This window comes from Lactuca virosa, chromosome 5 (assembly GCF_052849685.1).
Source record: "Lactuca virosa cultivar CGN04683 chromosome 5, Lactuca_virosa_CGN04683_v6, whole genome shotgun sequence".
In the NCBI taxonomy this organism is placed as follows: domain Eukaryota; kingdom Viridiplantae; phylum Streptophyta; class Magnoliopsida; order Asterales; family Asteraceae; genus Lactuca; species Lactuca virosa.
This window is the reverse complement of record NC_136430.1, coordinates 132300004-132372092: the sequence shown is the minus strand read 5'-3', so window position 1 is coordinate 132372092 and position 72089 is coordinate 132300004.

The following is a 72089-nucleotide window of genomic DNA, read 5'->3' as shown; positions in this document are numbered from 1 at the left end:
ATCTTCAGTGGTTTCATCTTCTTGAACAGTTTTGAGGCCTTCGATGGATTATGATGGAAACAATGAAGTGATGGGTTGATTCATGATGTTTTCAAAAGTTGGTGATTGAGGTAAGGTGGTAGATACAGAAGTATGGAATGGTGGTAAAGAAACAATGGTGCCAATGATAAAAATTTCGAAGTAAGATGAAATAATAATATTGGAAGTACCTTGGGTTTCATTTGTCGACACTCCTTCACTCATATTGACATTTGCGTCCATATTAGATATGATCACAGGCATGCCTAAAGTTCGAACCTCCTCAGAAACTAACTTAGCAATCGAAACTTCAGGTTGTATTACAACAGTCTTCTCAGGAGTAGATGTCTTCGAAGGATCACCTTGATTAGTGGTTGTATCCACATTAGATGTTTTCACAGTTCCACCAGGACTTCCAGTCTCCTCTACATTCGAATTGATTGGAGAGACCCTCGTTGGTGATGGAATACCTAGATCAATATCATGAGGTGGTGATTGAGACTTACCACTTTCATCAAAATCTGACTGAGGAACAGCTTTGTCCATAGAATCATCAACAACTTTCTTCTTCTTTTTAGATATGCGTTTCGCCATATCTTCAGCTCTTCGCTTTTTGGATGCAGGTGACACAGGAGCTGGAATCTCATGAAAAACGACTCCCTCTTGATTAACTTGAGGCTTATGAATTTTCTTGGATATAGAATCATATTTAGGTGAATGACGAGGTCTGTGAGCCATTTTCTTCAATCGTTAAACTACTCCAAACTTTAAAGGCATAATCTCCTTTACTTGAGTGGAAACATCTTCGACAATAAGCTTAGCAACTTTCTTTTCAACTTTCTTTGGAGATACTTTAACAACTTTGTCCACAGGTTTTGAACTAGGCTTCGAAGGACTAGCCTTAACTCCTTTCTTAGAACCTTTACTCTTCTTCGATGGACCACCAGCAGCTTTTGATAACAACAATCCAGTTTAAATTTGTAGGATTCATAGCTAGAAGATAATCCACCAAAAATGGATTTGTAGGATCAACTCTTCGAAGAATAGCATCAGGAATGCGTGAAACTGATGGAAACTCATCCAGATTATCCTCCACCGCCTTTGGATGATGATACAGAGAGAATTCAGACTTAGGTTCATCATTACGAATAGTAATACCTTCTTTTTCATTCGCATACTACAAGATGAGACACCAGTACCGAGAACTCGAAATTCCATTCACGAAATTCGTTTTACTAATGCATTTAACAAAATCTTCCCATAATGGTGTCGCATAATCCACCTGTAAATCATAATAAATCCCTGCGACCATGGCATAAATCTCCAGTTTGGCCTTATCCAATCCAACACTTCGACCCGTCAAGCATCGAAGAAAAATACCAAACAAGAAATTCCAAATACAAGGTAAAGAAGATTTCTTGAAATCACTTATCTTGGTTAAAGTTGGTTGATAACCCATCTCATTGAACATATGAAGCACTTGTTCATTCGAGACTTCATAGAAAGGGTCGACATTTGGATGTTTCAGAATTTGAGCAAATGTCTTCTTATTTAATGTGAACTTCTTCCTATAGACAATTGAAAGGTAACCACCTTGATTGTTTTATTGTACACCGTAGTGGAACCAGCAAGAGACAACCATGTCATCGGTACAGAAAAATATGCTGACATTGCTGTAGACAAAACATAATGGTTCAAAGCAATGACGAACATCTTCAATTCGTCAGGATACTTAGTAACATCCGGTTTAACTCGGTAACTAGTGCTTTGAATCTTCATTAAAGGTTGAGAAGTGACATCATATGTTGTTTGAGATGGATCAACTTAATCATGAACAGCTGCCATTGTTAGGGTTTAGAAAGAACTTGAGAGAACAGAACGTATTGGGCAAGAAAGGCTTTAGGGAAATTTTGGATAACATAAAGTTGGAAAGAGGTAACCCAAAACCCTTTTATATGTAAACCTCAATTTGAATTTGAAGCGGTTTGAGCATTAAATGCAATCCATGTGTCACCTTGAAAATCGGACCAGTAGCCGTAAAAGTAGCCACGTCTGAAAAGAGATGATCACTTTTTACTTGCAAACCACAAGGTAACCAGAACATCATATCAATCAGTCTGTTGTTTGCCCCAAGAAGATAGGAACCGTCAGTAACCTTTCGGCATGGAAACAAGGATCTTTCTCTTGTGGGTTGAAAAGCGAAGTCATACGCCAGACTTTTCGAAATCATCAGTCTGACTTGGTATTACTCAGAACCTCAAGGATTTCGGTATGTGTTTATGTGTGCCAAAGAATTAAGATAAGAAATAAATAAAAGTGAATTTTGGTTCTGTGACGTCAAATAAAATTCGACATAAAGACAGATAGATCTTGGGTAAAGATCACTTCGTGCAACATCAAGAGAGATGTCGCACTGCTTGTGTGGTTACCCGTGAATTACAATCGAGTACTTATAGAGAAGTATCGAAGGGCTTCTTTTATAAGAATTTCCTGGTGTACAAAAAATTACGTGACATATCACAACTCAATGTAAGTGTGAGAAGTTGCTAACGAAATTACTTGTTTGATCAGTGTAGTCAGTGACAAAAATGCTTGGAAATTTTTTGCAAGTAACTAACTATCAAACATATATACAAACGAAAATCATATTCCAAAAAATTTTTAATCCTGGATCTTGTTGGGTAAAAATGTCGTGGGTTTCGAACATTTTAGCAAGACTACGCAAAAAGAAAGAATATGATTTTGAATATCGAAATAAGGTACTAAAACAAATGTTCCGTTACATTCTAGAACAAAAGTTTCCCGTCAATTCCTTAAATATTTAGAAAAATTGGGTTTCACCTACATCACGGTATCATGAATCAGGATCCTAAACACAGACTGATTATATACCTAAAATCTGGTTGGTTTGGACCAGAGATGTCTTGGGTATGTGTCTTTGTGTGTGATCGTGTAAGAATAGTTGATGAAAAAGATTGGTGAGAGAATCGAAAGTACCTCTGGTATTAGTGGACCAAGAAGGAAACTCTTAACTCATTTGAGAAGAATAAGGTAACTCAGGGACTAATGTGAATATAGCCTGATAAGGAAGGAATTCTCATGATGAAAAATCCGTTAAGGCTTCGAAACACATTGAGTCATGGAGCCTAGGGTCAACATGTTGCAACATGGTTATAGGGACACCTAACTAGTGCAAAGTATCGAAAATTTACCTTTCCCTAAAGCTGCAAACATGTTCCACTATAGATATTCACTAGGAAGTTGTGCAAGCATGTTAACTAGACAAAATACAAAATAATTTTGACTTTATTTTGTTTTTGAATGAAAATTACAAAAATAAGAAAATCTTTTTGTTATTTTTGATTTTTGAATTTAAAGAACAAAAATAAGAAAATCTTTTTGTGATTTTTGATATTTGAATGAAAAATAACAAAAATAAAAAAAAAATTTTGATATTTTTGATTTTTGAATGAAAAGAACAAAAATAAGACAATCTTTTTTGTAATTTTTAATTTTTGAATGAAAAATAACAAGAAGAGACAGAAAAATGTACCGGACATGCGAAGTGTAAAGTGTCGACATAAGGAATGAAAGTATCGACTTTGTGGAAGGAATGAGGCAGTGAAGCATGTGCTGAATCGCTCAGAGGAATGTCGAATGTGAAGCCTCTCGAAGCATTGACTGTGAACAGTAACCTCTGAATGGATCAGCGAGAGTTTGACATCACTTGAGATTATGACGAATTCAGACCAAGAACAGCATTCGCATCTAGCATGCCAAAGCCCGATAAAATCCTTAGAAAAGATTTATCGTCCAAAGGTTTTATGTAAATATCAGCAAGTTGATAAGTAGTTTTCATAAAATAAACTTCAATGTTGCCTTCCTCAACATGATCTTTGATAAATTGGTAACGAAGCGCAATGTGTTTAGTCTTCGAATGTTGTACTGGATTATGGTAGATGTGAATAGAACTTTGTGAATCACAATACAACGAAATTTTCTTCATGTTGATTGCATAATCACGTAATTGACTTTGAATCCATATGATTTGAGAAGTGCAAGCTGCAACAGCAACATATTATGCTTCTGATGTGGAAATTGAAACACAAGTTTGCTTTTTCGATTGCCAGCTAACAAGATTCCTATCCAAATGTTGACATCCGCCACTTGTGCTTTTGCGATCAAGTTGACAACCTCCCAAGTCTGCATCTAAAAATTCTTGAATGAAAAATCCTGTTTTCGAAGGATACCAGAATCCTAACGAAACAGTGGCCTTGAGATAACGAAAAATATTCTTGACAGCAGTGAGATGAGGTTCCCTGGGATTCGATTGGTACCTAGCACAATTGCACACAGAAAACATAATATCAGGACGACTAGTCGTTAGGTATAGTAACGAACCTATTATGCTTCGGTACAAACTGAGATCAATTGCTGGTTTGTCTAACGAAAGACCAAGCCTTGTTCTAAATGCCATCGGTACTCGTAACTTTGAATTATTCGTCATTCCAAGCTTTTCAAGCAGATTTCGAGAGTATTTCTCTTGATTGATAAAGATGCCTTCTCTTCTTTGATGAATGTTTAATCCCAGAAAATTGTTGATTTTCCCCATCATGCTCATCTCAAACTGGCTTTTCATCATATTCTCAAATTCCTTCGACATATTAGGATCAGTAGAGCCAAAAATAATATCATTAACATAAATTTTAACAAGCATGAGATGATCCCCAACTTTCTTTCAAAAGAGAGTAGGATCAACTGAGCCTTTTTTAAATTTTGATGATTTTTAAAAATTAGTAAGAGTGGCATACCAGGCTCGAGGAGATTGTTTAAGTCCATAAACAGCGTTATCTAAAACATAACAATGATCAGGATATTGTGAATTGACAAAACTTGGAGGTTGCTCGACACACCGTTTCTTCTAGAACTCAATTAAGAAAGACACACTTTACATCCATTTGATAGACATCAAAATCCTTGTGTGTTGCATAGGCCAAAAAGATTCGAACAGCCTCGAGTCTTGCCACAGGGGCAAAGGTTTCTTCATAATCAATACCTTCTTGTGAATATGCTTTTACTACCAACCTAGCAATATTTCGAATAATGTTCCCTTCTTTATAAGTTTTATTTTTGAGAATCCATTTTAAACCTATTACTGATAAATCTTGAGGTTTCGGAACAAGTCTCCACACTTTATTTTTTTCAAACTCAGCCAATTCAGATTGCATGGATACAATCCAATCAGGATCATCCATAGCAGTCTTGACTGATTTTGGTTCAATTTTAGAAATAAACACGTTGACCATACAAAATTCTTGATTAGCATTTAATACCTCGTTCTTCGCACGTAGCTGGGCTCGCTTCAAAACTCCAGTTTGAGGATCACCAAGAATTTGTTCGTATGGATGATTTCGTGTCCATATATCCATTGGTGGATATGCAGGATCAAAATCATACGGTGCATCTTCGAATGTTTCATCTATTTCAGAGAATTCGCTTGCAATGGACACATTATCAGGTATGTCATGAAAAACATCAGTATGAATAAGCGAAGTATTTGGTAAGAATTCATTTTGCTCCCCCTCAACAATTGGATCAACAATAGGATGCTCATCCTCAACATTATCATTCATTTGACCTTGCTCCCCATCCAAATTATGCTCCCCCTCAATAAAACTAGTTGAACTCAAGTTCTCCCCCTCCATTTGAGCGTTAGGTACCACTGGTACACTTTCATTGTTCATTGGAGAATTCGTTGAAGAGTTCTTATCAACAACATCATGTGTGCTAGTCGAATCCTCAGTGTGCTTTAAAGCTTTAGGTACTTGATTATCATCAGCATGAACTTCTGGATTAATAGCTCTATCAGGAACACCAAAAATTGAATCGTAATCAAAATCTAAAGAATTAAAACTTTGAGTATTATCATTAGATTCATTAATGATTGACTTTTGTTCAATTCATTTTCAACTCTTTTAACATAATAATCATCAAAAGTGAGATAAAATGTTTCTTCGATTTTCCTAGTTCATTTGTTTAAAACCTTGTATTCAACAAAATTATGAGAATATCCCAGGAATATTCCTTCGCCGGCTTTTAACTAAAACTTCGAAAGGTTATCCTTGAGATGCATAATGAAGCATCTGCAACCAAAAACATGGAAAATTTTAACATTTGGTTTCCTGTAGTTAATGATTTCAAAAAGAGTTATATTAAAACGATGATGAATGAAAGATCGATTCTGAGTAAAACCGGCTTTCGAAACAGCTTCAGCCCAAAGATATTGTGGAAGATTTGCATATGTAAGCATAGTTCTTGCTGCTTTACAAAGAGATATGTTCCTCTTTTTGACAACACCATTTTGCTAAGGTGTGTTAGTAGAGGAAAAATTAAGCGAAATTCCATTTTCAGTTAAAAACATATCAAGAACTTTATTCTTGAACTCTGAGCCATTGTCACTCCTGATCTTACGAACCTTTTTCTTTAAACTCACTTCGGTGTGCTTGATAAAATCAATCATAGCATGAGCTGTTTCTGATTTTAAGCGAAGAAAATACACCCAAGTGAACCTGGAAAAGTCATCAAGAATAACCAAGATGTACCTCTTCTTGTTGAGAGGTTCAACGGTCGAAGGACTACAAAGGTTAATATTAAGAAGTTGCAAAGGTTCAACAATCTTCGAATCAATGACAATCGGATGACCTTGTCTATGTTGCTTCCCTTGTTCGCAAGCTACACATAAAGTATCATTATCAAATTTTAATACTGGCAAACCACGAACAAGATCATTAATGACCAATTTATTCAAATTCTCGAAATTAAAGTGAGAGAGCCTTCGATGCCATAGTCAGCTGATGTCTGAGGATGCTTTCGAGAGTAAGAAAACTGAGGGAACACCTACAATAGGTTTGATGTCAAGGGTAAACATATCGGCTTTTCTCTCGGATTTGAGCAAAACTTCTTTTGTTTCTATGTTCGAAATCACACTTCCTTCTTCACTAAAAACCACCTGATTGCCAGTGCCCACAAGAAGTTGCAAAACACTTATCAAGTTACGTTGAAGGCCTTTGACATATCCTACCCTGTTAACAGTAAACTTGCCATTCGTTACTTTTCCATATCCTTTGACTTTGCATTTGTTATTATTGTTAAACTTTACCACTCCAACATTTTCCAGACATCGAAAATCTATAAGATTTTCCTTTTTCCCAGTCATGTGACGAGAGCAACCACTATCAATGTACCACTTGTCATCATATTGTTCGTCACATAAAACTTGCAATCAGTGATAGAATTTAGGTCCCCAAGGCTGTTTGGGTCCTTGGTTATTAGAACAAAATGCATGATGAAACGAAGATCCAAAAACCCAATTACGAACTTTTGATTTCAAAATATCAATTAAGTCCACTTAGAACTGAGAAGGTATAGAAATGACTTTCACTTTAACCTTCTCAGTTCGTTTCACATCAACTTTTGCTTTTGGAACAACTTTCCACTGTCGAACAGATGAAATCGACTCTTTAGATGATGAACTTCCATTAGAAGACTCATTCAAGTAGTGTTCATATGCAACTTTGATTTCTTTTTGTGAAAACTTCCCATTTTGATAAACTTTGCCTTTCCCTTCCAACCAGTGATTAATGTTTTTGACATTGGTTGTTCCTTTTGAAAATATAACATTTCTTTGCTTCTTCGAAGATGGATTGGGAAAATGAGGTTGTGTAGGGTTAAAGGTCACATTTGTCTTTGCGTTGACATTTACCTTTTCAAAATGTTGTTTTGGAAAGTCATATTTGACTTGTGATTGAAAACGATTTTGAAAATGTTTTTGATAACCAGCATTTGAGTGATGAAAAACTTGTGGACCATTCAAAAATCTTCGTTGATTAAAAAATTGAGAAGAATTCCTTTGTTCATTTTGTTGAAAACCATTTCTTTGAAAATTATTTTGTGAAAATCTTTTGTTTTGAGAATGATGAACAAAATTCCTTGACTGTGGATGTCTTACAAAATTCTCTTTGTTTGAGTTTTGAAAATTTGGTTTTGAATTGGACTACGAGACTTGTGATTGACTTTTTGACAAAACTTTTTGATTCTGAGGGAGTGTTTTTTTAACAAAAGACTTGTTCTGAGAATTTGTCTGAACATATTTAGAATCAATTGTTTCAGACGACTTATTTGACAAAACACTTTGTTTCTTTCGAGACTCAATATTTCGCCAATAAACCTTCTTTCTCACTTTAGTCATCGAAATTTCCGGTTCTTTTGAAATCTTTTTAGTTTGTTCTTTGAAATTTTGAACCTTTTGTTGTGACTTTTGAAAAACTATTTCTTTTGATTGTTTTTCTTCTTTTGGTTTGACAGTTTTAACAACCCATTTTCTTTGAGGTTTTTGTCTTTGAAAAGTGGACGAGTTCTTGTTGATATTATTTTCGATAGTGCTTTCATTTGAGAAAATCCATCTTTCGACGCTTCATTGTTGTCCTCTTCAACAATTTTGTTAATTTCAGGTTTAACTTTATCACCATTTCTTGAGGTAACAAACACCTGATTTGGGAAGATAACTTCATCTGATCATTTGAAGTTAGGATACACAACCATATTTAATTCAAGATAATGAGGTCCCTTTTCTTTCAAGATTTTTTCGAATTTCTCAGTTTCCTCATAGACTTGATCAACAACAACTCTGGGAATGATTGTTTCTTTTGAAGCATCATCATTATCATCGTCACTATCTGTTTGACTATCTTCGACAGTCACATAGTCAGGATCATGAACTTTCAAAGTCAAGGATTGGTCAGTGTCAACTTTACCCGAAGAATCATTACATATTTCTTTACCCTTAGCTAGAGAAGTGACATTAAGGACAGATAACAGAGAACAATCAACAACTTCCTCCGCCTCAATTTCACTAATATCATCAGAATCATCTTCGATATCAGCAAAATTGTTTTGAGAGTTAGATGTCAAATTCTCATTTCTTTTCAAAATTTTGATTTGTTTGTTTTTGGTCAGGGTCTCATTTACAATGTCAACAAGATCATTTGCATCTAAACATTCATCAATCTTCACAACACCATACGCATAAGAATCTATTGGGACCTTATCATATTCAAAAAATTTCTTTTCACAGTCATAGGAAGTCAAATCTATTTTCTCCCTTTCGAAGGCTAAAAAGGGCAGAAGTTTCCTATGCTGTTCTTTGCTAATATCAGATGAATGATGTAAAGCAGTTAATTTTGCATACAACCTTTTATCAGTATTACAATAAATGTTTCGTTGTTTATGCAAATCTTTATTATCAGATCTGAGATTCTCTCGGTCACACATTACATGAGTCAATTGTAAATCTAATTGATCCATCATAGTTTTCTTGGTCTCCAAATCCTCTGAGTTTCTAGTAGTTGTGTAGTGAACTTTTTGGCATCACTACTAGTAGAAATAAGCAAATCATTAACGTATGTAATTATGTCATCAAACTCATATAATATCGAATTATATGCACTAGAGGGAATATTAAAAGATTGAAAAAGAGAACGTACATGCGAAGTCATGGGAGACTTGTAACTAGATGTTTAATCAAAACACTTCCCAGTGACTTTCTCCTCATCCTCTTCCTCGAAACTTGCAAACCTTGATCCGTGAGTAGGATTTCACATCTCCTCGTCCTCAGATCCTGATGACCATATTTGATACGTACCTTCTTCCTCATCCATTCCTTTTGCAACCAACGACATTCCCTTAGTCTTCGATCTCACTTCCTCAAGCCTCTCCACATATTAGGATTCCTCCTTGACTCTATTCTTCTTCTCATCTCTCTTCTAAATCATACAATCATTTTCCATGTGATTCGCTCCATTACAGTAATGGCAGTCGAATCCTGAGTCGCCTTTAAGCTTCTTTTCCATTTTCGCTTCTTCAGCCTTGACATCCTTCTTCTCCACTTTCTTTTCCTCACTCACAGTCTTTCCAGAGAAATTTCCTTTGACTTCACTTGATCGTGACTTCGAATTAAAAGGCTTTTTGAAAAATTTATTCACTCGATTGTTCGAGTAAAAATCCACTGCTTCGTCATCAGAGTTGACGATCAAGCCTTCATCTTCCGAATTTTCCTTCTCAGCAATTTCTTTCTCAACCTCTCTTCCAGCAACCTTCGACACAAGGTCAAGAGGACCACCCAGACTGATCTTTGTTTCCTCAGCAATCTCATTCCCTTCAGATTCATGTGCTTTCAACACATTGTGGAGATCATTCGGTGATAAATAGTCGAAACTTTGTTGTGTCTTTATCATAAGTATGACATTTCGCCATTCTTTGTGAAGTCCCATGATAAATTTTAGATTGAACTCCATAGTAGAGCTTGTAACTCCATATCTGTTACATTTGAATATGAGTTCATTCAGACGGTCATAGCAGAGCTCAATGGATTCTATTTCCTTCTGCTTAAACTCTCCCAACTCTAACATACATTGTTTGACTGAGCTAATCTTAGTTTTCTCACTGCCTTGATACTTCTCCTTTAGTGTATCCTAAATCTCCTTTGAAGTTTTACAGTTGCGCACATAATTGAATACAACTAGAGGAAAAGCACCACGTAGTTCACACATACATTTCTTTTCATTTTTCTTTAGTTTCTCAGCCTGTTCTGCAACATCTGGATTATTAGCAACAGTTCCAACACTTTGAACTGAAGTAGGAGGACGAACATCACCAATGATGCATTTCCAAAGATCCTTAGCTATTCCATTCAAATAGTCCTCCATACGATCAACCCATTAATCGTAGAACTGAGGAATCAACATAGAAATTTTATTTGATGAACTAAGAAGATGAGAGTATGAAGTCATGGTGTTCATCTTAAAGTTCGTCATTGTTGTACGGACAAAATTTGTGAAAAGCTTCAGAAATAGATATTTGATTGACAAAACTGCCAGAAAACTGAGACAAAACACTCGATCTATCAAACTGTAAGCAGAATCGAATCAAAACAGATGATTTGTGATGATTTTCAGAATCGAAAGAGCAGAATATTTTGAATCTAGAACGAGACACAAAACATTTTGAAAACGTAAGAAAATCATATCAAAACTGAATGATTCCTGCTCTGATACCAAATGTAGTTACGATTTAATCGAGTATGTAATACGAGATCAGAATCAAGAAAGAATTAATAACACAAGATCTAAATATAATTTGGTTGGCTTGATTACGGTTTCTGGAAATACAGAGAAATATGAGAGGGTACAAGTCGAATGCAAAAGCTACCCTCTAACTCTAGTATTCATCCCATATATATTGGGATAAGTAAAACATACAAAAAATATAAGTGACTAAGACTCTGAAGCTTTGATACAAAATGCCCTTATAATTAACAAACATACAAACATACTTCAACACGAAGAAAGACCTAGATAGACTTCGACACCTCACAACATCTTTCGACCTCAACCATTCTCCCAAGAAAACAAAAGGAGGACATTTCTACAAATTAGAAAGTAAATCATACTAAGTAGGATTTAATTCATCATTCATTATCATTAAGGCCATAAATGGTTCTTATCGGTTTGTATCTCGAATTTATAATTGAAAACTTAAACAAAGGTTTCACAATTATGTTTTACCATGTAAAATATAATTGAAACTACCATAGTTATTAATAAAGTTGATTTGGTATCTTATGATAAATCTTAGACATTCTTTAGAAAGAAATTCATACACCATAGCGTATAGTTCCTTAATAATTATTTTCTCATCTACTTTATAAAAATATTGTTAGTAATCTTTTATATATGAATAAGATTTACATATTTCAAATAAACTACATTATTTTCCTTCAAGGATCCCTTTCTTGAGTTGGAATATGTGAATGTCATTTATATAATAAAGATAACAATGTCAAAGATGAGTTTCATTTAAAACAAGTTTAAGTCAAAAAGTATTTTGCATATAGAACTTGTTATTTATAAAACATTGATATTTACTTTATACTTCTTTTTAAGAGATCTAGTTTCATAAAAGAATTTTACTCATTTCCGAATATGAAGGTGATCGTTATGAAAAACGATTTAAGTAATAGTCAATCATTCATAAATTAAACTAAGACAGATATTTAGACAAGCTAAATTGAAAACATATATTGTTCCAAAACAATCATTGTTTTATACTAGAAGTACATTATGTTCCCATCATAATTAATAAACAAAACTCCTAAATGTTGTTCCAACTTGATTGTGCTCAAATGGTTACTCTTCTATAAATATTTGTAAGCCATTTACAAATATTAGATTAACATTTAAGTACTAAGTACCAAAGTGTTATATGAAAAGTATGAGTTCTATCTAGAAGATACCATAAATACTAGTCTCTTCCAGACTTTCTTTCCAGATAAGAGGAGCAGATCCTCTTCCAGTGTCTAGTTTCTCCATAAAAGAACAAGATCCATCTATGTGGGTCTTATTGGATTTTTAGGCCTCAAAGTGTTCAGTCCATAAGACATGCGCCTTATATATCACACAAAGTGACTCTTTTGGGCCTTGAGTTATTCCTAGTTTAATGTTAGAAACATCTTTAGCATCACAGTGATGCCTTTACTAGGTATATGTTCAGATTTATTGCTTAAAGAAAATAGTTTGGGACTTGGACTTTTGAGTGTATAAAATTTCATATCTCTCACGAGATTGTCTCTTAAGACATGAACCCATTCATTTAAATTGTATCTATTGAATGTTATTGTTTCATTAAGTCATTAAAGAAAATGATAATTCATGGTAATGACAATAGATTATTTAACTACAAAATTGTAACAAAATTCATTTAGTATTTTCAATATTTAAACTCTTTAATAATTAATATCATTTTAGTTTCAAAAAAACATTAATTATCAAAGTCTAGCATCCAAGTTACAAAACAAATAAATTGTTAGGTATCGTTTATCCCATCTATTTGAATTTAACTCGGTAGATATCGATTATCAATTATATCATACTATATAATTCCAAGATTTATGGGATCGCTAATAACAAATTTTAGGGGACATGTTTGATCTCATCTATGCCTCGGAACTGTCTTGCTTAGGTATCCTTTATCACAAAAGATTTCCGATCAAATCATCCAATTTGAAAAACATGTGTAATCGGCCTATAACTTGGTTATAGAAATCGCGAAGACACCCCGGCCATCAAAAGATAACACTAATCATTTAGGAATCCTTTATCCCACAAAGATAACACTAATCATTTAGGAATCCTTTATCCCACAAGTACATACAAGAGATGTGTCACACCCCCAAACCAGAACGGCAGAAACGTTCGGGGGTGGAGGACGTCATGTAAGTATCACAACACATGCAATATAGTAATCAAAGTACAAACAACCATTGCATTAATAAGTATAAGTTTTACATAAGTGTTTAAACATTACATATTCAAACATCAAAGTAGATACAGTAGAAGACAAGAGTCGCAGTACGGTACAAGGTAGGCTTCTCAAAAGCTTCGGGAGTGTACCTGTCTACTGGATTCCTGAGAATACAAGTTATTTTGAAAGAGTAGATCAGCATTTAAGCTGCTGAGTTCATAAGTATCTTAGTTCTATAAAGTATACTCTAAAGTTCTTGGAAAAGTTCGCTGGTTCCTCCAGAAAATCCTATATTTCCTGATGTGATAAAATGATAACCTCAATAGTTCCCTCTACAATTACTTAGTTGATACTAGTTATATATAACCTAATATCAAATGGACAGTTAAATGGGTGAATCTACCCTAAGCCCACAACCAAACAAGGAACAGGAAGTAAGGCGGAAGTCATACATTTCAATGTCAATCGGATATTACTTATATATAACTCTGATGTATAAACTAAGGAATTATAGAATTAGCCACTAAAGGTCCTTTATGTTATACTAGTTTAAAGAGAGTGAATGACTAAGTTCCATCTGATAAGTAGTTTTAAATCCCCATAAAACCATTCTGATAAGTAGTTTTAAATCCCCATAAAACCGTTTCTGAATAGTAGTTTTAAATCACCATAAACCGTTTCTGAATAGTAGTTTTAAATCCCCATAAAACTGTTTCTAAATAGTAGTTTTAAATCCCCATAAAATTGTTCAGTTTTATTTATGGAAGGAGATTAATATAGTAGTATTTATTATAAATAAACTACCGATGAATAACTACCCTAATATTAACCTTGTTAATTGGGGTTTATAATGTGATAAAGTTGTAACCATGCTGGACTTGAATGTACACGACGACCTACTAGTGTCGAAACTGAATATGTGACATTTGTCACCCCATGGCTGGTCTGCCGGACTGTAGCTAGCAGTCGGGATGTGGGATTGTCGATCCCGTATAGATCTATACACACAATGCTCACTCTCCCTCCAGGAGATTCTGGTTACAAGGATATAACATAACAAGTATTGCAATGTCCTGAAGACGTACCATCACATTTTAATTTGAGTAAAGATTGAATTATAACCTTTTCTTGACAAAGTAATTTAGATCTCGTATACTTATCTAGAAAATAGATTTCTCGTTGTTCTCATCAATTATACCTATTATAATTTATATGTTCTATCTGATTAGCATGATCTATCCTGAAAGTACCCATTTGCTCAGCATGATACAAAGGTAATGATACCGACTGAAGTAACCTTTTATATTTCCATATGTATAATATATATAATTTAGAAGGAAACAGCTTTCGGACAAATAACACCACCTTAAGTCCACATCCAAACAAGGAAAAGGAATTAAGGCAACTCATTAGTCCTAAGCCTTTTAAGTCTTATTTATATACTTATAGATATAAGAACATGCTTTTGACAATTATAAATTGAAAGAGTTATAAACATATTTAAAAGAGCTTATCGGTATTTTAAAAAGGGTCTATGTGATTTTGAAAAGAGTATACATGGTTTTAAAGATTTTACATGACTATAAGTCATCTTGGAAGCATTTGGTAATTAAAAGCATAAGGAAATCGTTTATGTGATTGATATCATACGTAATTATTAACACAATTAGCTTGTGTTCAACTTGTATTCCCCCCTAAAAAGCATTTAATACCATTAAAAAGGTAGATTATATGGGTATGAACTCACTTGATAAGTGGTGATTTGGGAGGCGTTTCGTTTCTATAAATGATCTTTCTCGAAAAAACCGCGAGTTTTTGTTTAAAATCGGGCTTTACGCGGGCAGCACTTTGACTGGAAAGAGGTTAGCTTCTCGAGAATTTCGGGGCTTCGGGGCTTGCTTCGAGTGTTAGATATGATATCGGGGCTTTGGGGGTTGTAAGGAAGTTTAAAGGGGTGAAAATTGTGAAAAAGCATGAAATTTGGAGTGAAAATGAGTTAAGAACCGGGAGATCTCGCAGCCTATTTATAAGCCGAAGTTCAGACCGAGGGGGAGGAGTCAGCAGGCGAGGTGGCAGCGAGGGAAGAGGGACGCGTGTCTCGGCTAGCAAGCAGACACGGGTCCGAGCTCGGAGGCGCCACCGTGCGAAGGGTGTGTCGGATGCGCATTGGACCACGGCTTCGGTCCAATCAGAAGCTACCACGAGGTGACACGCGGCAAACCTCAAATGCAAGGGGATGTGGCCGGTTCTTAGCCTTGCGATTTTTCCCGGTTTTCAATATTTTTTGATTTTTGTGCCTAAAACTTGCGAAATTCATAACTTTCGCATACGAGCTCCGTTTTCGACGTTCTTTATATGCACGCGTAGGTAAAATTACACTCTATGGCTTTTGTTTAGACTTCGTCGGCTAGTTTTGATTTATTTTTAATATTATTATTTTTAACAGACCGGGATAAGAAAATCCGTTAAAAATTCATAACTTCTTCATCCGACGTCCGTTTTTGTCTGTCTTTTTACCGTTGTACTACTATTGACGAGACCTTCAATTATTGTTTAGGTTGTGTTGACTAAAAATCACTCGACCTTTATTTCGACTTTTTAGTTGTATACTGATATACTGAAACTTAGAAAAATCATAACTTCGTCATACAAAGTCAGATTTTGACATTCTTTTTATGAAAGTTCTCGGTTTAACATATTCTACAACTGTCATTTAGATTGTTAAGGCTAAAAAACCTTTTATTGAAAACTCATGTTTTATGTTGAACAGTGTTTTGCCGGTTCTGTCGCGGATCTTCGATTGCTCATAACTTCTTCGTTATAACTCGGATTTTAGTGTTCTTTATATTTTTGGAAACCTTGTTACAATCTCTACCACTTTGTTCATCCCAATTAATATTATTGAACAACTAATTTTTGATCTAAATTTGACTGGTGTTACAAGATGTGTGAGTGTTCTTCAAAAAGGATTGCATAGATTTAAGGTTTGTAAAAGGGTCTTTTATAGGTTTTTTAATTCTAGTTTTAGAAACATATGATATCATGGTTATTACATGCATATAATCAACAATGGTATCAATTTTCAAAAGAAAATCACTTTTAAAGGTTCTATATAAAAAGCTACTTTTTATATAATTTTAACGTGATTCAATTTTAATAACCAGTATTAATTTTGAGTGCATTTGAACCTTTTTATATATTTAATAAAAGTTCCTTTTATTACTTATATATTTGGAGTTGGTATAAGTTATAAAAAATCACCATTTTAAAACTTATATTTGAGTATTTCAAAATTTGACGTTATTAACAGTTTTATAAAATCGGATTTTATTTTAAAATCATAACTTGTTACATCTTCTGTCCACATTATAAATTTTGAAAACCAAACTCCATATGATGTTTATTTTCTCAAAAATTATTTTATCATCTGAAAAACTAATTTATCAACCACACATAATAATTGCAGAAAAATAAACAACACAACATGCATAAAATATATGTGCATAACATAACCAACTAATGACACTTTTTGTGAGCCAACAAAAAAATATCAAGACCACTCCTGAGGGAAATTTTAAAGGAACAAAAATCTTCTTGTAATGTTGTTGTATAAGCTCTCACTTGAGAAAACACCTCTTGCTTAAAAAACACTGGAAAAACTTCATTAAAGCAATATTTCAGCAATATGCAACACTTTTCAGAAAAAGCTGCAGAAAAGGTTGCATTAGGTCCAACAGCTCCAAGGGAAGTTGTCGACAGCAACACCTTTTGCAACAGATTGTTGAAAAGGTTGCATTTCTCCCTTCACAACCCTAAACTTCGAAAATTCCCTTCTTGTCTTCAAGAAATGGCTCCAACTTCATTAATTGTTACATTTTTGTAGAAATAAATTATTTCTAACAACTAATCTACTACTTTAGAAAAATAAACCAATAAAACTAATCTATTTAATTTAATACATATCATATGAATAAATAGATTATTACAACCATTTTTATAATAAAAACAACCAACACAACAACATAACAAACACTATGGTCCTTGGCTAGTTTATGCACATCATACATATCAACATACACATAGAACAACCTTTGTTTTTCTAAGACAACTTTAAATAACAAACGATGCATGAAAACTTTAGTCACATAAAATAACAATTATAAAGTTGTCATAGAAAATATGCATTAACTTGTTATTATAAAAAAACCATGTTATTCATATTCTCCAAAAACTAAGATTTCCAAAAGTCATAAAATCTAACCAAACTTTCAATGTGGCTCTAATACCAATTTTGGGTTTTTATTCAAAAATTATTTTATAAAACATGATATTCGACAATGGAAGAATTGATTATTTTTTTATAACATAAATAAGTTAAACCCACCAAGGACCATCTTGCAAAGTTTGGAAAGAAAACAAGCACCAAAGAAGAAGATGTTGAAAATTGCAACCTTTGTAATTCTTTGGATCCTCTTAGGAGGCTTGGAAGTTGATGAAGAATGTAAAACTTTAGAGACACTAAGAATGAATCAACTTGATCTAGAATGCTAGTTCTTTTGTATAAACTATTAAGACTCTTATGCTTTATGTTCTTATCAAAATAAGAACACAAAGAGAGCATCAAGAAGCAAGTAATCTTTATGTGTTCATAACAAAACTAGAGACAGTGAGATGAAGAGAACAATTTTCGAATTTTTGCATGGGTTTTTAACAAGAGAATGAAAGCCTCACTTTATATAGAAAATCATTGGTCCATTAGTTCTTAACACTTTAAGAAGCCATGCCCCTAAAGCCTATGTGTTCCAATGCTTTAATCCATACCCTGCTTTTGAGTAAATTAATCAAAAGACCATCACTCCTTAGTTTAGTCATATTGTCCATGCTTGTCTTTTTAGAGGAGTGTTCTTTGCATTAAACAAATGAAAAGCCCATACTCTCTTTTGTCTAGCCAGATTTTGATTATTATAAAGGCAAAAGAACACAAAATTCTTTTATATTTTATAAACCAACTTTATAAAATATAAACTTTAACTTTTTGGTAAAAGACAAAAGAATTTATCTAGTCCAAAATGTTGTGCATGACTTATTAATTCATATCATATGAATTGTATATAATGGTACTTGATAATGAAAATTATTATTTCCTAGAAATAAATAATTTCCAATTTAATTATAAGAGTTTATTGAATATTTATTAAAATCAATTTTTAATAAATAATCAATTATATCAACTTGTTGTTAATGTGACCCATTAGTGTCATATGTTAATTAGCAATATCACGGTAATATGATTCTTGAGCATACAAGATCTTTTAGAGTTTAGGTCATTATAGTGAAAGTAGAATGCTAAAAGTGAGGTTTGGGTCCTTTAAAGCCGTGCAAAGGCTCCAAGTTTATGACTTTATGGCATTAGACGTTTGATAAGAATTGGATCTGAAGTTTGGGCTTTTTGTTGCAAGTATTAAACACTTAATGGAAAGTGTTGAATGGGCACGTATGCTAGGCGTACGTATGTGTACGATGCGCGTACGCTGCCTGGTCCTCGATTATAGCTCGCATGGTAGTATGTTGGCATACCCAACTCATACACAGCGTGTACTAGGAATCCTTGTAGAACGTCGGGCATAAGCATGAGTACGCCGGGAGTACTCAACCGTCGTTGACTTAGGTTGACCTTCCCGGTTTGGGCCGCTTTTTGGGATAAAAGAGTTTTTAGCGCTTTAAGGTCATTAGCTTTCTGATTTTGGGCCATGGCTAGGCCTCGAGCCTTATTGGAGTTTGGCCCATGATGGGTCATGGGCCTAATTAGGAAGTTGGGCCATATTCTACTTTTTGATGTTGTTGGAATGGACTTTGGACTTTGGGCCAAGTGAGGAAAGTGTAAAATGGAATTTTACCCTGAGGATTGGACATCAGACTAGAATTTCGTGTATTGGTTGTGGACCAATTATTAATTGGATATTATTTGATGGTGTTAGAGCGGGGATTTTTCTGGATCACCAGTCCAAGATTTAATCAATGAGAATCAGCAGCTTGAGGTGAGTTTTCCTCACCGTATTTAGCGGGTAGAAGCCACCAATGCCAGCCTATGTTTTATTCTGATTATGATGCTACTTGGTCTGCGTGACTCTTACATGAATGATATCTGATATGTGTTTGTATGTGTACATGTGACAACCCGAAATTTTTTGCCTTATAAGTCCAACCATTCAATTCAACCGAGTGTCAGACCCGTTTCTGCTATTTTTTAGCATTGTTTAGAGTCTGTTTAAGGGTTCAAAACTCAGTACAATCAAGCTATGGGCTCAGGTAAGTGTCAGCTAAAGTTCTTCGTTTTGAAATCGAGCTGAACACTCCATCCAAGGGAGTGTACGGTCGTACACATGAGTGTACAGCCGTACACCCATGTTGACCATACACTCTCCCCCATAAGTAGAGGATCCCTTCATTTCTAGCCATTTCTTCAACTCCCAAGTCTAGAAATTGGATTTCTCTCTCAACTATCATCAAGTTCTTCATCCAAATCCTCCAAAAATCGTAAGTGATCCTTCTACCCTTCTTGATATCTTCCTTGGTGTTGTAAACATCTCTTGATTCATCCAAGAAAACATCCTTTTTATGTTAGATCTTCAAGATCTTGATCTTTCACCAAGAACACACACTTGTTCTTGGTGGCTGTGAACACCCTTTTGAGCCTCCAAAATGTAAATATCCTTTCCCTATGCTTAGTACACGTTAAGGACTCTTGTTTAACACCTTAGAATCGACCTTTTAGCTTGAACAAAAGGAGTGTACGGCCGTACACCCTTGTATGGCCGTACACACCTCAAAACAACCCAAAAGTGCCTCCAAAGTGAGAACCTAGTTCATATTCTTGATGAGCAATCGACCCTCTAGCTTCCCCCATTGTTCAAACACCCCTTTTTGCATGATTTTTCATGGGTGTACGTCCATACACTCCATGGCCGTACACTCATGGCCGTACACTCATGTTAGCCGTGAACCCATGGCCGTACACTCCCTTGTATGGCCGTAGACCCTTTTTACTCAATCACATGAGATTGTAACACTTAGTTTCAAGTGTTTCCTAGTCCCTAAGGGTGTTTCCTTGCATGTTAGTTGTCCAAAACACTAATTACATTCCTATATATGCTATTATATGTCTTTTAGGACTCGTTGTGTCTCGGAAATTCTTTCGTGGAACTCCCCACCCTTACGCAAACTTTCAATCGAAACAAACACATAAGGTGAGTTCATACCCCTACATTTTCCGAGTTTTTAATGTTTTCAGGGGGGAATACAAGTAAAAGCACAGGTATTCTTGTGTTTAAAAATATAATTTGGTTTATTATATTTCCCTATCATTAGTATACATTGAACATAGAACTTACTAAACATAAAGAATATAGTTACTACTAGATTTGCGGACAGCTATATAAACATGATAAGGTATAAATGTTGCACATACAGATTTCAAGCAAAGAAACCAACTTATAAATTATGAAATAAAAGATATTATTTTCATAACAAAAAGGGTTTTCTTGTATTATTACTTGTAAAGTCATTAATCTAGTTGGAGACACGTCCTTGGGCGCTTACAAACATAACTAAGTGGAGGACTACCCTTATGATCCAGAGTCTCCCCGAGGGAGAGCGTGAGTTTGTGTACAGATCTATACGGGACTGACTATCCCGCACCTTGCTGCTACCTACAGTAAGACCGGCAGGTCTACGGGTGACAAAGTCATAAAGGATACTGGTGCCCGATTCGCACCATATCAAGTTTAGTATGGTCATAAAACTCGCAAGTAGATAACAACGATATATCTACGTAATAATAGATCGAACGAACTAACATTTGGGTTAATAACTATGTGATAACTTAGTATGAACACCAGGGTAATATGAAGTTAACATCCGACTTGCAGTGGGATGTGTAATCTCCACCTCATTTCCTGTTCCTTGTTTGGTTGTGGGCTTAGGGCGGGATCACCCAATCGACTTTTTGTTCGATCTAGATTTCTATAACTCGTATGTACTAAGTGATCACAGGAGGGTATTAACAACACTTTCGGTATTCAAGATAACATATTTTCAACTAGTTTTATTTATGTAATAAGACTAATATACATCACTGGAGGTAGCCAGGGTTTTCAAAAAGAACAATGCTTAAACAATATAAGTATGGTAGATACTTCTACATTTCGATTAAGAACGGATAATTCAATAACTTACACTTAGGGAAAATATAGGATTTTCCAGGGTAAACATCAGTATTTTATAAACAGATGGTTTATTATTCAACTAACGAATATTCATTTTAATTCCATGGCTCCTTAGTTTATGCATCCGGGTTACGTATGAAGAATACCCGATAGACTGTGAAATGTGTGGTTTCCGCCTCATTCCCTGTTCCTTGTTTGGTTGTGGGTTTAGGGCAGATCCACACAATTGACTGTCTATTCAATATTGGTTTATGCGTGATTAGTATGAACTAAGAAGTCATAGAAAGAATGGGTTTAATCATGCTTTACATAAGAAAATATTGGATTTTCTTGAGGAACATTTTCAACAGATATCAAAGGAACAATACAGTTAACTTTGTAAGTATCTAGTGAATACTTCAGGATTATGTATATGAGGATCCGACAACCAGTGGGATGTGTGGACTCCGCCTCACTTCCTGTTCCTTGTTTGGTTGTGGGCTTGAGGCAGAACCACACAATCGATTGTTTGTTCGATCTAGATTATATATGATTTGTATACACTAAGTACCTACAGGAGGAACTTGTAAGAATAATTTTTACTTAAGGTTTATACATTAGAAAATATAAGATTTTCTGGAGAAACATAATGCACTTTTCAAAAGAACAAAGAACTGTTTTCCAAGACTAAACGCTTATGAACTCACCAGCTTTATTCTGATACTCTTTCAAAACCTACTTGTATTCTCAGGACGTTAGTAGACAAGTACACGCCCGGATTCACGAAGATGGAGCATCGTAGTTCGAGTCTTTACTTGTTATTTACTTTTGGAGTCAATCATATATGATTCAAATGTAATGTAAACACTATACTATTAATACAATGGTTGTTGTTGCTTTGATTACTATTATTCAATTGTTGTGATACTATACATGACGTCGTCCACCCCTGAACGTTTCTGCCGTTTCGGTTTGGGGGTGTGACAGATTGGTATCAGAGCATTGTTTATAGTGAACTTAGTATATCAACCAGTAAAAGATATACAACTATAAATAACAATGGGGCCGGAGTGCTCTGACTAAAAGTATACTTTTAAAATACAAGTATTTTACGATAAGTATAATAATAAGCATACATACTAAGAACAACTATCACTATAAGAACAAGTAAGAACAAAACGAATAAAAGTATTTAGATGTTGGACACTACAATCAAACCTAAGCAGTTATGTAATCATATTTGGAATAAATATAACCTGATCAACTATATTTATTCGAGATACGACCAACATGTGTTTGGGAGTGATGATGGTGTTGCAACGAGTCTAAAACTTACCTAACTCCATATACAAAAGTATATTTAGAACAAAACATAAAGATAAAATACTATAGGAGTATTTTAGGTACTATAACAAACTTGAATGAGAACTAAAAGACGTTTACTGGCAGCTCTATAGTTGCGAAGTGCATGCTTCCAGGGTTATATATAATTGGGATCTTATAGACTTAGAAATTGGTGATCTTCGCTCTACTACTTGTTCCTTGTTTGGTTGTGGTTTTGGAGTAGGATCATCTATTTGAAGGTCTATTTGATCTTGGTCATATATACAGCTTGCATGCACTGCTTGACTATAGGAGGACCCAGTTTGGATCATCAATAACTACATAAGAAATGTTCTACTTAATCTCATAGGATTCTTTAGACATCCCCATTCTCGTGCAAACAACCTAGATATAGATAGCCACTCCAACCGCCAACAGAGAAGTCAATGAGGAATAAGAGAGGGTTCGTAAAGTGGATTCCAAGAAGGAATCATACGAGGAGGCAAATCTCCCATCAAGAGGTGATGGAGATCTGTGGTAGAACCCGAACATGAGCTACAGTGAATAGGAAAACTATAGGTAAGTTCAGAGACAACAAACCCTCACAGCTGAATTCAGGACCATCATAACTAGGACAGGAAACCCCTCCCGAGGCGCGCAAGGTGGTAGAGAACCATATACGTCATACTAATAATTAACTAACTAATATGATCTAGTGAGTTAGTGATTACACTACTCACACTATGTGTCAGGCTTATTGTCTTTATCATATCATCTAAGTAAAAGTAAACCAGATTCCATAACATCATTAAGAGGGTAGTCACTATAAAATTCATAAGTCTATGTTGCGTAGATCTCTGTTATGAATTACTTCAAACGTCAGAACATGAAACACTTAGAACTAGGATAACTTCGATTCATAATATACTCGATTCGTAACATCTAAGGACTTACCCTCGTTTCATCTTTTTAAACCTTGTGGCAGCAAGATGCCACCAAAGAAGTCGAACAAAAACAAAAACAATGCACCACCACCACCACCTCCTCTGTATGACCCGGTTGCCTTTCAAGCAGCAGTATCAGCCGCAGTGACAGCTGTCATGACAAAAATCAATGCAAGTGGTACCACTGGATCGGGTAGTGGAACAGCCGCAGTGAAGTTTGCTGCCTACACCTTATCTGACAGGGCTCTTACATGGTGGAATAGCCATGTCAAGTCATTGACTCTTCTGATCTCAAACGCAATGGGCTGGGAGAATCTAAAACAGATGATGCTGGAAGAGTACTGCCCGAGGGGCGAAGTGCAAAAACTAGAGCATGAGCTATGGAATCTCACCATGGCAGGCTCAGACATAGAAGCCTACACAGATAGATTCAACGACTTAGTTACGCTATGCCATGGGATGGTTACCCCGGAGAGCAAGAAGGTAGAGAGATAGATTTGGGGACTACCTTCTCCAATCCAAGGAAACGTAATAGTAGCGAAACCTCTTACGTTTGACAGTACCAAACGCCTGGCTCGAACCTTGGTGGACTATGGGATCCGCCAAGGCATAATGGACCCCGTTCACGGGTCAACCAAAGGAGGCGATGATAAAAAAGGGTCCGAGAGCAGGAAGAAGAGACAGTCAACACAAGGACCCTCCGAGAGACCACAAATAGGTGCAACCTATGTTGCCACGACACCAACCACGTCAGCACCCGGCAGTGACTATGCTGGAACCCTCCCTAAATGTAATAAGTGCAACTTCGACCATATCGGAAGGTGTCGGAAGTTGTTTTGCAAGAACTGCCTCAGAAGGGGGCACACCATCCGCTTCTGTAGGGAACCGGCACGACCAATCTCTCAGATCAAGTGACAACCCGAAAAAATTTTGCTTTTAAAATCACAGTCAGTCAACTCAACTGAGTGTCAGACTTATTGGAAATGAGTCCTAGTCTGGTTAAAGGTCATTCTAAGGAGTTGCAAGCCTATTACACTTAAGGAAGAAGTGTTAGAATGTACCTGCTAGAGACACTGTGCAACGCTAAAGCCCTAAACTCCAACATGCGGAGTTTACGGCCGTAAACATGGAGTTTACGACCGTAAACATGGAGTTTACGGCCGTAAACCCAACCCTGGCCGTAAACCCAAGAGTATATATGTGGTCCTTGATCATTTTCAGCCATTTCTCACATTTAAACCTCAAGAACACTCCAATTCTCTCTCAACTATCATCCCGATCTTCACTCGAGATCTTCAAAAACGTAAGTGTTCTTTCCTAGATTTGTTGTTACACTTCATCCCCTAATCACACTCTTTGATTCCATCCATGAAAACATTCATTTCCATCTAGATCTTCAAATCTTCAAGTTTCACCAAGAACACCAAGAACACACACTAGTGTTCTTGGCCAAAATCGGCCATTTCAAGCCTCTACATCGTAAGTACTCTTCCCTATACTTGATATCCAGTTAAGGTTCATGCTAAGGACCTTGAATACATCAAGAATGGAGGACCAAAAGGATTTTACGGTGAAACCATCTCCCTTGACCATAAACCCCTATAAGTGTGTCATTTGAGCCTTAAACTCTTCCTAAGGCTTGGACTTGAGGCTAGAACACTCCCAGGTGCCTTGTAAGACCTTAAACCACACTCACTTCATAATGTCCATGAGTTTATGGCCGTAAACGCCTTTGGGCCGTAAACTTATCAAAAGCCTCCAATGAAATGGTCTTCCTCACCATTGTGTAGAGCAAAAATCCCTCAAGCTTCCCTAGCATTCAAACCCACAATTATGCAACTTTGACCATGAGTTTACGGCCGTAAACTCAGGACCGTAAACACCAAACCATGGCCTTAAACACTCTTTAGTTGAATCACATGTGATTCCAACACTTGGTCAAAGTGTTCCCTAGTCCCGTGATGTGTTTCCTTGCATTTGGTCGCTTTCAAGCACTATATTTATGTCCGTATATGCCAATGTATGTCATTTAGGACTTGTTGTGTCTCGGGACTTCACTCGTGGAACTTCTCATCCTTACGCGCATATTCGTTGAATCACCCACATCAGGTGAGTTCATACCTCGTAATGAATCTTTTAACTGTTTTAAATGTTTTAAGGGGGGGAATACAAGTCGAACACAATGTTAATTGTGTAATTGTTTGTTATAAACATTTTCAAAAGGATTAGTTATGTCATTTATAAGTTGTCAAAACATTTCAAAAACTCTTTTAAAGTTATGTTACTTTATAGTTTTACCAAAACTCCGTTTTAAAGTGCAAGCATAACTTCGTAGATAAAAGAGTCTTTTCAATAACAGTTCAAGGAAGACATTACTAGTAAACTATAATAGGTATAGTTTAGAGTCAGTTGATACACGAGTCAGGACACACTATTATGAGAAACAATACACACTATACACTATACAAGAGAATATACTATACACTAGTATAGAGTGAGCATTACCACACTATACAAACATTTGAATGCTATAACTAGAATGTGACATACTACTTCTTGATACAACACTTCATTGTGTTATCACCTTGTAACCAGAGTCTCCTAGAGGGAGAGCGGGCATTGTGTGTATAGATCTATACGGGACAGACACTCCCACACCCCGACTGCTAGCTACAGTCCCAGCCGATAAGGCCAAGGGGTGACATAATGTTACCTCACTACATATGACACCGGAGGGTCATGAATTATTCAGCCTTTGATCAACATGGTTACATACGAGTTCACATTCAAACCTTTAATTAACCCATTTTAAGAATTAAAGGCAAAACAGACTCTCTGAGGCGTATTGTTCATTTAATACCACCTGGAGTCTGCATTTCAATACTTTAGACTCTCCGAGGCGTATTGATCATTAATACCACCTGGAGTCTGCATTTTATTACTTTAGACTCCCCGAGGTGTATTGTACATTTAATACTACCTAGAGTCTGTATTTTATTACTTTATAACCAGCAGTGTTACTGCTGAGGTAAAACATTATTTTCCCTATTACAATTACTGTATGATCATATCACATACTCATTAATGTATAACTATATTTAGTTAGTGAGGGTCTCACTTGGGAAAATACACACTCAGGCAAAGAACAAACATACATAACATTAGATGCCTTGGTAGAAGGCTACATTTAGTAGAAAGGACCATAATGCTAACCTTATGATTCCTTAATGTATACATCAAAGGATACCTATATATATCAATAGGATCCGACAGGTAATAGGATGTGTGCTTTCCGCTTCATTTCCTGTTCCTTGTTTGGTTGTGGGCTTAGAGCAGATTCACCCAGCCTATTATCTATTCTATTCTAGATATATATGTCCAGTATACATTGAGTCATCATAAGAGTACCAGGTATGGGTCAAGTCATAGTACACAAAGTCGATGCATGGTTTTCTAGTACAAAATATACATTCCAAAACAGAACTATTGGTATACAAAACTAGAAACTTACCAGCTAAGGGTTTAATCCATTTGTTAAACCAGTATAAACTGAAAGGACTTTAGGTGAATAACTCTATAATACTTTAATTTATACATCATGGTTATATGTCCTTGGTACCCAATAGATAGTTGGGTGTGTGATTTCCGCCTTACTTCCTGTTCCTTGTTTGGTTGTGGGCTTAGAGCAGATTCACCCATTTAACTATCTAGTCGATATTAGATTAGATAAAACTAGTATAAACTAAGTGATTATAGGAGTGATCATTGTGGTCACTATTTTACTATAAGAAATAAGGGTTTTCTTAAAGGATCTTTTCATTGATTACAAAGGAACTATTACAGTTACCTCCATGAGTACCAAAGGAATACACCAGGGTCATATACAATATGGATCTAACAACCAATGGGATGTGTGTCATCTGCCTCATCTCCTGTTCCTCGTTTGGTTGTGGACTTAGGGCAGATACACACAATCGATTGTTTGTTTACTCTAACTTTTATATAACTTGTATCCATTTAGTACACATAAAAAGGATTGTAGAGTCATTTTTACTTATCTTTTATCAAGGCAGGAAATATAGGATTTCCTGGACGAACAGGCGAACTCTTGTAAACAGAACTTACAAATCACTACACTTTGCAACTATATTTTGCAACTATACTTTCAACAGCAGTTTACCACAACATTTTACAAACTTACATCACTAAAATCTTATGAACTCACCAGCTTAATTGTTGATCAACTCTTTCATATAACTTGTATTCTCAGGAGCCGATTAGACAGGTACTCATGTCGGGAATTCAGAAGATGGAGCAGTATAGCTTCAAGTCTTGGTTGTTATTTGCTTATGTATTCTATGTTTTGTGAACACACACGTTGTAAACACTTTCTTTCTAATGAAATGGTTGTTCATTACTTTGCTTACTATAATGCATGTCTTGTGATACTAAACATGACGTCCTCCACCCCAGAACGTTTCCGCCGTTCCGGTTTTGGGGTGTGACAGATTGGTATCAGAGCATTGTTTATAGTGAACTAAGTATATCAACCAATAAAAGATATACAACTATAAATACAATGGGGCTTAAGTGCTCTGAATAATGGTATAGTTTAAGAGTATAACGATAAGTTATAAAAATATACCTACTTGCTTATACATGTACATACTAGAGCAAGTATCACAAGGAGAACAGAACTAAAAGTATTTAAAGGTTGAACACTGTCGTCAAACCTGAACAGTTATGTAATCATAACTAGGATCAATATAGCCTGATCAACTATATTCATTCGAGATGTGACCGACATGTGTTTGGGAGTGATGTGGTGTTGCAACAGTCTTAAAACTTACCGAATACTATGTCAAGAGAATACTAGAACAAGTACATTTGAGTTAGAATACTATAGGAGTATTCTATGATACAATAACGCGATAACAAGTCTGAAACATACTAAGTACATTACATTAAAATACTATAGAAGTATTTTAGGCACTATATAAACAACTTATGTGATAACTTAAAAGACACTTATGGATAGGTCTATAATCTTACAATGTATACCTCCAAGGTTATATATAATTAAGATTTTATAGACTTAGAATTTGTGATCTACGCTCCACTACCTGTTCCTTATTTGGTTGTGGTTTTGGAGTAGGATCACTTATTCGAAGGTCTATTCGAGCTTCAGTTATATACAACTTGTATACATTTTCCAATTATAGGAGGACACTGTAAGGATCACCCCATAAAGTTACATTAATCTCATAGATTCTTTAGTCACATCCATTCTCGCACGACAAACCCAGATAGATACAACCACTTCCTCATAAGTAGACAACAGAAGAGTTTAGGAGGAACAAGAGCCAGTTCACGAGAAGTTTTCAAAGAGGGATCAACCGAAGTAACCAAAACCACTTATGCGTCACACTAATAAATAATAATTTTGATAACGAAATGAGCGAGTGGAAACACTGCTCACATTATGTGTTAGGATTATTTTCTTATATGCAGCTGGTAACAGTTCTTCAGGTAACAGATATTCATTCGAGGATAGCCATTTGAAATTCATAGAGTTTGTTTGGTATAGACTCTTTTATGAATTGTTTCTAGTACCCTATGGAAGTCAGGACCCGATACACTCAGAACTGGGATAACTTTGTCTTTTCAGCTTTCGGCTTGTGTCCATTGCTTTAGACTTATTCCATCTCATCTTTGTATTCTTTTAGCAAAGATGCCTCCTCGCAAATAGAACAGACGCACTAGTCCGATAACTCCAACTCCACCGTCACTACCCCCGCCCCAGTTCGACCTAGCTGCTTTTCAGGCAGCGGTAACAGCAGCAACGATAGCCACTCTAACTCAAATTCGTGCAAGTGGTATCAGTGGATCTGGTGGCGGTGCTCACCAAAACAACCACGGAGATACCCACGAATACCCGCGGGAATGTTCGTATAAAGACTTCATGAAATGCAAACCCAGTTCCGTCGACGGAAATGGTGGAGTCATCGTTCTGATGCAATGGTTCGAGAGAACGGAGTCGATTTTTGAGATCTGTTCGCGCCCCGAAGGGAGCAAGGTGAAGTTTGCTGCATGCACCTTCTTCGGCAGAGCCTTAACATGGTGGAATGGCCATGTTAAGTCATTGACTTGATCAGTGGCAAACTCTATGGGTTGGGAAAACCTGAAGGAAATGATGATGAGAGAGTACTGCCCAAGGGGCGAAGTACAAAAACTGGAACAAGAACTATGGGAGCTCAAGATGGTTGGCTCAGATATAGTGGCCTACACTGATAGGCTTAGCGACTTGGCGGCACTATGCCCCGGGATGGTTACCCAGGAGAGCAAGAAGATAGAACGATACATTTGGGGTATGACGGCCTCGACCCAAGGAAATGTGTTGTCTTCTAAACGAGCCACATTCGATAGTGCCAAACGCCTGGATCAACTACTTATCGACCATGAAGTCCATCAAGACGTAGAAGTCCCGGTTCCCGAGCCATCAAGGGAAGAGGACTATGGACAGAATTCGGTGAACAAGAGGAAGGAGGAGCGAGCGAGTACTAGGTACGCCGCCACAAAACCTGCTACTCCAGCACCTGCCAGTCGATATGTTGGAACCCTTCCAAAGTGTGGGAAGTGCAACTATCACCACACCGGAGTATGCCGGAAAATGCAGTGTCTGAACTGCCGCAGAAAAGGACACACAGTCCGTTTCTGCAGGGCACCAGCTCGACCAATCTCCCAAGTCCCCGGAGCTGAAGAAAGCCAAGCCTGCTATGGCTGTGGTGACACTGGACACTACCAAGAGGACTGCCCGATAACAAAGAAATCAGGCGCGGATGGACAAATTCTGATGATCACCACAGGGGAATCGACCTCGGAGTCGCCTCTGAGCAGCGGTACATTTTCGACCTAGTAATTGCTTTGAAACTTAATGTATATTTATATAAGATTAACACTTGGGGAGAACACTTAAAATTAATTATAATAACTCACTCATAGGAACGAATCACACTACTCAAGAGAACTAAACGACCCGTCTAGAGATTCAGTGCATACTAGACACACTACACGATAATACAGGGAGGAACATACTATAACAGACACATAGAGAAACACACTATAACAAGTACAAAGGAGAAACATACTATATCAAGTAAAGAGGAGAACATACTAAGTACCAGGGAAAAGCACAAAGTACTGGGAAAAGCACGTAAAATATATCCTTCCGTCCTTGCGTTGACACTGGTACGATTTCACGTACTAAGGACTACCAGGCACGAGGTGATAAAGTTAATAATATATCTTTCACAGTATGTACGCGCACATCACGGTACGATACGTTGGAGTGTTAACATAAAGGGGAAAACAGAAAACACTAGAACATTTACAAAGAGTACATTTTCGAACACACTAGAAGTACATTTTCGAACGCACTAAGAGTACATTTTCGAGCGCGCTAGGGATACATCATCGTATAACATACATTCCCTTCTAATCGGCCGAACTTTGTTCAGTAAAGAGTCTGATGCTATCATTCGTCATGAATTGGCGTGGTCCTCACCATACTAAGTTCATATGTTTCTATCGCCCGATCGGCAAGTTCTCGAAACTTTCGTCATTCATATCGATGGCCCGACATAAACCTCAGTTTTATATTTCGTATTCTAAACCCCGAAGTACTCATGCGAAGAGTACTTTGTCCTCCAAAACCTCATCGTCGAATGTCTGCAGACCGTCACGGAATACCACTCGTCCAGCAGACCCAGTTCGAGTAGAGAGGCTATGGACGAATACAGCCCACCTATCACAATTCAGTGTATACACGAGGGTGGTATATGATCATGATTACGCAGATTTATTATGTGTGCTTCCGCCCTATCTCCTGTTCCTTGTTTGGTTGTGGACCTGGGGCAGAGTCGCACATCCGACCGTCTTGCTAATCTTAATTATATACGACTTGTATACACGAGGTGATGATAGAAGGACCAAGTACAAATCCTATCATGAACACCAGGGCAAAATTGCCAGGTCTACGAGTAGGTATTCTGCAAATCAGAAGAGTGCAACCCCAGTAGTACTGTAAGAAAGCTAATTTCGGGACGAAATTCCCTCTAACGGGGGGGATGATGTGACAACCCGAAAAATTTTTGATTTTAAAATCACAGTCAGTCAACTCAGCTGAGTGGCAGACTTATTGGAAATGAGTCCTAGTCTGGTTAAAGGTCATTCTAAGGAGTTGCAAGCCTAGTACACTTAAGGAATAAGTGTTAGAATGTACCTGCTAGAGACATTGTGCAATGTTAAAGCCCTAAACTCCAACATGTGGAGTTTACGACCGTAAACATGGAGTTTACGACCGTAAACATGGAGTTTACGACCGTAAACCCAACCCTGGCTGTAAACCCAAGAGTATATATGTGGTCCTTGATCATTTTCATCCATTTCTCACATTTCCACCTCAAGAACACTCCAATTCTCTCTCAACTATCATCCCGATCTTCACTTGAGATCTTCAAAAACGTAAGTGTTCTTTCCTAGATTTGTTGTTACACTTCATCTCCTAATCACACTCTTTGATTCCATCCATGAAAACATTCATTTCCATCTAGATCTTTAAATCTTCAAGTTTCACCAAGAACACCAAGAACACACACTAGTGTTCTTGGCCAAAATCGGCCATTTCAAGCCTCTACATCGTAAGTACTCTTCCCTATACTTGATATCCAGTTAAGGTTCGTGCTTAGGACCTTGAAAACATCAAGAAGGGAGGACCAAAAGGACTTTACGGTCATGCCATCTCCCTTGACCGTAAACCCCTATAAATGTGTCATTTAAGCCTTAAACTCTTCCTAAGGCTTGGACTTGAGGCTAGAACACTCCCAGGTGCCTTGAAAGACCTTAAACCACACTCACTTCATAATTTCCATGAGTTTACAGCTGTAAACTCCTTTGGGCCGTAAACTCATCAAAATCCTCCAATGAAATGGTCTTCCTCACCATTGTATAGAGCAAAAATCCCTCAAGCTTCCCTAGCATTCAAACCCATAATTATGCAACTTTGACCATGAGTTTACGGCCGTAAACTCCCTTGGCCGTAAACTCAGGACCGTAAACACCAAACTGTGGCCTTAAACACTCTTTAGTTGAATCACATGTGATTCCAACACTTGGTCAAAGTGTTCCCTAGTCCCGTGAGGTGTTTCCTTGCATTTGGTCGCTTTCAAGCACTATATTTATGTCCGTATATGCCAATGTATGTCATTTAGGACTTGTTGTGTCTCGGGACTTCACTCGTGGAACTTCTCATCCCTACGCGCATATTCGTTGAATCACCCACATCAGGTGAGTTCATACCCCGTAATGAATCTTTTAACTGTTTTAAATGTTTTAAGGGGGGAATACAAGTCGAACACAATGTTAATTGTGTAATTGTTTGTTATAAACATTTTCAAAAGGATTACTTATGTCATTTATAAGTTGTCAAAACATTTCAAAAACTCTTTTAAAGTTATGTTACTTTATAGTTTTACCAAAACTCCGTTTTAAAGTGCAAGCATAACTTGGTAGATAAAAGAGTCTTTTCAATAACAGTTCAAGGAAGACATTAGTAGTAAACTATAATAGGTATAGTTTAGAGTCAGTTCATACATGAGTCAGAACACGAGGAGAATATACTATACAATAGTATAGAGTGAGCATTACCACACTATACAAACATTTGAATACTATAACTAGATGTGACATACTACTTCTCGATACAACACTTAATTGTGGTATCACCTTGTAACCAGAGTCTCCCGGAGGGAGAGCGGGCATTGTGTGTATAGATCTATACGGGACAGACACTCCCACACCCCGACTGCTAGCTACAGTCCCAGCCGATAAGGCCAAGGGGTGACATAATGTTACCTCACTACATATGACACCGGAGGGTCATGAATTATTCAGCCTTTGATCAACATGGTTACATACGAGTTCACATTCAAACCTTTAATTAACCCATTTTAAGAATTAAAGGCAAAACAGACTCTCTGAGGCGTATTGTTCATTTAATACCACCTGGAGTCTGCATTTCAATACTTTAGACTCTCCGAGGCGTATTGATCATTAATACCACCTGGAGTCTGCATTTTATTACTTTAGACTCCCCGAGGTGTATTGTACATTTAATACTACCTAGAGTCTGTATTTTATTACTTTATAACCAGTAGTGTTACTGCTGAGGTAAAACATTATTTTCCCTATTACAATTACTGTATGATCATATCACATACTCATTAATGTATAACTATATTTAGTTAGTGAGGGTCTCACTTGGGAAAATACACACTCAGGCAAAGAACAAACATACATAACATTAGATGCCTTGGTAGAAGGCTACATTTAGTAGAAAGGACCATAATGCTAACCTTATGATTCCTTAATGTATACATCAAAGGATACCTATATATATATATATATATCAATAGGATCCGACAGGTAATAGGATGTGTGCTTTCCGCTTCATTTCCTGTTCCTTGTTTGGTTGTGGGCTTAGAGCAGATTCACCCAGCCTATTTTCTATTCGATTCTAGATATATATGTCCAGTATACATTGAGTCATCATAAGAGTACCAGGTATGGGTCAAGTCATAGTACACAGAGTCGATGCATGGTTTTCTAGTACAAAATACATAGTCCAAAATAGAACTATTGGTATACAAAACTAGAAACTTACCAGCTAAGGGTTTAATCCATTTGTTAAACCAGTATAAACTCAAAGGACTTTAGGTGAATAACTCTATAATACTTTAGTTTATACATCATGGTTATATGTCCTTGGTACCCAATAGATAGTTGGATGTGTGCTTTCCGCCTTACTTCCTGTTCCTTGTTTGGTTGTCGGCTTAGGGCAGATTCACCCAATTAACTATCTAGTCGATATTAGATTAGATATAACTAGTATAAACTAAGTGATTATAGGAGTGATCACTGTGGTCACTATTTTACTATAAGAAATAAGGGTTTTCTTAAAGGATCTTTTCATTGATTACAAAGGAACTTTTACAGTTAACTCCGTGAGTACCAAAGGAATACACCAGGGTCATATACAATAAGTATCTAACAACCAATGGGATGTGTGTTATATGCCTCATCTCCTGTTCCTCGTTTGGTTGTGGACTTAGGGCAGATACACACAATCGATTGTTTGTATAGTCTGAGTTTTATATAACTTGTATCCATTTAGTACACATAGAAAGGATTGTAGAGTCATTTTTACTTATCTTTTATCAAGGCAGGAAATATAGGATTTTCTGGAGGAACAGGCGAACTCTTCTAAACAGAACTTACAAATCACTACACTTTGCAACTATATTTTGCAACTATACTTTCAACTGCAGTTTACCACAACGTTTTACAAACTTACATCACTAAAGTCTTATGAACTCACCAGCTTAATTGTTGATCAAATCTTTCAAATAACTTGTATTCTCAAGAGCCGTTTAGACAGGTACTCGTACCGGGAATTCAGAAGATGGAGCAGTATAGCTTCAAGTCTTGGTTGTTATTTACTTATGTATTCTATGTTTTGTGAACACACACGTTGTAAACACTTTCTTTCTAATGAAATGGTTGTTCATTACTTTGCTTACTATAATGCATGTCTTGTGATACTAAACATGACGTCCTCCACCCCATAACGTTTCCGCCGTTCCGGTTTTGGGGTGTGACAGATCCCATTTGAGGAAGTAAGCCAGAACTGTCACGAATGTGGTGAAGCAGGACACTACAGGAGAGATTGTCCATTGGTTAGGAACCCTGGTGAAGAAGGGAGAGTGTTAATGATCACTGCAGGAGAGTCTACCCCGGAAACACCTGAGAACAGCGGTACGTTTCCCAACTAAATCCTAGCTATAATACTTTCTTCCTCGTCTAAACTAAGCACATAGTTTATATAGAAACTAAATACTCTTTATGGTAAGCTATAATGACTTGGTGTAAACATTAGGGCCATATATAATTAGGAACCAATAGACTTAGAGTGCATGATTCCGCCTTATTTCCTATTCCTTGTCTGGTTGTGGATTTAGGGCAGAGTCACTCAGTCGACCGTCTGGTCAATCTTAATTATATATAACTTGTAGACACCAAGCGATTATAGAGAGACTGGATAGGTATCATAATATCAAGTATCATTCACGAGAACAATCTTTCAGTTAATACACACGTAGATCAATACAAAACTATCGTAGTAGTAATATCAGGATCAAAACAGAAAGCACCAGAAACATACACCCAGATGCACCGATGTTCTAACAAAGCACTCTTTCTGAACTAACTTAACACGCGATCCGACGATGTCATCCCACCTAGTCTAACTGAGTCCACGCGATGCCGAACCTATGTGTCACCAAGGAGACCCTTTTCCTTAAACCGACCGAATAACAAAACTCTCGTCACTCCTAACGACAAACTAGATGCGAACCTTGAAATTTCATCTCGCTTTAACCCCTGAAAAGTATTCATGCAAGGAGTATGGTATCCACCCGTAACCTTCCTTAAGCACCCTTAGCAGATCATTTTGGAAATACCACTCGCGCAGCAAGTCAAGTTCAAGCACAAAGGCTAGGGACAGATACGGTTAGCCTATCAATGTTAAATGTACACGCGAGGGTGGTATATAATTAAGATTCTACTGACTTAGGATGTGTGTTTCCGCCCTATCTCCTGTTCCTTGTCTGGTTGTGGACCTGGGGCAGAGCCACCCATCCAACCGTCTTGTCAATCTTAATTATATACGACTTATGTACACGGGACAATGATAGATGAACCAGGTATGAGTCCTACCACGAACTTCAGGACAAAGGTTGCTCATGACCTCAAAACGGGCATTCTACAAGATGGATCAACATGGTTGAGCAAGCTAAACCTACACACCCTCCACAGATCAGAACAGCAAATACAACAGTGATGATCTGCAGAAACACCCAGCGAGGATCTGAATTCACTGGAGAACGCAAGGGATTTATGAAACCCAAGTACCCCACCGATCCTAGAGAGGTGTCTATCCGATGAGACACTTGTGATACCCCACATCTATTTCCACGTTCATGATTCATATTCAGTGTCTGAATTTCGGGACGAAATTCCCTCTAACGGAGGGATGATGTGACAACCCAAAATTTTTTGCCTTATAAGTCCAGCCATTCAATTCAACCGAGTATCAGACCCGTTTCTGCTATTTTTTAGCATTAGTTAGAGTTTCTTTAAGGGTTCAAAACTCAGTACAATCAAGCTATGGGCTCAGGGAAGTGTCAGCTAAAGTTCTTCGCGTTGAAATCGAGCCGAACACTCCATCCAAGGGAGTGTACGGCCGTACACCCATGTTGACCGTACACTCTCCCCCATAAGTAGGGGATCCCTTCATTTCTAGCCATTTCTTCAACTCCCAAGTCTAGAAATCGGATTTCTCTCTCAACTATCATCAAGTTCTTCATCCATATCCTCCAAAAACCATAAGTGATCCTTCTACCCTTCTTGATATCTTCCTTGGTGTTGTAAACATCTCTTGATTCATCCATGAAAACATCCTTTTTATGTTAGATATTCAAGATCTTCATCTTTCACCAAAAACACCAAGAACACACACTTGTTCTTAGTGGCTGTGAACACCCTTTTGAGCCTCCAAAACGTAAGTATCATTTTCCTATGTTTAGTACACGTTAAGGGCTCTTGTTTAACACCTTATAATCGACCTTTTAGTTGGAACAAAAGGAGTGTACGTCCGTACACCCTTGTATGGCCGTACACACCTCAAAACACCCCAAAAGGGACTCCAAAGTGAGAACCTAGTTCATATTCTTGATGAGGAATCGACCCACTAGCTTCCCCATTGTTCAAACACCCCTTTTTGCATGATTTTTCATGGGTGTACGGCCGTACACTCCATGGTCGTACACTCATGTTAGCCGTGAACCCTTGGTCGTACACTCCCTTGTATGGCCGTAGACCCCTTTTAGTCAATCACATGTGATTGTAACACTTAGTTTCAAGTGTTTCCTAGTCCCTAAGGGTGTTTCCTTGCATGTTAGTTGTCCAAAACACTAATTACATGCCTATATATGCTATTATATGTCATTTAGGACTCGTTGTGTCTCGGAAATTCATTCGTGGAACTCCCCATCCTTACGCAAACTTTCAATCGAATCAAACACATAAGGTGAGTTCATACCCCTACATTTTCCGAGTTTTTAATGTTTTCAGGGGGGGATACAAGTAAAAGCACAAGTATTCTGGTGTTTAAAAATATAATTTGGTTTATTATATTTTCCTATCATTAGTAAACATTGAACATAGAACTTACTAAACATAATGAACATAGTTACTACTAGATTTGCGGACAGCTATATAAACATGTTAAGATATAAATGTTGCAAATACGGATTTCAAGCAAAGAAACCAACTTATAAATTATGAAATAAAATATATTATTTTCATAACAAAAAGGATTTTCTTGTATTATTACTTGTAAAGTCCTTAATCTAGTTGGAGACACGTCCTTGGGTGCTTACAAACATAACTAAGTCGAGGACTACCCTTATGATCCAGAGTCTCCCCGAGGGAGAGCGTGAGTTTGTGTATAGATCTATATGGGACTGACTATCCCGCACCTTGCTGCTAGCAGGTCTACGGGTGACAAAGTCATAAAGGATACTGGTGCCCGATTCGCACCATATCAAGTTTAGTATGGTCATAAAACTCGCAAGTAGATAACAACGATATATATACGTAATAATAGATCGAACGAACTAACATTTGTGTTAATAACTATGTGATAACTTAGTATATACACTAGGGTAATATGAAGTTAACATCCGACTTACAGTGGGATGTGTAATCTCCGCCTCATTTCCTGTTCCTTGTTTGGTTGTGGGCTTAGGGCGGGATCACCCCCTGAAAACAGGAGGGTATTAACATCACTTTCGGTATTCAGGATAACACGTTTTCAACTAGTTTTATTTATATAATAAGACTAATATACATCACTGTAGGTAGCCATGGTTTTCAAAAACAACAATGCTTAAACAATATAAGTATGGTAGATACTTGTACTTTTCGATTGAGAACAGATAATTCAATAACTTACACTTAGGGAAATATAGGATTTTCCAGGGTAAACATCAGTATTTTATAAACAGATGGTTTATTATTCAACTAACGAATATTCATTTTAATTCCATGGCTCCTTAGATTATGCATCCGGGTTACGTATGGAGAATACCCGATAGACTGTGAAATGTGTGGTTTCCGCCTCATTCCCTGTTCCTTGTTTGGTTGTGGGTTTAGGGCAGATCCACACAATTGACTGTCTATTCGATATTGGTTTATGCGAGACTAGTATGAACTAAGAAGTCATAGAAGGAATGGGTTTAATCATGCTTTACATAAGAAAATATTGGATTTTCTTGAGGAATACTTTCAACAGATATCAAAGGAACAATACTGTTAACTTTGTAAGTATCTAGTGAATACTTCATGATTATGTATATGAGGATCCGACAACCAGTAGGATGTCTGGACTCCGACTCACTTCCTGTTTCTTGTTTGGTTGTGGGCTTGAGGCAGAACCACACAATCAATTGTTTGTTCGATCTGGATTATATATGATTTGTATACACTAAGTACCTATAGGAGGAACTTCTAAGAATCATTTTTACTTAAGGTTTATACATTAGAAAATATAAGATTTTCTGGAGAAACATAATGCACTTTTCAAAAGAACAAAGAACTATTTTCCAAGACTAAACGCTTTTGAACTCACCAGCTTTATGCTGATACTCTTTCAAAACCTACTTGTATGCTCAGGACGTTAGTAGACAGGTACACGCCCGGATTGACGAAGATGGAGCATCGTAGTTCGAGTCTTTACTTGTTATTTACTTTTGGAGTCATTCATATATGATTCAAATGTAATGTAAACACTATACTATTAATACAATGGTTGTTGTTGATTTGATTACTATTATTCAATTGTTGTGATATTGTACATGACGTCCTCCGCCCCCGAACGTTTTCGCCGTTTCGGTTTGGGGGTGTGACAGTACCGGGTAGAGCCCAATGTTGAGCGGGGACTGATGATTATATTGTATGCTATTTATCTTTGTGAAACTTGCATGTTTTTATGTGTTTGTATGTATACCGGGCGAGGCCCGATGCCAGGCGGGGCCTGATGAGTAACAGATCTATTCCGAGCGGGCTCGATGTCTGGCGAGGCCCGATGACGTTCAGGGCCTATTATGTGTTTGTTATGTATGGTATGTGGTATTTTTGGGAACTCACTAAGCTTCGTGCTTACGGTTTTTAGTTTATGTTTCAGGTACTTCCGGATCTAAGGGGAAGAGCTCGAGGTGATAACATCGCACACACCACATATATATACTCTGATTTTATCATGGTTTTATGACCATGTTCTGAATGATGGTTTTATCATTTTTAAAAGTTCAATTTTTTGTCTTAATTTTTGGCATGTTACATAAGCATTATTATCGTTTTAACTTTTCCTTACTTAGTCTTTCTTTGATACCAATTACTTTACATAATTCTTCATATATACTTAACCGTATATATAATAATAATCTTTTTATATATATTCTTTGATATGTTATGGTACAGTTAGTGCATTGCCTATGTAATAATTACGATTGTATGGATAACATGATATTAGAGCAGAGTAACAGCTAAGTACAATTCATATCCTAAGAATTTGGCCAACATTACTTCTAGGTACTAAGTTATCCTTGGAAATCAGCTAGCGTAACATCTAGGTATAATCGTTTCCTTGTATATCGGCTAGCATAACGATTAGACATAATATCACTACTTAAGACTAAGCATAGTTTGTACCTGCATATTATCCTATCCTTTCATGTTTTACATAAACTACTAATATATTTGTAAAAATATATTTTTGATAAAGCAATTTTATAAGCATGTATCCCCCCACCCCCTAAAACAAACTTTTGAAACCATAAAGGTGGGGCCATGAACTCACCCTAGTAGCGTGATCATGCAGATTTTAGCTACTACATCATCTAAAGTTGTGCGCCATCAACATGAGTAACGGAATGTCAAGAAAGAGAGGATAGATCTTTGAAGTGTGGAATTTGAGAAGTGAAGACCTCTATTTATAGGGCTTATGCGTGCGACACACCTTGTGCGAGTCGTGCACACAATTTATGGCTCCACCAAAACTTGCCACGTGTCATACTTTTGATGGTCCACGTCTCTCAGATCTCGACGATTCATGGTGTCAAATATGTGCTTCGTGCATGGCATGCACTTAGTGCGCTCCTCTTAATTTTCTATAAAAAATTCATATCTTCCTTGTATGAACCTAGTTTCTTACATTCTTTTTATATTTGTGCGGCGATCATTGAGTACTACAACTTTCATTAAGGTTGTGTTGTAAAACATTAACTTTCATTTTTAACCTTCATGTTATGTATTTCCAAAAATCGTATCTTCTTTATACACACTCCGTTATTGACATTTTTTATCTCAAAATTCTTATCCCGCGGGGTACTACGATTTTCCTCTTAATGATTTTAGCCAACACTCAACCAATTTCTTTACACCATTTTGACGTTAATTTCGTTAATTACGTGGTTGATTTTTACTTTTTATAAAATCATAACTCCTCCAATCGGAATAGGATTTTTAAAAGTTTTGTATCCTTTGAATTGTACTTTCCAAATACACTAATCATTATTAATAACGATATGACTTTTTGGTTACTCATTTTTTACCCTATCAATCTTTTTTCCACTTATAAGTAATTGTATATATTTTCCTGAAATATGAAAAAACTCTATTGCCTCCATTTGTCTATGGTAATCTCTAGTGACGGTTGCTGATGGAAATTTATCATTTGTCACATTCTCCACTTGTTTTAGGAATTTCGTCCTGAAATTCAGACCACATGGTGGTCTTATTAGGGAGACCAGTTTCTTATTCTGGGATCGACCCTTTCCATTTTGTTGGGAAAACATAATTTCCTTTTTATCACATTTATTTGATTGTTGGATCTAATTCTAATTCTTTAACTTCATCATTAGAAACTAAAACTAGTCCTTTTGTTGTTTGCTTATTTATTTCTATTTTCCACCAATAGGAAACCCTAAGTTTTTATTCTGGTTTTGATATGAATTTTTGTAGGGATTTCTATGTTTATTTACCCATTCCTATATATATTTTACTCAAAAAATATGTATTAATAAGTACAACTTTAAGTATTTCCAATCCATTTTCAAGCATTACGTAATTATTTTCATGGGACATTTCTCGAAATCTCTTATTCTTAAATTCCTAACTTCCAGTATTTTCCTTTCACTAGCTTAGTTGACCTCTTCAAGAACTCGCGATGTGTCCTATTTTACCACAGTTGTTACACGTAAATTCTTTGCAATTGCCCTGATAATGAAATCCACAATCATCGCACTTGGGGAGCCTTCCCAAGTATCCTCCTACTGGAGTTGTTGTTCTTTCTCGATATTTCATGTTGTCTCACTCTTTCCATGAATGTTGATTAAACTCTCTCTTAAGATTCCCTTCCCATTCCTTCCTAAGTCCATTGGATCTCTTCTTAGCCATGCTAGGGTTGAATTACTTCCACTCGATCATCGGTTCCTTGAAGTTAAAGGCTAAGTGTCTAGCTTATGTGTAGGCGTCGAGTTGGGTTGCATATATCGCTCTTCTAATTTGATGAGCTAGCCCTTGAAGGTATGCTTCGATCTTCTTCATTTCTGAGCCGATCAATTCCGACCATAAATTGCCTACATCCTCAAAGCGTATTGTATAAATGGTTAGACTTTATTTCCTTGTGCTTAAGTGATTTAATTTATGTTCTACTCAGGCCATGTCTTCTTCAGAACAAAATTCCCTTGTCATTTTCTTCTTTAATTCTTCCCACGATAGTGCATAGGCTGCTTCTACACCTAAAGTATTGATCTAGTTATTTCACTAGATGAGAGCTCTTCCCATGAATGTGCATTGTGTAAACTTAACGCAACATTCCTTGGCACATTTGCTCTCTACTTCCATTATCTAGTGAATTAAACCATTTACTCCTTCGTCTCCATAGAATGATCTTTGTTTACTATTGATAAATTCCTTATAGGCATGTGCTACCAGACCAACTTCTTTTTCTTTGGGATTGATATTCCCCTCTTCCTTTGTAACATCCCAAAAATTTCAACCAATTAAAGCTTTTCAAAACAACCCATTTACTAATAAAAGTACATACCAAAACATTTTTTCCAAAAACATTATTTAAAATCAGTATCTCCCAAGATCAATGACATAAAATCAGGATGTGTACGGTCACGCCTTCTCCTTGCCAAGATTCTCTAAAGTACCTGAAACCATACACCAAAATTGTAGGCACAAAGCTTAGTGATTTCCCTGAAAGTACCAACACACAAACATATAACATATACAAAATAACAGAATGTAATAGGTCCATAACTAAAAGACTAGAGTACCTTTGAGCCCATACTATGAGTCTGGCCAACCTATCAGGCCGACAGCTCATATATGGCTTGCTCCCGAGCCCACAGCATAAGTCTGGCTTGCCATCGGGGCCCATGGCTTATGTATGGCTTACTCTATCAGTCATCAGACTGGAGTAACAATGTTTAGCCCTCAGTACGAGTCTGGCATACCAACCCTTCCCTAACTCATATCTGGAATGCCACTGAGGCCTTAGTGTGAGTCTGGCTTTCCCTACTCGGCCTGTAGCTTACATATGGAATGCTACTGAGCCCTCAGTTTGAGTCTGGTTTGCCCTCCCCGACCCTCAGCTCATATTTGGAATGCTCCAGGGTTTGTTGGCTACAACACAAAACAATACAACCTCAACGCAACACAATACCCATATAGAAAAAATCGACAAAATCAAAGGTAGTCCTACAGATCTACCAGACCAGAATATCGACAACTAGCATGATAATGCATATCTAATCCCTACTCAGCATATCAGAGGATAACATTATATCAAACCGATGGGTCGGCCTTGGTCCCTTCGACCCGAAAATACAGTGAAGAAAACTCACCTCAACTCGTTGATACTTAAATGACTGCTCCCACCACCGAACCGGATAACCCCGCACCAACTAACAATGAATAAAATTTTAATTAATAATTGACCTGATAACCCGAAATCCAAAAGCCCAAAATCTCATCAATTGCCCAAAGCCCAAATATGGCTCAATTATCCAAATTGAGTCTGGTTTGCCCTCCCCGACCCTCAGCTCATATTTGGAAAGCTCGAGGGTTTGTTGGATACAACACAAAACAATACAACCTCAACCCAACACAATACCCATATAGAAAAAATCGACAAAATCAAAGGTAGTCTTACATAACTACCAGACCATAATATCGACAACTAGCATGATAATGCATATCTAATCCTTACTCAGCATATCAGAGGATAACATTATATCAAACCGATGGGTCGGCCTTGGTCCCTTCGACCCGAAAATACAGTGAAGAAAACTCACCTCAACTTGTTGATACTTAAATGACTGCTCGCACCACCGAACCGGATAACCCCGCACCAACTAACAATGAATAAAATTTTAATTAATAATTGACCTGATAACCCGAAATCCAAAAGCCCAAAATCTCATCAATTGCCCAAAGCCCAAATATGGCCCAATTATCCAAATTGGGCCGAAAACAATCATGGACCTAGCCCGAGAAGGCCCAATATCCTAAAAGGCCCAAAATATCTAAAAGTCAACCCTGGGACAAGTTATGGTCAAAGGTTTATAGTCAACAAGTCAACAAAACAAGCCGAGTATGCCCCACATACTCAGCTGGTACACCTAGTGTACACCCTTTGGGGCAAGTATGCGGAGCGTACTAGATGGGTACACCCAGTTTACTCCATGAACCCAAATCTTGTCCAATAAGCACTTAACCACTTAAGTCCTTCCTCCAAACTATCATATTTGATTCCTATGGATGACTTATCACGTAAAGTTGGCAACTTTCCTTCCATGCATGGCCTAATAGGGCTCTAGAACTCAAAAGAACTTAATGAAAGGTCTTAACACATGCATGAGACCAAATAAACCATAAAGATCACATTTTTATGCTTTTGGGACACCTAAAACGTCCAGATCTACAAGATTTAAGCCTCTGAAACAACCTTAGCTCATAAGGACCAACCAAAAGAGGCTAACTTGACCATAACAAACCCAAAAAGGAGATCTATACAATGAATAGACAAGATAGGGACTTTATACCTCCAAATTTACGAAAGGAAGATGCTAACACTGGATCTCTAAGCTCTTCTCGAATAAATCACTCTTCAACCTTCTTGTTCTCTTACAAAAGCCACCATAAACCCTCTTCCAAGCTCCATAACTCACTCAAGGCACTTTAGGGTTTCAGTGTATGCTAAAGGGGATGGAGGCTGACTTAAAATACCCAGAGGAATGATAAAATGATGCTTATATAGGGGTAAAACCCCGAAATTAGGGTTTGGTGCTGATGGGTGTACTCAAGGACCATCCGCGACCATCTCACCCATTATGCCCCGATTTCACAATGAGTAAGTCCTGCATACCCATTGAACCTCTAAAACCCTAAAACTTCACTTCGTCCAAACTTTTTCATTCTAAGTCCGTTTCCGACGATCTTTATATGCACGAAAAGGTGACGAGAAGCCCTACACTTCTAACAACTCACCCCTGCCTTAAAACCTCCCGAACAATAACCCAAAATTCATAATGACCCGAACTGCCCAAATTACGATTATACCCTTGGGATCTGAAACACAGTCGAACTCTTGGATCATCTAATCTATAATACCCACATCCAAAAATGGACAAATTCTTTCTTCCCCAAGGCCCTAAGCCTTTTGATAACTGATGATCGGGCCACAGCCCTAAATAATGAAGCGATTCGAAATCGGGTGTTACATCCTTGTTGGCTCTGAGATTTCCTAAAGCATCATAGACTTGACGTTCGATCATTTTCTTGATGTTGGTTGGATCTGAAATGATAACAGACATGATACTTGTTATTTCATATGCTTAGATTTGACTAATGTGGTTATAAGTTTATTCCTCGTAGATGTTTGATGCTTTGTACTATGTAGCTACCCTAGCAACCTGTCTTCTTATTGGTCTCAAATTTTTTTCTAATTATTCCTTTCTTTCTTGATTTCTAGTTAGGTCATATTCGTAAGGGTCTCTAGTACTTAGAATGAAAAATAATCGGGGGTACAAAGTGTGCATTTTTGAAAGTTTAGATACTGATTGTCGGGCATGTCATATGCGCGTCGTGCACCGACAACAGATCAATATCTAATGTCGAATTTTTGGCTTTATTCGACATTATTCACAAAAGAGATCAAATGGTTCCCACTTCGACTGGACCCCACACGCGACGAGTATGTCGCGTGTTTGTTGATTTCAGGTTTTGATATTTGATTCGTTCTACTTCCAAGTACTCTTTATCGTGTATCCAAATTTTCTTTTAGTTCCTAACCCTTAAAATCTGGTTTTTGGGATTTATATTGTTCGGACATTTTTTATCAAAATTCATGAAATGGATTGTCTAAATAAATAGTATAACTATTGATTAGCATACTCTGATACATAATTTCTGGTTTAATTCTTTAATTTATCCCCAATTTAGGATTTTTGGGGTTGGGGTAAAACCTAGGGTTTTACTAAATTTATCGATTTGTGATGTTTTTTACCCAGTTGATGGTCTACTCTGCTTGTATACACCATGTCTAACATTTCCCTATAGATCCTAAGTTGAAATTTGACGAATTTAAAGTTTATGGAACCGACTTTTCGTCGAGTTCTTGAGGCACACCGGGCGTCATCAATGTCCGACAGGCATCTTCATCCTACGCATGGCGCATTTCTTGATGCATGCAAACATATTTTTCTATACTTTTTCATCCTTTTACTTTTCTTATCTTAACTCTAACTACCTTACCCTAATTTTCTCAGGTTATGTCTCGCTAGGGTCATCAACGGGCTGCTCAGTTGCCGTCAAACTGGCCATCTCACCCATTTTTGTAGCTTCCACTGATATGCATGTCGAGGACCAAAGCTCATTCGTTTATCGGTTGACTGCACTGCTATCTTGGCAGCTTAGTAATCCACAGGCTCTTGTATGGTAGTATGTTGATGACCTTGCATTGTCGGATCCTCTAGGTTCGTATCTTATGTGGGGCTTCTGCGATGATAACAGTCATGGGCTTTCTACTTGCAAAGGATGGTGTCAGATTTTTAGACTTCAGGGGGTTATTTATCATTAGCTCAGTTGGGAGTTCTTTTGTATGCTTCAGTTTGACAGGAAATCGACAGCCCGAACATATCCTTTTTTCTTCTCTTTCCGCATGGGAGGGGTATCCCGCTCCTACAGCATTGCCGAGTTTGGATGGCAAACAGGGATCTATACTGAGGAGGAGGTTGTTAGGCCTAACTTCCTCTCATGTCTATACAAATGTATCATTTCTCCACCTCATGAGTATTACCATCTGCAGGTATGGACTCATGATAGGGGCTTGTATGTCTCTAGGACGGCCAATGAGAAAACTTTTAGATCCTATATCTTTAGGCTGCTCCATCGCCTAGTTGGTTCCACCATCTATCAAAGTGAGGAGTGTAACAAGGTTCCTTCGAGTGACCTTTTCCTGATGTGGTTCATGATTTGTACTGAGGTTTGCCTCAACCTCCCTTATACAATGGCTTTATACTTGTCGACCTCGGCTATAGGCTCTGCGACAAAGCGTCAGATATGTGGAGGCCATTGGGTTACTCTCTTAGCTCACTCCTATGTGCTTGATACTAGCCAGATGGTTATGTATTCTACTTGGAAGCTGATCAACGGTGGGGGGTTCCAGAGGATGACATCATGGCTCTGATCAGTCAAGTGGAGATGGAGCATGGTCATGAGCCTACTTTCGAGAGGCGACATAGACCTATATATGTAGAGCCTGATCAAGAGCTAACTCTATGTGACGTGGTGCAACATATGGATGTCCTATAGGAGGAGCATCATTGGATCATTGCATCGATTTCTAGGATGATGGAGCTCCAGGGGATGGATCATCCACCTTTTCCACGAGCAAGTCATGTTGTTGATCCTCCTCATGCTCAGTAGAGGGGTGTTGGTCATGAGGGTGCAGGTCCTTCGTGCACACAACAAATGGGTGATGACGATGATAGTAAGGAGGATGAGGAGGGGAAGTATGATAGTAGTGATGATTGATAATGTGTTGTATTTTAAGACATTTTTTATGGGTTTGACATCATATATTTGATACACTTATGTATGTTTAAAATCTTTATTTTTCATTCATCCTTCTATTCTTTCTAGTTTATCAATTACCGAGTCTAAATACAGATGGTGCTTTGGTTCAGCTAAGACTAAACATAGGTGATCAGGCTACGTTTATTTGTAGCACAACCTTTACAGGCTGAATCAGCTAAGATAGTTTACTTTCATAGTTTATGTTCTTGATTTGTATACTTTCTTGTTCTGGATTATGTGAGTTTTTATATTTTTGTTTCGTACTTTTAGGCCATTCCATGGGAATCAGCCAGGTAGGAAGTGTCACAGGGCAGAACCATTTTGGAATATAGCCATTATGAAATCCAACAACCCAAGGAGACAGTTCTAGCCTAGTCACTTCTCCCTTTAGATGGTGTATCAATAGGTTTATTAATAATAACACTTTTATTTATTTTAATTTTTAAGAATAAACCTTATCGGAGTATATGTCCTAGGTTAAAGTCCTAATTTCCTCAAGAAGTACTAATTCAATATAACCTTCGGCTCTGATACCACTCTTTTACACCCCTGCCCGATGGTGGAAACATCGAGGGTTGACGGCGTTTACAAATCACATAACATAAATCTTCTTTTATTAATGACATCAATTACATCGACTAGAATAAAACATATCTATCGCACTGCGGCTTGCGCTTCCTTGCACTGAGCATCTCTTCATTCTAGGAACAAATGTGATTTTTTAAAATGTCAACTTGGTGTTGGTGAGTTCACAGGTTTTATAAATATTGATAAAATTCTTTGAAAACTTTTAGGATCATTGTTTATGAATTAGTTCCTCATTTTCTAGGATTTCCAGATCTAATAATCCTGTTTTCGTTTCTTGAATCGTATTCTTAGGATGTACTATCTATCCTAATATTTTCAAATTTTCTTTCTTTAGAGATCTTTCTTTCTTTTAGGATATAATACCTATCCTAAAATTTTATAATTGTTATCGAATCCTTTTTGATAGAATCATACAACTAGTTGAATGCGTCCCACTAGGTAATTTAATTTAAGTTTTTTCGAAAAGTATTACCATGAGCCCCTATAATCGACGATGCGGACCGGTATATAAACCGCATGAAGCTTCATCAAATGTCAGATAATATTATTTTTATACTAAAGAAAGTTATCTTGTCGAGATTGTAGCTAGAAATTGCAGGTTGGGGTGTTAGCCCCGTATAGATCTATACATATCTTTTTGGACCTCACAAGATTAAAAATTATAGGTTCAGTGTTAGCCAAACTCAATCAGGCTAAAGGATGAATGATAACATCTCACTAACACGTGTTTATTTGATATTGAGTATGACTATTATTTTTTCTTTTCCTTACTAAGTCTTTTTTTTATACCAATTTCTTTACACAATTATTCATAAATACTTAACCATATATATAATAATTATCTTTTTTATAGATATTCTTTGATAGCTTATGGTATAGTTAAGTACACTGTCTATCCTTTCTTTTCCTTCCATAATTATCACCATATATATATATATATATATATATATATATATATATATATATATATATATATATATATATATATATATATATGTATACACACTTAACCATATATATAATAATTATCTTTTTTATAGATATTCTTTGATAGGTTATGGTACAGTTAAGTACATTGTTTATCCTTACATTTCATTCCATAACTATCACTATATATATATATATATATATATATATATATATATATATATATATATATATATATATATATATGTGTGTGTGTGTGTGTGTACAATAATTACGATTATCTGGATAACATGATATTATGGCAGAGTAACAACTAAGTACAATGTATATCCTAAAAATTTGGCCCACATTACTTCTAGGTACTAAGTTATCATAGGAAATTGGCTAGCATAGCCTCTTCGTATAATCTTTTCCTAGTATATCGTGTAGCATAACGATTAGACATAATATCATTGCTTAAGAGTGGATAGAGTTTATACCGGTATATTAACCTATCGTTTCATGTGTAACATCCCGTTTAAAATAGAATAATGAAATAATAAACCCGAAACCCGAGATGTAATTTTTATTATTATTTTAGATTATTATAGCCCAAAATCGAATAATAAATTATCAGGATGTTAGTGCGGGGGTTTAAGTGTAATTTCAATATTTATTTTGAAAAGGATTTCAGAAGTTTGGGTTTGTTTCGTAAGTATTGTACCAGAATTGTAATGAATTATGAAAGATGGGGTTATTTTGTAAATATTGGATCAAAGTTGAAAGGATTTTATGGAGTCAGGGGCTAAATGATAATTTTGGGACTTAATATGAAAGGAAAAGGAGAAGGAGGGACCAGTTTTGTCAATATGGATCATAGTTAGAATGGAGCCAGTATATAACTGTTCCATTGCTTCTAAAGCCTAACCCTAATGCAACTCCAGCCGTCACCACCCTCTTTACCCTTGACCTCCAGCCGCGACCACCTTATACTCCTTCTTCGATCTCCGACGCCGCACCACCACTACGTTCCTCTCGTCTTTCCAACCAACGAAGACAACCGGTGACATATGGGTGATGTCGGATTCTCACCTCCAACCGTCATGGCATCATTTCTGTTGAAGACGAGTGTTGCTGCCGCCACCTCCTTACCTGATGACGCCGGAAAAACGACTGCATATATACCGTCGACGATGCTGCTATCAACGAACACGAAGGCTGCCTTAGACGATGGGGCAGTGGATGATTAGAGGAGTCTGCGTGATGACCTATCGTTGCTCCTGTTTACAAAACGGAGTCAACGCCTTCTTTGTTTCTCCATCTTCTGCTACATCGTCACCACCGTAAGGTGGTGGTCGTCGTTGTATGCCACCTTGAGGTAGGTGATAGTGTTCATGTTTCGAGCAAAAATATGGATGTGTGTGTTGCTTTCGAACCTGAGATGCGTTATGTGAGTGTTGATTGGCTGGAAATCACAAGAGGGCCACCACCACCACCGTGAGATGGTGGCTAACACCTCCGACCACCGCCTCCCGCAACAGTACGGCTGTGTGTGTATTATTTTATGTGAGTGTGTGTGTTTGAGTATTGTTGTAAAGTTGTTATCGTGTTGAATTAATCAAAGAAAAACCCTTAACCACCACCATAGGGTGGTGGCTGCCACCTCCTGCAGCCACCAGCCGCTGTGTTGGGTGGCGGTGTGCCTCGTTTACGTTTTGACTCGTTTGGGGATGCTTGGACAAAGTGCGCCCAATGAAACCCTATTGGGCCCAATGAAACCCTAATGGGCCGAATGAAGCCCTAATTGACCTAAAAGCCCAACCATGTGACTAACGGGCTAGTATTGGGTTGGAAACCCTAATTAGGGTTTGGAAAACCCTAATGGCATAAAACCCTAATTTTGGGGAATTATCGGGACCCGCACTTGAATTAATTACGAAACTGAAAATGTTAATTAATAATCATTTGCAAATTAACCTAAGGCAGTACTTGACTTAATGGATTAAGTCCTTAATGGGTTAAGTAGGAACACTTAACCCTAATCGTCATTTCTTGTGAAAACCCTAATTTCACTTGGGCCTTGAGTTGGGCCTTTCTATGGGGCTTTGGTGATTGGACTATTGATGGGCTTTCCAAGAACAAGTAAATGGACTAAAATACTTGTAGGGGTTTTAGGATAAGGCGAATGTGAGAGACTTGGGCCAAATTTGGAAAATTAGGCCATAGATGGGCCATAATTGGTCCTTTATGATTATGTGATATTGGGCCATGGGAATACCAGGAGTTTGGACTAGAATAATTGGATGGTCCTTAAGGAAAGACCATGTAGAGGTCTGGACCCAATTTGGAAAATTGGCCATATGTTGGGCCTTGGCCCATTACTTGACTATTGGGCCTTTGGAGTGTGAGTTGGACCTTGGGCTTGGAACCCAATTATTAATTGGGTATTTTTTGATGTTGGCAGTTCGGGAATCTATCAACCAGTAGATGGATTTTCATCCGCAGGACTTTAGCAGTGCTAGGTGAGTTGTCCTCACTATACTAAGGGGTCTAAGGCACCAAGGTCGGCCCATTGGATATATGTTATCCTAGCAGTTGGTATTATGTTGAGTATGATTAGTTTTGCATGCTAGTTGCTATGCCAGTTTGTTAGATCTGTAGGACTACCTGTGTTATTATCTGATTATCTATATGTGCATTAGTTGTGTTATATGTCGACATATTATGTGGGATGGGTTGAGGTTGTACTGCTATGTGCGGTAGCCAACAAACCCTAGAGAATTCCAGATATGAACTGAGGGTCGGGCAGGGCATGCCAGAACTCATACTGAGGACTCAGGAGCATTCCAGATACGAGCTGAGGGTCGGGTAGGACATGCCAGACTCATACTGTGGGCTCGGTGGCAAGCCAGATGTGAGTTGTGGGCCCGGAAGGCAATCCATACTCATACTGTGGGCCCAGGGGTAATCCAGTCTGTAAAGTTGTGGACCCATTGCATGTTGTTTTGTTCGTTATGTTATGATATTGTTGTTATGGTTATGTGGACTGTATGTGTATTGGTATTTTGGGGTAACTATCTAAGCCTTCGAGCTTACATTTATCGATTATTGTTTCAGGTGCATCAGTTGAATACGGTAAGGCAAACGCATGATCGTTTAGGTCCTCATATTTTATGTCTATGTTTCTGGGATACTCTGATATAGAACTGTTTTGAAAACAAATTTGTAATAACTGTTGGTTTCTAAATGTTTTAAAAAGTTTAAATTTGGCCTGATTTTTATGGATGTTACAAGTTGGTATCAGAGCCTTGGTTTGAGTGAATTTGAGGAACACTTGTGTGAATGCAGTCTCAAACTAAGGAAAAGATTTTCAAAATGATTTTCAAAAAGGTTTAAAAAATATCAAAGGAGGATGCAGAGGGTATGATCAGCCAGAGCCAGAATGTGGACCCCAAAATATCAGTTATTTGATATTGTGATATGTTAGAATAGCATGCTAGTACTAAGCTAGGGATCTTCAGGAATTGCATGATATAATTGCCTGATTATATGATGCCTGCTAGCCTAGGGTTTTCCTTATATGAGATTGACATCATTACTATAGTTGCTTAGTGTATGCATCACGAATGTAAATATTTAAGATCTTATAGCCTGAAAATATTTTGTTTAGCTCTATTTCTTGTTCCTTGTTTGGTTGTGGGCTTAGAGTAGCACCGAGTATTCGAATGTCTATAGGGTCCAACGTTATATATGGTTAGCGTACACGAGTGCTGCAGGGTTGGTGGAAGTTTCATGGGTGGTTGTGCGAGGCCGGTAGGCCAGTTATGAGATACTTAGCATTCCTCTAGGAGTGAGGATTGAGCGCTTGCCAAGTTATGTATACAGTTAGGGCGTTGTGGTGATACTTGAGACAAATATGGGTAGGTGTGGAAGGTATTATGGGCCCGTACTACTGAAAGCACATGACCCATACGCGTATCAAGGAAGTCACAACCCCTGGGGTTTAGTTGAGAGTTGGTTCCCTGTCATCATATGGGTTATCAGAGATCTTTATGGTCTATTATCAGAATGATGGTTACAGAACGTCTTGAGATCAGATCTGGATCAGGACCGGGAGCTGGCATCCAGGATAGGCCAGTATTGTCAGAGGATCATGTCAGTGAGATCATCCGAGAGGAGGTGAAGGAGATTGTCCGGGGACAGTTGTCGGAGATGTTTGGGTCTATTAAGACCGTCATGGTTGATTATTTCGATGAGCGCTATGCAGCCCTTTCTGAGACGGCTGTTGAAGCAGCTGCAACAGCTGTAACGACGGCAAGAGGAGGAGCTGGTCGAGCTTTCCAGTACCGGGACTTGTTACTGGGACATATTCTGATGAATAGAGGGTTGTAGTTATTTCGGATCAGGGATATGTTTTGTCCTCATTACATTCCGCAGGTTGAGCGGGAGAGGCTAGCACAGGAGTTTCTGGATTTGAGGCTTCGGGGGTTCTGCTCGAGGCCGGGATGCGAGTCGCAGGAATCGGGAAGGGGGTGATGATTGTGATCAGCTCGAGTTTTGCAGAAGCGAGTAGAATGATTGATTGTACGATCTATTTCACTTATGTGATTAGGGACTATGTCTTGGGAGTAGTTGTAGCCCGGTTTAGGGCAGAGGTTGCTTCAGCTACTGCAGTTCAGTTGTGGATGATTGACCTGGTGAATGAGTCAGGGTGCGAGACCCTGAATGATATGATTTCTAAAGCTCGAGAGCAATAGATTTTTGGAGCACGTTGGGAAGAAGAGTATTATATGGGTGGTCTGCGGACAGGACCCACAGGATGGTGATTCAGCATTTTCAGGATTCAACGGTTTTAGTAACCATTATTGATTGGCGGATGAAAGCGCCAAGGGAAATAGCTCGTTGTTGAAGTATTAGTTGGAGCATTTATCTTTTGGTCTTCAAGATTGGAGTGTGGGATCATTCAAGCCTCAGGGACTGTCGGTTAAGTTATGTTTGGGATTCACACCAGTGGGTGTGGTTAGTGTTCTAAGTGGGGGAGAATTAGGAATTCTCTGGTTGAGCGTCAGCCATTGAAGGTTTTGTTTGTTGCGGTTTACATTGAAGTTTCCAGAATGGTCGGACAGGCGTTAATCGGTGATGCTCTCAGGAAGAAGGAATTCTCCGAAGGAATTCAAGACGCGACAGTTGAGAAGCTAGGAACGCGTCACCAATTCCCTTGTGCAGTGTGTTTATGTTTCCTAAATCTTTGGTGTATGTTTCCCCTCGAGGATGGAATAGAATTTTGATCCGTATCGGACTCGGATTTCGGTAACCTTCGGGATAATCATGGAAGTCTTCTCGGACTAGTTTTGTATTCGTAGAATCGGAGCAGTCTCGGTCAAGTATGGGCTTCGTGGCGAGTGAATATGTAGTTAGGGATTCCCAAATATGTGCATGGTAGTGATTCTTCGTGTGTATCTGTGGGTATTCAAGGTGGCAATAGTCTGCAATTGGCTCTAGAGTTCGACTATCATTCTATTCTAGGGTCATGCGCGACCATGGTTTGTAGGATTTTGCTTGGATAACAACTTTTTCTATAGGTGTATCGTGCATGGTGGGATTTCAGCATCGTGGCGTTGGTTGGTGTTGTGAAGGACGTTGGTTAGGACTCTTCTCTTTGGACAACGTGGATAGTTTATCGGGAGCATTCCAGTCATGATTTGAGGGCCAGGTAGGGCATACCAGACTCATGCTGTGGGCTCAAAGACAATCCAGACCTATGCTGAGGACCTTGTAGGGGTATTCCAGTCATAGGTTGTGGACCTAGTGATCATAGTAGTTCATTTATTCTGTTGGAGCGTTTTTGGAATGGACACATTGTTGAGGTTCGGGCGAGCTGTAATCGGCGGCGAGGAATCAGAAGATTTTGTGCGAAATACAAGGGTAGGTCCTTGAACCTCAAGATATGAGTTTAGACCCGAGTTTCGTATATAGTCGTATTCTGAACTAGGGTATTCCATCCCGATGATGACCGGACCCTATGATTGATTGGACCTGACGTGTTTGGTATTCCAACCCGAGGGTTGATTGGGCCAAATATGTACATGATACGAGGGTATTCCATCCTAAGGATAACTTGTCACACCCCCGAACCAGACGGCGGAAACGTCCGAAGGCTCGTGTGACTTAAATTCAAATACCATCACAATGAATATACATGAAACATAACATAAAGATCACCATGCATTAATACATTACAACCGTCATTGTTCACATCCAGTACATTGTTTACATTACATAATCCCAAAAATAAATTGTTTATCAAATGACATCACATAAAAGACATTCAGACACATGCTTGATAATTCTTCATTCTAACGGTTACCTGAGAACACAAGTTATTTTGAAAACGGTCAACATATATAATGTTGGTGAGTTCATAAGTACGTTTGATATGAAAATGTTTTGTGTAGTTTGTAAAACCCAGAAAATCCGATATTTTCTGAAACGACAATTGTTTACGAAATAGGTGTGATGATCCATAAGTATATGCGTGAATGATTTCAAAATGTGTAAAAGTAGTATGTTTCTCATAATGAATTCTTGTATTATAGTTATCGAAGGTAAAAGTGAATAATGTTGTTCCCCCGGAAAACCCGATGTTTTCCGCTATAGATAGTATGATCGTTTTGTATTATTGTATCGTCACAACGAATAAATATGATTTCCCATGATTACTTAGATGGTATTGGATCTCTATGTGAGTCGTTATAACCATGCATAATAATGACTATTTCGTCTATCTTGGCATTCTAGTGAAAGTCGGTATTGAATTTAAGATTTTGTCACCCTAGACTGGCCGAGTCTAACTGTAGCGAACAACTTAGGTGTGGGGGAGTCACCCCCGTATAGATCTATACACAAACTCTCGCTCTCCCTCCAGGAGAATTTGATTATAACTACATACTACGACTGACACTTGTTGGTGTCGCCCGTTATTACTCACTAAATCCAATGAAATTGAATAACCTTGTTTAACAACCTGATTTATGTTTACTTGAATAAAAGGTAAGCCTAACAGACGAAGAGAAGAGGACTACGGGGCCCACTAATCACGTATGTTATTATAGGTTGTCGAGTATGCGACGGACACGTTAGCTCATCACATATTATGATTGATTTGGACCTTACTAGCAATTCAAATGGGCCACTACGGCCCAATAGCATGTAAAAGCCATTGAGGGTCCATTAAGCATGTAATTGGGTCACTTGAGGCCCAATAAACATGTGTAATTATATTGGGCCCAATAATCATGATATTGGGCCACAAGGCCCAATAGCACGAATAGAAGGTATTTGGGCCCAGTCACTAAATCACTTATGTTTTGTCGAGTTTAAGTTTGTATTTTTGGTATTTGTTGTATGCTAAATGTTTATTTGCAATGTTAAAAAGATATCTTAACGTTTGATTTATAACGAAGCTTTTCGTTATGAATATGTATATATTTTTAAAGCCATGCGTTATAACTTGATATTTTTAACCCAAACATTTATAATTGCTTATTTGGCTCAAAAACATTTAGATTGACCATTGTGGCCCCTTTTTCTATAAAAATGGCACTTTTAGTCCTTTTTTATGAAAATTGACATTTTTGGTCCTTAAACCAATTTTCTTGACATTTTCCACCCAAACTTTGTTTGAATAGTAATTTCAGTCCAAAACTATTGCATTTGTCATTTCCAGCCTTTATTTGTAAAAAGTTTACATTTTTGGCCCAATTCCCGTAAGTTTTACAATTTTGACCCCAAAATCAAAAACTTTGCATTTTTAGTCCAATTTGGTAATAAGATCATTTTCAACCCCTGAAATAGTTGATTTACGTTTTAGACTCATAGTTTGTTAAGTTTTACATTTCAGCCCCTCAAAACTTCATTTTTTTGCAACCTTGGGCCCAAAAACTCGTGAGGCCCAATTTAAAGCCCAATAAGCTAAAATTTATGTTATTGACCCTTTGAAAAGTATTATTTTCATAAAAATCAGCTTTTATACAAATAAATACCTTATAACCCTCATAAAACCGATAATTATCAATTTAAACCCAATCTTTGTAATTTTTGCAAAAATGACACTTGTAAAGTTCTTTGGCTTTGTTTTTCACTTTTTAAACTTAAGAACCCTTAGATCTATGATGTATGTTGTTTATTATGTTTTTGTTTATGATTCTTTCACCCTTTTTGCTATAGATCTCGAAATATCACAAGTATTACATATTATCACAACCAAAAAACTAAAGAAATCACACATAACATGCAAACACACATAGATCATCACATAATACTTGTATTCTCCCCCAAAAAAAAACAAGTAAAAACCGAAAAACAAGGGGGTATGAACTCACCTTGCTTAGTTGTTTGGGTTTTGAAAAAGATGTGAAGAAGATTTTTGGTCCTAGCAACACCTTGATGTGGATCTCGAACTTGAGATGATTCTAGGAGTATGATTACCACAAATGTTTAAGAGAAGGGATCTAACATGAGAAAAAAGTTATATAATTCTTGGATATGTATAACTTACCAAGTAATGATGATGTTCTTGTGAAAATCCTCTTGAATACACAAGCAAAACTTCGAGATTTTGGAGGGAGAAGGAAGAGAATACTAGAGAGAGTTTGAAGGAAGTTTGAAGGTGTGTGTGTGTGTTTTCCTCTTGCTCTCGGCCGCAGAAGAAAAAGAGAGGGGGGAGAGAGTTGAAGTGATGGGTGAATGGATGCATGAGAAGTGCATGGTTATATGTTGTGTAAGAAAGAGGTGGCAACATAAAAGTCAACTCTTCTTAACCTCTTTTTTTTATAGTTGGGCTGAGAGGGAGAAAGAAGAGAGATAGAATGGGCCTTTAATGCTTGTTTCTAATAATAGGAGGCCCACTTTGATGGCTTTCGGCCCATTGGGCCCTTAGGAGGGTTTACGGCCCAATTAGAATGAAAGAATGGGTTTCACGGCCCATTGAAGTTTATTAGGTTTGTTATGGCCCAATAAGGCCCATTAAGGTAAACCAATTTATTTTGGATCCATTATGGCTCAAAATGTTAAGTTTCATGGAAGTGGGTCCAATTAGGGCCCATTTAAGGGTCCTAAGCCCAAAAGACTCAAATTGGAAGCTTATTGGTCCATTAGGCCCAATAAGGAAATCCTAGTCCATAATGGACTTAAACCGGGATTTTTAGGGTTTCCAATCTTTTGTTGGCCATTTGAAGTGTTTGTATAGGGTGTTTGATGGAAATTTTGTTGTCATTGAATAAACATCATGTATACTTTCAAGTTTTAGCCACAGTTGTTACCCTTGTTAATCTTTACAAAAACCTTAGAATTCCTAGCTGTGACATAACTGGACCCGTCATAGGCATGCCTAGTATTCCAGCCCGAGGCTAATTGGGCCAGGTATGAGTGTTCGTACTTATGACCTGGTTCTTATATGTATGAGGTCCTAGGGATTAAGGAATCATTTCCTTGTCATTCCTAAAGGGGTTCATCTCCCAGTTTACACCCCGTTGTTCATTATATCCCTGGGAATTGGTTATCAGAATGAGTTTCTCTTGAAGGAGTACCTAATCTCTTGTCAAGAAAAGAATTATAGGTAGCAGCGTGTGATTGTAATTTTGTTCTCTGGTGGGAACCTCAGGTTATCAGAAGTTGAGAAGTGAGTTGGGAGTTAAGTGCAATGAATTGGGCAATGATCCAGTGTGGGCGGTTTGTCAGGGAGCCATACCATCTCGAGACTTCAGATTTCGGATTGAGTAAATGTGATCATATTGCAAGGAATTCGTTTATCTTCAGATTTTAGAACCATGCGAGGGTTGGTTACGGTTGCCTTGGAAAGGCTGGAGTTATGATTGTAGTTGTGGCCGTGTTGCTCAAGTTGTCTGGCGTGTAAGGGTTGATAAGAAACGATTTCGAGGACGAAATTAAAATTAAGTGGGGGAGAATTGTAACATCTCGTTTAAAATAGAATAATGAAATAATAAACCCGGAACCTCGAGAAGTAATTTTTATTATTATTTTAGATTATTATAGCCAAAAGCAAATAATAAATTATCGGGATGTTAGTTCGGGGTTAAAGTGTAATTTCAGGATTTATTTTGAAAAGGATTTCAGAAGTTAGGGTGTGTTTGGTAAGTATTGTACCAGAATTGTAATGAATTATGAAAGATGGCGTTATTTGGTAAATATTGGATCAAAGTTGAACGAATTTTATGGAGTCAGGGGCTAAATGATAATTTTGGGACTTAATATGAAAGGAAAAGGAGAAGGAGGGACCAGTTTTCTCAATACGGATCATTGTTTGAATGGAGTCGATATATAACTGCTCCGTTGCTTCTAAACCCTAACCCTAATGCTACTCCAGCCGTCACCTCCCTCTCTACCCTTGACCTCCAGCCGCCACAACCTTATACTCCTTCTTCGATCTCCGGCGCCACACCACCACTCTGTTCCTCTCGTGTTTCCGACCAACGAAGACAACCGGTGACCTATAGGTGCTGCCGGATTCTCACCTCCAACCGTCGTGGCATCATTTTTGTTGAAGACGAGTGTTGCTGCCGCCACCTCCTTACCTGATGACGCCGAAAAAACCACTGCATATCTACCATCGCTGATGTTGTTGTCAACGAAGACGAAGGCTACCTTGCACGATGGGGCAGGGAATGATTATAGGAGTCTATGTGACGACCTATCGTTGCAGCTGTTTGCAAAACGAAGTCGCCGCCTTCTTTGTTTCTCCATCTTCTGTTACATCGCCACCACCGTAAGGTGGTGGCCGTCGTTGTATGCTACCTTTAGGTGGGTGATAGTGTTCATGTTTCGAGCAAAAAGATGGATGTGTGTGATGCTGTCGAACCTGAGATGTGTTATGCGAGTGTTGATTGGATGGAAATCACAAGAGTGCCACCACCACCACCGTGAGGTGGTGGCTAACACCTCCGACCACCGCCTGCCGCCACAGTGCGGCTGTGTGTGTGTGTGTATTATTTTATGTGAGTGTGTGTGTTTGAGTATTGTTGTAAAGTTGTAAGCGTGTGGAAATAATCAAAGAAAAACCCTTAACCACCACCGTGGGGTGGTGGCTGCCGCCACCAGCCGCCGTGTTGGGTGGCGGTGTGCCTCATTTTTGTTTTGACTCGTTTGGGGATGCTTGGACAAAGTGGGCCCAATGAAACCCAAGTGGGCCCAATGAAACGCTAATGGACCCAATGAAGCCCTAATTGACCTAAAAGCTCAACCATGTGACTAATGGGCTAGTACTTGGTTGGAAAACCCTAATTAGGGTTTGGAAAACCCTAATGGCATAAAACCCTAGTTTTGGGGAATTATCGGGACCCGTACTTGAATTAATTACGAAACTGAAAATGTTAATTAATAATCATTTGCAAATTAACCTAAGGAAATATTGGACTTAATGGATTAAGTCCTTAATGGGTTAAGTAGGAACACTTAACCCTAACCGTCATTTCATGTGAAAACCCTAATTTCACTTGGGCCTTGAGTTGGGCCTTTCTATGGGGCTTTGGTGATTGGACTATTGATGGGCATTCCAAGAACAAGTAAATGGACTAACATAATTATATGGGTTTTAGGATAAGGCCCATGTGAGAAACTTGGGCCCAATTTGGAAAATTGGGCCATAGATGGGCCATAATTAGACCTTTATGATTATGTGATATTGGGCCATGGGAATACCATGAGTTTGGACTAGAATAATTGGATGGGCCTTAAGGAAAGACCATGTAGAGGTCTGGGCCCAATTTGGAAAATTGGGTCGTATGTTGGGCCTTGGCCCATTACTTGACTATTGGGCCTTTGGAGTGTGAGTTCGACCTTGGGCTTGGAACCTAATTATTAATTTGGTATTGTTTGATATTGGCAGTTCGGGAATCTGTCAACCAGCAGCTGGAGTTTCATCCACGGGACTTCAGCAATGCCAGGTGAGTTGTCCTCACTATACTAAGGGGTCTAAGGCACCAAGGTCGACCCATTGGATATATTATCCTAGCAGTTGGTATTATGTTGAGTATGAGTAGTTTTGCATGCTAGTTGTTATGCCAGTTTGGTAGATCTGTAGGACTACCTATGTTCTTATCTGATTATCTATATGTGCATTAGTTGTGTTATATGCCGACATATTATGTGGGATGGGTTGAGGTTGTACTGCTTCGTGCGGTAGCCAACAAACCCTAGAGTATTCCATATATGAGTTGAGGGCCGGGCAGGGCATGCCAGAATCATACTGAGGACTCGGGAGCATTCCAGATACGAGCTGAGGGCCGGGTAGGGCATGCCAGACTCGTACTGTGGGCTCGGTGGCAAGCCAAATGTGAGCTGTGGGCCCGGAAGGCAATCCAGACTCACACTGTGGGCCTAGGGGTAATCCAGTCTGTAAAGTTGTGGACCCATTGCATGTTGTTTTGTTTGTTATGTTATGATATTGTTGTTATGGTTATGTGAATTGTATGTGTATCAGTATTTTGGGGGTAACTCACTAAGCCTTCGAGCTTACATTTATCGATTATTGTTTCAGGTGCATCTGTTGATTGCGGGAAGGCAAAGGCGTGATCGTACAACTCCTCATATTTTATGTCTATGTTTCTGGGATACTCTGATATAGAGTTGTTTTGAAAACAATTTTGTAATAACTGTTGGTTTCTAAATGCTTTAAAAAGTTTAAATTTAGCCTGATTTTTATGGATGTTACATCATGTTTTACATAAACTACTAAATTAGTTGTAAAAATATATTTTGATAAAGTAGTTTGATAAGCATGTATTCCTCCCCCCCCCCCCGCGTAAAATCATGTAAAACCATAAAAGTAGGGCTGTGAACTCACCCTACTAGCATGATCATGAAAATTCTGGCTACTGCATCCAAAGCTTCGTGCCATCAGGAGGTGTAACGGAATGTCGAGAAGGAGAGGATAGATTTTTGATGTGTGGAATTTGAGAAGTGATGGCCTCTATTTATAGGGCTTATGTGGGCGGTCCATCTTGTGCGCGTCATGCACATAATTCGTAGCTCCACTAAAGCTGGTCACATGTCATACTTCTAGTGGTGAACGTCTCTCAGATCTTGACGAATCTCGGTGTCATATATGCGCGTCGTGCATGGCGTGCACTTCGCACGCTCTTCTTAACTTTCTATAAAAGTTCATTCTTCATTGTATGAACCTTGTTTCTTACCTTCTTTATATACTTTTCGAGCTATCATTGAGTACTACAACTTTCCTTAAGGTTGCGTTGTCAAATTTGAACTATCATTTTTAACCCGTATTTTATGTTATTCCAAAAATCGTATCTTCTTTATACGTACTCCATTTTTTACCTTTTTATCTCGAAGTTCTTATCTCACAGACTCCTAGGATTTTCCTTTTAATGACTTTAGCCATAACTCTTCCAATCAGAGTTGGATTTTTGCAAAGTTTGTATCCTTGGGATCACGATGTTGTATACTTTCCAAATATATTAACCATTATTAATAGATGTATAACATTTTGGTCTCTCATTTTTTACTCTATTAATCTTTTTTCCATTTATAAGTAATAGTATATTTCTCGAAATATGAAAAACTCTATTGCTTCCATTTGTCTATGCTAATTTCTAGTGACGATTGTTGATGAAAGTCTCACTTTTCACATATAATTCTTAGGGTTGGAGGAAACCTTCTGGAAATTCTCACTTGTCACATATGAACTTCATGGAGTTTTGACTGAAAATTTTCTTCAAAATTTTGTCTTCTAAACAAAGAGTGATATTACTTGAAAATGAAAGAGGGGGTGTGTGTGTGAGAGAGAGAAAACTATGGAGAGAGAGAGAGAGAAAGAGAGAGAGACGAGTTAAAACTGAATAAGGGTTAAGCTGAAGTTTTTTTCTTTTTGTTTTTTTGTTTTTTTTGTTTTTTGTAACATGATGAGTTGAAATTGAATAGAGGGTTAAACGGGAGTTGAATGATAATTGTGAGGTTGAATGGTGTTGAATATCATGATGGGGCTCAATGACATTGTGGGGTTCATTGAGCTTGAATGATATTGTAGGGCCAATGACATGGTGGGGCTCAATGACCTTATAAGGTTCAACTACCATTCAACCATTTAATAAATAAATTGGGGACCCCTTTATTTATTACAAAAAACAAATCATAATTCAATTTAATTATTGTATTATATATATATATATATATATATATATATATATATATATATATATATATATATAATTTTGTAAAAATTATTAATTTTTGTATTTTCTTTTTTTAAATCTGATTTTATGAAATATTGTATAGTCTAAATTTTATGGAATATTCTTCATACCACATTATATTTTTAAAAATATGAATTTCTTAAAACTTGAAAATTATGAAATGTTAATGCTTTAACATATTTTTATATTTTTGAGTTTTATGAAATGGTTATAAATTTTGATTTTAATATAAACAAATGATAACTTATAAAAAATAGAATATTTATTACACAATATATAAATTTTTGGAGTTTAATAGATTGAAAAAAATTATGAGATAAATAGAATAAAAAAGTATTATTAATACAGTAAATCAGTAAACTTTAGGGATTATGATTAAACTAACTACTATAAAATATGCAATTAAAAAATGACGGTGTTTATCTCACTTTTAAAAATAACCAATTTTGAGAGTATAATAGATTGATGACATTCCAAAGTAATAATGTATATTACAGAGTTGTTTGAGATTTGATCCAAATATAGTCCATAACCTCATATGTCAAAAATAAGATCCGTTTCGGATTATTCCAAAGTGGTGAGACATGACATAAAGTACGTGAGTTAGATAGAAAACTACTCCAGACTAATCAAGGACAACCTATTCAATATTTATTTAATGTTAATTTTATTTTCATTTACACAATCCATCTCATGAAAATCTGTAAACTTATCACATATATTTTTGGAAATATCGCTTATTTGCCAAAATGGAAGTTCCTAACGAGCTTATATCTTAATTCACTTTGTTATAGGTAATGTTTTGAAGTTTGTCCATATGAGCCCCAAACAAAGCATCATAGATATAATTCTAGAAAAATTCGTCGTATTCTAGACTAGTTCCTCGTGTTCAGGTTTGGAATATATGTTCCATATTTGTTGTGTGTTATCAGAAGTCATTTACTTTTTAGTGTTTCACTACAAATTAACATACATACACATTCATATATATATATATATATATATATATATATATATATATATATATATATATATATATATATATATATATATATTAACCGGAAGAACACTAAACATTTTAAGGTTGCTTCTTCGATTATGTGTGTATTATGAAGTCAACAAGTGTAGCTAAGAAGAATCCTAGATTAGTCGCTTCAGGGCATCAAGTTAAAAAATGTAGTACCCTCCCTTTTAGATTTGGTTTAGGGTGCATAACATATCTACCAAAGTTTCATATTAAACACTTCAAGCATCTCTTACAAAATCATACGATATATACCCGGTATTTTGGTCACAAGTAACCAAGTGCATGTAGACCGAGTGCACCTAAATATGGTATTGTATTTAATTATTGTTAAGGTTTAGTTTTAGAGATTATTTCGGAATATATTATATTTCATTATGGTTTAGGATTTAGGGTATTTTTGCATATTGTATTGTCTTTGTTGATATGTATATTAAAATATTTGCCTATTTATTTATGTTGTTATATGCTCTTTCTTAAAACGACTAGTATGTGTAGTTTATTTAGAATATTATAGTTATACATATATGAAACGTCTCATATATGCATACAAACTCATATATCATTTTTTTTTGTAATATATTTCTTTGTATGTTATCCATTTGGTTATATCACACTGTAATGATCATTCTTAGGCTTGGATTTACCACAACAAAATTCACAAACAAGAAGTAGTTATCTAAGTCTTAATGATCATATGTCTAGAATACAAAATGGTACTCCAAAATATGGTGTTAGGAATAAATGGTTATTTTGCAAAAAAAAAAACATAACAGTTGTTCATTTGTTAACCTAAATTTTTTTCCACCATTGTCCATTGACGAATTATGATAATCTAACCTCAAGTTTTTAAAAAATTGAAGTCATTTTATTTAAATTTTATAAAAGAAACCAAACAAAAAACAATGAACATGTTATTGTTTTTCACTTTAGTATATTCTAAGATAGAAACTTAGTTTTTATATATTTGAGTAGTAATATGAATCATAATCAGTAGTATCAATAAACTTAAATTGTAAGTTACCATCCCCGCTTTGCCAGAGATCGAACTTGTGTAACTAGGAAATTGTAAGAAGAAAACATGAAAATATATGAAAGTTCAATGACCAAAGTGTTAAACCCAAAAAATCTACAGACAAAACATGACAATATACAAAAGTACAATAATCGAACCTGCCAATGGGGATCAAAACGTCCAATATATAAAAATGTTGTGGCCAAAGTTTGAAACCCACAAACTATACTATTTATTTCTCATATATATATATATATATATATATATATATATATATATATATATATATATATATATATATATATATATATATATATATATATATATATATATATATGGAAAAGTGAATATACCCTTAAAGGGTATATAAGCTTAGGTATCCAAATTCATAATAATACGTTGTTTTGTTTGATATATTCATTATAATACTGTTAAACTTCAATCCTTAACTTGATTTATATTCAATATTTTTAAAATTTCACTATTATCTTCATCTTACATCATATCTTTTTGTCGAACACTTACTAGGCTATATATATTATTGTTGAAAATGACAATTATGTAAGAGGAAGATAAATATGAAATTTATAAAAATCTTTGAAGTAATTCAAGTTAGAAGTTGAATTATAAGAACATTGGACAATTACAATGTCTATATATGACACAAAACGATGTAGTATATAGTGAGTTTGGGTACCTAAGCTTATATACCCTTAAGGGTATATTCACTTTTCCCATATATATATATATATATATATATATATATATATATATATATATATATATATATATATATATATATATATATATATATATATATATATATATATATATATATATATATAATGACTATGCACGTATAATAAAAATTAGCACATCACTCGACAAATAAACTAAAATTTGTTTATTAAAAACAATCCAGTGACTACATTTTGACAAGTGCAAAATGAACCCAACGACATAAATATATCGAATACTGTCTACCCTACCTACGATATTTACACAATTGTATTTATTCATACATTGTACAAGACAATTGAGATGTTTAAAGAAATTTATTAAAGGTTTGTTAGACGTCACTATTTAGACCATTTATTGCTTCATGAAATAGAAGATTTGTCATATGAAATCATTTGATACGGAAATAAGTTGGCTGATTGCTTGGAATTCAATGCATGAAATATGATACAAGATTATATGAAATTGATTACACGAACTATATTTTTAATTGTATTTAATAAATTTTATTTACTAAAAATAACCTTTTTTGGAACACTAAAATTTATAAATAGCTAAGTAGCAGGATGCTAGATGAACAAAACAACCACAGATAATTAAAAAAACAATCGGTTTTAAACCACAATGTACAATTAATGGCAACTCTATTTGTTTTAACTGAAAACCAATCAAATGAACTACTAACAATATCAATTTTTTAAAATAAGGTTTCTCTAAATGGCAGCAAACTTTATCCATACCGTGGTAAGAACAATGACCTTGATAAATTTTCTCCTTGGTTCCACCACATTAACCGAATCCATCCAAGGTAAGAGATCATCAACATTCAAAAAAGAGGAAATGACAAATCTAACCACTTTACACATCAGAAAGTACACTCACATGTCAGGAACACATTACTAACATTTTGGGTTTATATTAAGGCACACACTCGCTCACATTTAGATATGTTCAACTCGGGGGCTACACAACTAAGAATAAAAACTTTGTAAACTCCTTTGAACTATAATCTTTAATCCTAGGAGAGATAGGAACGTTATGTATATACAAGTGGACACCCCATCTATGTTTGCTAGCTACAACCTTACCTGACGAGTCATAACGAGTGATAACTATCCATTTTTTTACGACGTCGTTGAAGCGTGGCTAGAATTTTCGCCACACCACGATAGCTCATGGCGCACCAAACTGGTGCCAAATGGAGGCTAGAACTATTTATATAGCTCGTTTATAGACACATGGTAACAGCAAATACACTCTATCATATAAGTTGAAATAGTATATATACGTAGTCTAGACTCATACTTGTACGGTTTGCAAGTATCTATATTTATATAAGTATCATAAACATACGAATTAGACAACGTTTTGTTGTTATAAAACTCATATTTTATATAAATAAACAATTATACACAACAATCATACTTGTATGGTTTACAAGTACGATTACATATAAGTCACGCAGTAGTTACACACAACATACATACTTGTAAGGTTTACACATTTTACAAGTAAGATTACACGTAAGTCAGGTAAGAACTTATACACTGTAAAACATATAAACATACCATTTTTTTATAAAAATACGCAACGTCAAAACCAAATTTATGTTGATGTATTCTCAAAACGCATGTATGCTCAGGAACATTAGAAGCCAGAACTTCACACACACTCAGGAATACTCATGAGAGTTTTTTTATCAACCATAGTTCCACACTTTATGTGTATAATTCTTATCTATTAAGGCAAGTATTGATACAACATACTCACAGTACGAAAACAATGTAATTCCTTTTCAGTATTAATATAAGTTTATATTTTTATGTTGTTATTTTTGTACACAACAATATATGCAATGACTATGATCCATGAATAAGGCACAGAACCAGTGTTTTCGCCACCGGTCGCGAATGTAGCATATTTGTATCTGAGTGGTTGGTTATGGAGAACTAGTATCTTTTTTGGAAATTACTACTATAGCCTAGCGCTTACACTCCTAAATTTGATTTATTATTTAAACCTAAGTACAAAAAGTATTATGATTTATGTTACAGATAGGCTACTTATAGGAATTGTGTCTAGGATGGATTTTATCACATTGTGTTGCTGGATTTCAGAACGGATATATGCCTATATGGTCCTACCCTCCGACTATCTTGATTGGTCGAACCTTATCAGAATAAAAATTAATAGTACACATAACAAACAGAAGAAATATAATTACATATAAAAAATATAGACTTGCAATGAGAACACTGTTGGATTAGGTGTCTAAGCCCATAACTATAATTGGTATGTACTTGACCCGATAGTAGCATGGTCCTTTTGGGTTGCCTTCACCATAGCAACTTGGCAAGATTAGTTGTGAGAAAGAGGTTGATAAATGATTTATTAATATATTATAAGAATAATATATTAATTGACAAATCATATTATTTAATTAGTATTGATCAGAAATTAATTTGAAATTAATTTAGCGATTAAAAGAGACTGATTAAAAGAACGGGACTGATATTGCAAATCACTGATAGTTGCAATTGGGCTGATGGATCACCTTGGAATAAGGATCGACGAAATCTATGGGAAGCCCATAGAGAATTCGTCCAAGAAGTATTTTAGAAGGTGTCCATGGGCTGCTTAAGGCTTAAGCAGTCAAATTAGGGTTTCCACCTAAAACCCTAGCAGCCACAAGTATAAATAGACGCCATGGCTTACAGAATTCGGACCCTATGCTTTTTAAGAGAACCCTAGCCAATTTCAATAAGCCTCCATCCTCTCTCTCTTGTTCATCTTTTGCTTGTGGTGTTTGTGACTCCATTAGAGGTGCATTAATTGAGGCAGTAAGCTCTTGAAGGTCAAGATCAAGGAATCAACAAGAAAGGTATTCTTCTAACTATTGTTTTGTGACAACCCGAACCTTTTTCAGTCAACGAAAGTCAAATACCGTTAAATAAAAATTTCGAATTTTATTTTCTCAAATTTTGTTAAGCTCGTAAGGGTTGAAAACAACTTAGATCATATAAATTAAATTTATATAAGTGTCGGGAAAAAAATCGTGCGAAAAATTAAGTTTTTCTTCGAAAATCAGTCGAGTCTCGTTCATCCCGGTGTTTACGGCCGTAAACCGTTCACGGCCTGGGGACCTCGCCTCCGACCGTGAACCCAGCCTATATATATATATATATATATATATATATATATATATATATATATATATATATATATATATATATATATATATGAGGGTATATATATATATATATATATATATATATATATACCCTCATTTCTTCATTTCTGGCCAAAAACACTTCTTTCTCTCTCTAAACCCACCAACCGAAAACTCAAGATTTCTTTCATCTACCCTATGAAAATCATCCAATCCACCTTGGAACTTGTTTTGGAGCATCAAGCATTCATCATTTCATCAAATCAAACATTCTTCATTCTTGAGTTCACGGCCGTGAAACCTTCAAATCTTCATATTTTCACCAAGAACACCAAGAACATGCCGTAAACCATTCAAGGGTCGTAAACCATTCAAGGGCCGAAATCAGTTCACGGCCGAGAACAGTTCACGGCTGAAAACCTTTCACGGCCGCAAACATCCCTAAATCGTGAATCTTGGCTGAAAACCCACTTTTCCACTTCGATCGAGTCTCGGTAACATTCCTTAACCAAAAGCAAGTGTATTTCTATCACTTTAAGTAATGGGTTCGCTAATTTAAATACAAATATGTGTTTAATTATTATTAGGATCCCGTTAACTTCGCGTACAACAACTCGATGGTCCTCATTTCCAGTCTTGCTGTCCGGCACATACACGCAACTAACTGTGAGTTCATACCCTACATGTTTACTACTTTTAGTGTTTTCAGGGGGAGAATATGAGTAAAATACTAAAATTTTGAGCTTTTATACAAAATGATTTCAAACGGATTTAAAAACCTTTGCAATTTATACAAACCGAGAAAAAAAACACTACATTTTATGAAAATATTTACATATCCTAATCCCTTATGTAACATGCTGAGCGTGAGGGTAGTTCTCAATATACAATGTTAGTTGCAAAGTTTTCAGTACCATACATGTTATACATCCAAACTTTGTGGATATACTTTGGAAGCATCATCGAACTTTTACCGAATTCAATACATACGAGTAAACATACATACAAAACCATAATAGGTATAGTTTGGGATTCAATACACCGTTTTACGAATTCAAGAACCGTACATCATAACAAAATATAAACTACGGTAAAACTAGTTTATGGTATACAATGTTATTATTTGAATACAAGAGCACTTTACTAAATAATTATTGATGTATAATTATTTTTACTCTACAAGACATAAGTGTAGATTCAAGTACCAGAGAATATTACATTACACGTAAACTAGTTAATACAGGGTTGTGAGACATCACTTCAATTGTACCCTTCGGGGTGTGGGCTAAATCCTATCATAGTATAACCAGAGTCTCCTGGAGGGAGAGCGTGAGATTTGTGATTAGATCTATTCGTGCCTGACTATCCCACACCTAAAATGCTAGCTAAAGTTAGGCAGGCATGCCTAGGGTGACAAATGTCATAACGTCCGACGCCTAAAGAACGTCGTAGAGGATACTAGGTCATATCAAGTATGGTTATGCGAACTCACAGCAGTACAAACTAACCTTTTCGTTTAAGGGACTTCATTCTTCAATAGTTTTATTTTAAGTAATAAAACAACTATACATACTGGTGTTAGCCAGGATTTTCATACAATGCATTACTTACATTACTGGTGGTAGCCAGGGATTTCATACAAGTACTTTCATACACAAAAACAGAATTCAATAACAAACATGCAATTGGCCTTAGGGTTTAAGACTACCTTTTTAATAAAGAAAATATTAGATTTTCTTGGAAACATACAAACATTTTTCACAGATTCATCAACAGGTTTTCAATAAAAAAACATGCTTATGAACGCACCAGCGTTAATGCTGATACTCTTTTCAAAACCGTTTGTATTCTCAGGAAATCAGTAGATAGGTACTTCCGCAGGCTTTTGAGAAGACGGAGCGTATAGAGTCACGTCTTTGATATTTTGCTATACTTTTGATGTATACAACTATATATCAAACTGATATAAATATCTTATATATATTGAATGTAATGGTTGTGTTTACTTTGCTTACTATGATGCAATTGTTGTGATACTATACATGACGTCTAGGGATGTCAACGGGGGCAAACGGGATGGGGAAGGCATCCCCCGCCCCCGCCCCCAAAATTTTCTCATTCCCCCGCCCCCGCCCCCAAAATCTCCATCGTTTCCACCACTGCCCCCGCCCCCGAATTCCCCTTCTTACCCCCGTCCCCGCCCCCGTTCCCCCGCCCCCGATTGATTTTGGGCTACCTTATTTGGGATAAAA